This window comes from Nuphar pumila, chromosome 13 (assembly GCF_984573655.1).
Source record: "Nuphar pumila chromosome 13, dmNupPumi1.hap1.1, whole genome shotgun sequence".
Classification (NCBI taxonomy): Eukaryota; Viridiplantae; Streptophyta; class Magnoliopsida; order Nymphaeales; family Nymphaeaceae; genus Nuphar; species Nuphar pumila.
In genome coordinates this window covers 52,344,328-52,416,416 of record NC_143261.1, presented here as the reverse complement: position 1 = coordinate 52,416,416, position 72,089 = coordinate 52,344,328, and the positions used below count along the sequence as shown (strand labels likewise).

Sequence of the window (72,089 nt, the reverse complement as noted above, 5' to 3'; positions counted from 1 at the left end):
AGACAAGAATTCAGTACAATTGAAAGAAAAGAAAAGGTAGAATTTTAATAAAGTGTTGAGTATCTAAATTTTGGTAAAACTCTAGTATACAGAAAAATTATCATTTAAAAGGACAAAAAGCATGCGATAATCCTTATACGTGGAAAATGGTATGTTATAAAATGGGAAATCTGTTTTTTTCTTGATTTTCTTCTGAACTAACTAGGACTTGATATAGGTCACAAAGATGATAAAGATTTTTCTAATGCTGTGAAAATATAATTTACATAAATTGCAGAGATCATTTTGTTGATAGTAACAGTTGGTTGTAAATGATGATCATTGTTTACACCTCACTGACATGATGATGATCATAGTGCCGGGCATGATAATGGCAGCAGAAGTAAAAAAATGTGGCACTGAAGAGATAATAATGACAATGGAGGTCAAAGTTTAAGGTTGCCAGACTAGGAAGTGGAAGCGGGATAAGATATAGAAAGCGGAAGCGAGAAGCGATGCATTTTAAAATATATAGGAAGCGGGAAGCAAGAAATTAATATATATATATATATATATATATATATATATATATATATATATATATATAAGAATTGAATGGGAATCAAAATGAAATGCAAATAAAAACTAAAATAAAAGTGACTATTCTTAAATTTCATGATTTTTTAGTGTAAATTAAATTTTTAACAAAATCTAAAAAGATGACGGTCAATTTAGCGAAAGCACATGGAAGTGAGTGTGAAGTATGAGAGAAAACACGTAAAAAATATGAAAAGTAGAGTGAGAAAACATATAAGAATAGATGAAGAGTATTGAAAGTATAGGAGAAGCATGGAAGAATCGAGATTCTCAAGTTTCGGAAGCAGTATTGTGCTTCTGAAGCGAGTTTCTGATAAACTTTGAGTGTGAAACACAACATATTCATGGTGTTCAATCATGGTATATAATGGCAGAGTCAAGAACAAGGACAAAGTGGGATAAGCTTCCGGTAACTCTGGGTCAAACACAACATATTCATGGTGTTCAATCATGGTATATAATGGCAGAGTCAAGAACAAGGCCAAAGTGGCATATACCTGTAAAACGGAAAATAGCACAGAGAGAATGTAACTGTGAAGCACCATTGACACATAGATGGTACCCACCATGCAGCCTATGAATCCCAGTGTGAACGGAAGTCTCTGCAACATACAAGAAACAATTTCAACAGATCAGTTTACACACATGACGAGGACCAAGTAACTATCACCTGTAACACAAAATTTCAAAATCTACTGCAGTCTAGGATACCTTAACACATCAGGCAATTAGAATCTGATTAAAAATTTTATACAGGAAAGAAAGAGTAAATTGCCCACTAATAATAAAATAGAATTCCATGCACCTCTCTTGAGGTCATGTGGGAGAGCTGATTCTTCGGACCTTTGAGTGCGAAAAATGACCCGATAATAAAGATACATCCAAGAGTGAAACATATTGCAAACTTCTGAGGCATTAGCACCATCACAGGAAGAAATATTGAGAAGGAGATGAAAATGAAGAAAACACCAGTTGCCAAGAAAAGCCCAAAGTACATCAGAGATTTCCCAGATGGCACAGTGCTAGCAGCAGATTGCAGGTTGCCGGGTAGATCACGGACTCCTTTTGAAACCCTAGAATAGAAGCAAAAGCAATTATTTTAGTCAATATACCCACTACCATTGTTATCACAACAATTTACTAGCTGAACACAAAACTTGAATAAAAGAATTTGACCCACAAAGAAAAACAGAAAAAACAGTCAATCTATTAAGATAGTTACAACAATAAACTAGACATGGAAAAAGAATGCATCATGCACAAGCCAGTAGACAGGAACAAAGCCCAACAACTTCAATGATTATTGTATTGACCTTACTAATCATGTAATTGGCTCTAAGCAGGTCTAAGTGATGAGAAGATGAAAACTCATGGTTTAACCAGGTGATAGGCCATCATATGCAAAATAAATATGCACCAAAAACACCAAACAGGATACAAGATTAAGGTGCCAAGTCCTGAAAACAACTAGACCATGCCTCAAGCAAAACCATCAGCTGGGATAGTCTTGAGATGTTTATACCCAAACAAAGAAACATAACTGGTATATAGTCAAGACTTCAAGTAGCAGAGATCATATCATAACCATTAGCAGCAATACAACCAAAGGGTCCAAAACTGTTTAGATGTATGTGTTCTCGTAGACACTAGCTTTATTGGGCTTTTGCACATGACTGGGACATTGAAATTGTCACTTAAAAATGCAAGCTCCTCCTAATTTTCATTGACAAAAGAATCAGTATTATACCTCTCCTTGAAATTCCAATCACACAACATTTTGTCCAGAGGCTCAAATATTGCTCCTGTACTAAAACCAAGTCTATGGAACTTCAATTTGAAGCTAACAGCTCACATAAGTGCATGAAGATTTAGCTATTTTCACAAAACCAATTCCATCCTTCTGGTCTTTAATAAAACCAAAAGCCACAACTCAAATGCTAAAAACTATCCCTAGAGAACCACAGACTTATTTCAACCCTATCTTTTCGTATTTTTATGTTTCAAAAAGGGCTGCAATAACTTCTTACCATTAAAGGTTGTAAACATGAGAGAAAATATAACCTCAAGCATATTAGCCAGGCTAGATATCAAGGATTCAAGATCTGTTTGTTAACAATTCAAATGTTCTCTTGGCACTTGTGTGAATCCACCACTTGTATGTAGCAAAAGAAAATGTACATGACCATCTGTAGGGATGGCAATGGAGTGGGGGGGCATTTGGACCGGGGATGAAGGGCATGAAACGGGGATGGACTTACGTTTTCCCCCGCCCCGCCGTGCCCCGCCCCGCCCCCATCCCGATCCCCGCCGTGCCCCGCCCCCATCCCGATCCCCACCGTGCCCCGCCCCCATCCTGATCCCCGCCTTGCCCCACCCTGCCCCCATCCCCAATCCTTCTAAGGGATGACAATAGACCGAGGGGAAACGGGGCCCCGCCTCGCCCCCATTTGGACCGGGGATGAAGGAAATTAAACGAGGATGGAGGCGGGGTGGAGGTTAAAATCCATCCCCATGCGGGGATGGAGGTTTGGATTTTGAGACGGGGCGGGGGTGGTGACCTTGTCCCCTGCCCCCGCCCCCGCCCCGGTCCACTGCCATCCCTAACCATCTGGGGATAAGCACTTGGGAATATCTAACAAACTTATACCTAAGGAGATTCTTAACCAGTACTTTCTGAAAACACATTGTTCATCTACCCAATTTTTGTGCAAACTAACAAAAGTAACATGATTAATGGAGATAGAAAAGACAATCTTCAAACAACATTGACTGTTACCATAAGCACACATAGCCCTTTATGCAATTTCTGAGAGAATCACGGACAACCAACAATTATTTCAGGTTCTCCACAAAAAAGCAGCAAGAATCTTTCAAAACATGAAATTGAAACCAACTAAACAACTTCTGCTATTATCATCATCAAAATGATTCTTGCAGTCAAGAATAAGAAAGAAGAAGAAATGAAAAGAAAAACATATCCCTGAAATCATGTACCATGAGATACTTTAATAAATGTAGAACCAGGAAAGACTAGTCATGGATTAATTGGTCTTTCCAATAAGAGAAACTATTGTACCATGAGATACTGGAGAGGAGAAGAGAACAGAGGCAGGCAAGTTTAATAGAGAGTAATGATAAGCTGGGCCCAAAGTGTATGCGGTTGTCCAGAGACTCCAGACAAGGGGCAGTCAAAGAATTAAATAGAAAGTTTGAGGAGAGTTTTGAGAAAGTAGACTACAGTTTTACAGGTGACAACACAAAATTGCAGCAACTTTTTCCAACCTGAGTTCATATTAAGACGATCATTTTCATATAAGAAACAGTATGAGAATTTATATAGCTAACACCAATGAGAGACCATACCAAGAAGACGTTAACCAGGCTCACAAAACCGATTTCACACAGAAAGATTCAAAAGTCGGAAAACAATGAAAAATGCAAATTACTCTCTCTCTCTCATGTTTGCACACTATATGACACAGACTCTTCTAACAGGGCACCACACCTGTGTCGCACCCGCACCCAAGCAGGTGAGACACTTGGACACAACTTCCTTTGTGTTAGGTGAAGTCAACCACACTGAGGTCCATTTCTACCCAAAAGTAGATTCAGTTAAACTTAGTGTTAACTTAAAACTGTTAAAATTTATATATATATATATATATATATATATATATATATATATATATATATATATATATATATATATATATATATATATATATATATATATATATATATATATATATATATATATATATATATATATATATACACCCTCTCCGCACCCAAGTTTTTTTAAAGTGCCGCATCGCTGCATCCGTAGCCACACCCGCACCTATATGACATAGTTTGCACATCCAAAGCTTGAGATTTTAGAAGAGAAGAATTGAATAATTGGAGAATTTTCTGAGAGGAATCGCAACATGAGACGATCAACAATCGGATTTTAAGAACGAAATACGAAACTTAAAAAATATTATTCAAAACGCCTCACATTGCAACAAAAACCTCACAATTGAGTCAATCTTCAAATGGAAAAAGAAGAGCGGAACAAAAAAACGGACCTACAATCAACAAGCAGTTACCTACTCACCTACATTCTAACACACTTCAAAATTCATAAAACAAGGTGAGAAACATCCAGAGGAAAAAAAAGAAGAAAAGAAAAGACATAATTATTCATACAAATCCACATCCAACCAGGAAATTTTCAAAAAATTAAAAAGTACGAGAGCTAGAAAACATATAAAAAGGAGAATCGAAACCCTAACCCTAATTCCACCACCTAAAATTCAGCAGAATACCTGAAGCCACCTCAAAATTCCCAATTCATACACCAAAACTATCAAAAAAAAAAACAGGAGATACAAGAAAGAGGTAAAAACTAAGATATAGTAATCCATTCTTACACATCGAACGTCCCGGAGACTTTATCGTTGGCCGTCCGCACGGCGGCCTCGAGATCGAACCCGAATCCCGACGATCCGGCGTCCTCCGACGACCGCGACGCGGAGTAGGAGTTCCATTCGGCGAGGAGGGAGGCGGGCTTCTCCTGTTCGGCGCTGCTCGGCCCGCCCATGAACCACGTCTGAGCCGTCTTCTGCATATCGGAAGCGAAAGTTTCAGGGGAGAACCACAAGGAAAGGGATCTAATTCCCAATCGAACGTTGGAAATTAGACCTTTCTGAGAGTTGGGGTTTTAGGGGTTTAGGGCAAAGGCAACGGAGAGGCCACGTCTCGGCAGGAAGACGAAATCCTCGCCGTTCATGGAGGATTCCGATGAACGAGATCGGAGGAGTTCCTGGGCGTTTGCGAGTGAGATATCACACTACTTCCGGTTCCGGGTAGTGATGCGTTGAAGTGAACTGTTTCTGCGACTAAATGAAAAAAGTTGTCACGAAAAGAAGGTGAATTTAAACAATAAGTACTGATCTGAAATTCGTCCAGGTAGGTTAGGATAGAGGAAGACTGCCTTCTCTTCTACAGCTGGTAGCATGAAAGGTTAAGCTTCACTTTTTCGTTTTACAGAGGTTATATTATAGAAAATTAAAATCCTAACCCAAAATAGTAGTTTGGAGATCCGACCCGGATCCGAAGCATATTGCTCGCAGAAGAATACACCTTTTGGTTGGAGTCGCCAACTCATCATCAATAATAAGGGTGAAGTGGTTCAGATTTGATCCGACATCTAATTCGGATCTGACACATTACGTTTGGATATGGTGTATCCGGAATGGATTATGAGTTATATGATAGGATTTTTCTGGATTCGGATGATGAATTTATCGGATATGTATTTGGATCTGGACCAATTCAGGCCATTAACATGTTTTTTAACATGCAAAACCCTTTTCAATGGGTCCATCATTGCCATATAAAATTCATATTCATACACTTTGTTGCTTAAAATTTGGATCCAGATATACCATGTTCCAGCCCGTAGCCCCATGGACCTTTCTGCCTTCCTAATTGCCAGGCTTTGTTCCACCTACATGGAGCGGGTATGACCAAAAACATTCCCACTCCAAATTTTTGTTGGATGAAAAACTGGATCTTTCTTAACCAGGCTCACATAGCTCAGGAGGGCCTGGATCGGATCCGGCATGTCCTAGTGCTTTCTGTTCTAAACAGTGTTCAGCCTGAAGCCCAGTAGATCGGAACCGTTTTACCAGGACTAATCTTAGGGGTCCAAGATCTCAACTGGAACCGGATCTGTTTTGTTCCATGACATAGGGATCCTAAACCTTGACACATGTGGGTTAACCATGGTCAGATCCATATCTGACCCCGTTGAAGCTTGGCTCGTATTTAGCTCGTAAAGAGCTCAGTCAAACTGGTAAAATAGGCTCAGCAATCCTAACATGAACAATAGGTGTCTACTCGGCTTAGCTGGTATAGACTCGTTAACTAGTAATAAATATATTTTACATCGCAGAGTATAGTGTGCATCAAATGGTGAAAGTATTTGGCCTATAATCAATAGGCTTAGGTACTGTTTGGATCCAAACTTGGGTTTGGGTGTCAACCCAGGTTTTGCACCCAAAATTGAGTTTGGTGTCTATTTGGGTTAGGTAGGGATGGCAATGGACCGGGGGAAAGTGGGGCCCCGCCCCGCCTCGCCCCGTTTGGACCGGGGATGAAGGGTATGAAACGGGGATGGAGGCGGGGACAAAGGTTAAAATCCATCCCCGTCCGGGGGTGGAGGCGGGGATGGGCGTGCACTTTTCCCCGCCCCGCCCCGTCCCCGCCACGATCCCCGCCCCAATCACTTTTCCCCGCAATATCCCCGCCCCGCCTCATCCCCGTTTGAATCGGGGATGGAGGGCATGAAACGGGGATGAAGGCGGGGGTGGAGGATAAAATCCATCCCCGCCAGGGAGGCGGGGCGGGGGTGGAGGATAAAATCTTGAGGCAGGGCGGGGGTGGAGACCATGTCCCCCGCCCCACTGCCATCCCTAGGGTTAGGAGTGTCAACTGGTCAGGGACCCGACCCGTAACAAACCCTATAGGGTCAAGTTATGGTGATAAATAATAAAACCCATGTCCAGATCCGAATGTTTGATTAATACATGGATTCGGGTATAGTTTGTGAAATTTTACACCACACTCGTGCCTAACCCGAGTTTCGATTAAGACCCACAAATTTTCAATGTAAAAATGATAAAAAATTTATTTTACCGGTTCATGTAGTTCTTAGCGGCTCTGGGAATAGTTTATCTTATGGTGGGTCTGATTAGACCCAGGTTCGGACTCGATATCATACCCAAAAATTTGGGTCAAGTCTAATTCCACCTGGGTCTGAACCAAACCTGACCCGTTGACACCCCTAGTTGGGTGCCACCAAACCAGATTTTGGTTTAGGCAAAACTGAGTTATCAACTTAGTTTTGCAAAAGTTCTCTAAAAAAAACTTGGTTTTGCAAAAAAGGCTTTCCTCGTTTCTTCAACAAGGTTTATCATGAGGGAGGCCTCTTCCTCTCCCTTCCTACCTTTTTTTGGTGTTCATGTTGGAATATGAATCAGATTCAACCTGATGTGACCCAGTTTGACATGAGCACATCATGGGATTGTTGGCGAAAGCACTGAAAAAATAACATTGACAGGAAGCGTACCTGAATTCGCCATAGTTCGTGTAGGTAATTCGGCGTTCTCCTCAGCCGGTCGACGCCCACAATGAGCCCAGGCCTTAGGTCGACGGTGAGCAGAACCCTTTCTGCAGCGTCTGAATGCGGAACAGAATTTTGGCAGGAAAATGCTACGAGTCTCTCATCATCCTAGTAGCCCCTAACCCCTTATGTAATGGGAGATTAGGCAGTTACGTGAATGTGGTTATTCCACATTCACGTAACTCCCACCCACTACCCCATTACGTGGTCACTAATGTGACCCACTAGGAGGGTGTCAAATAGGGTCACATACGTGGGTTGGACCCATGACTGATAATGTCCAATATTCTCCCACTTGACCCATTGACACCAAAAGTGTACTAAATCGAGGTGTATATCGTTATCTCGATTTAATTCTTTATGTAGGTTTACATGCTACCCTTTATCACAAGGATGAATCGTATGAGTCAAGGATATGAATACCCCTTTATGAAATATCATATTTCCTTATACTATGCTACAATTCACCTTCAGTACTTAGGCATGTAAAAAATTACCTTTATGAATAGGTTGGTCTCTCACCTATTCTATTGGTTCTTTAATATTGTTATTCTGCTATTCTCTCTAACCCATATGAGAGATTCTTTATGCAAAATCAACAATAACATAAAACCTTAGAGAATCAAAACATAAACACAAATGTGATCACATAATGTATTGTCATACATCAGAAGGAATCAAAAAGACCCACCCCCTTTACATGTTGGCAATACAATCCTGGTGCTAGCCCTTTAGTAAGGGGATCTGCAGTCATTTCTTTCGTCCCAATTGTATCAATACATACCAGATGATTCTCAGTCCTTTCTTTAACAACAAAATATTTTAACTTCATGTGTCGACACGATGTTGAGCTCTTGTTGTTATTTGAAAAGGACATGACTGCTTCATTGTCACAAAAGATCTTTAGTGGTCTCTCAATAGAGTCCACTATACCAAGACCCTTAATGAAGTTTCTTATCCAAATGGCCTGTGACAAAGTCTCGTATAGAGCAATAAATTCCGCCTCCATGGTATGAGCAACAGTGGTAGATTGCTTTCCACTTCTCTATGAGACAGCACCACCCGCTAGAAGGAAAATGTATCCAGTAATGGATTTTCTACTGTCAATACACCCTCCTAAGTCCGCATCAGAGTATCCAACGACCTCTAGTTGGTGAGCTTTCCTGTAGGTCAGCATATAGTCTTTCGTTCCTTATAAATAGCGCATGACCTTCTTCACTGCCTTTCAATGCGCAATGCCTGGATTTGACTGATATCTACCAAGCATTCTCACAACAAATGCTATATCAGGTCGAGTGCAGGTCTGCGCGTATTGTAAACTCCCAACTGTTGAAGCATATGGGACATCATCCATCTGAGCCTTCGCAATATCATCCTGAGGACAGTCCTTTAAGCTCAATTTATCCCCTTTTACTATAGGTGCCGAACAAGGAGAACAATTCTCCATCCCATATCTTTTAAGAACCTTAAGGATATAGGATTTCTGAGATAGGCCAAGGACACCCTTAGTTCTGTTACGACGGATCTCAATTCGAAGGACATAGGTGGCCTCACCCATGTCTTTCATATCGAAATAAGAGGAAAGAAAGTCTTTTGATACATGTAAAAGACTCAAATCATTAGTTGCAAGAAGAATATCGTCAACATATAAAACCAAAATTATGAACTTACTCCCACTAGTCTTAATGTAAATACACTGATCAACAATGTTTTCAGTGAATCCAAAGTTCATTATTACCTGATTGAACTTCTTATACCACTGGTGGGAGGCCTATTTAAGTCCATAAATTGACTTATTCAATTTGCAAACTAAGTTATTCGAGTCATCTATACTGAAACCAGGAGGTTGTTGCATGTATACCTCCTCATCTAGATCCCCATTCAGGAATGCAGTTTTCACGTCCATTTGATACAGCTCTAAATCAAAATGAGCTACGAGGGCCATGCTTATCCTCAATGATTCCTTAGTTGAGACAGGAGAAAAAGTCTCATTATAATCAATGCCCTCTATCTGTGTGAAACCTTTTGCAACAAGCCTAGCCTTGTACCTCTCTACATGACCTTTAGAGTCTGTTTTGGTTTTATAAACCCATTTACAACCAACAGGTCTAACTCCATCAGGTCGAGGTACAAGATCCCACACCTGGTTCTTTGCCATAGAGTCAAGCTCTTCTTTCATGGCATTAATCCAATGTGTTGATCTTTCACTTTCAATGACTTCTGCAAATGTGAAGGGATCTTCATCAATGTCTATGAAATCATTTGACTCTTGTAAATACACCACATAGTCTGGATGGATAGCAGATTTTCTAATTCTGGTGGACCTCCATACATGTGCTACAGGTGGTTCAAAATGAGCCTTTGTATCCTGTTGTTGTTGTATATCCTCATCAACAACCGGATCTAGTTGGGATTGATATTCATTGACTGGACTTTCTCTTACATTATTCGAAGGAACAATGATAGAGAAAATCGAGTTTTATCCTTAGCAGGTGTAAAACCTGAATCCTGCATTTCCTCAAAAACAATATTTTGAGACGCATTTATCCCAACAGAACCATTTTCAAGAAATCTTCTTTTATCTGTTTCTACTATCTGTGGTGTATGAGATGGACAATAAAACCTAAAGCCTTTCGATCTTTCTGGATAACCAATGAAGAAACCACTAGTTGTCCTAGGATTAAAAGCTTTTATATGTGGGTTATACAATTTAGCTTCTACTGGACATCCCCATATGTGCATATATGATAAAGAAGGTTTTTTACCTGTCCATAACTCGTAAGGAGTCTTTTGAACAGCCTTCGTAGGAACCTTATTCAGAATATGCATTGTTGTCCTAAGAGCTTCACCCCACAAGGTCAAAGGGAGGTTTGAGTGATTCAACATCGCTCGAACCATTTCTTTAGGCGTACGGTTTATCCTTTCATATACACCATTCTGGTAAGCACTACCAGACATGGTATACTGAGGCACAATGCCTTCCTCTTTTAGAAACTGCGCTAATGGACCTTCCTTTTGTCCCATCTCAGTGAAATGACCATAATATTCGCCACCTCTATCTGACCTGACAACCTTAATAACTTTATCGGTTGTTTCTCTACTTCTTTCTTGAAGTCCTTAAAAACCTGAAAGACTTCTGATTTTTCAGATAATAAGTAGAGATACATATACCGTGAGTAATCATCTATAATGTGACAAAATATTTTTCACCCGTATAACACGGTGAAAAAGGGTCGCAGACATCCGTATGCACTATTTCTAACTTTTCATTGTTGTGTTTGGCATCTTTCTTATATGTGTTAGACTGCTTAGCATTTATGCAGTCAACACATGGCTCTATATTTGTAAAATCAAGGGATCCAAGGATTCCCTCTTTCACGAGTCTTTGGACTCTGTCTTTCGAGATATGTCCTAATCTTCGATGCCAAAGCAAATAGGATTGATCATCCTTTAGGCCACGTTTATTGTCAATCATTGTGTTCTCAATGGAGTGAGATTCCTGAATTTGGAATTTGGTTCTTAATCGATACAAACCATCACTCATATATGCAGAACCTATATTCATTGAATTTTTCATAATAATAAGTTCAGATTTTTCAAATTTAAATACAAAGTCAAACTTATCAAGTTTTGAAATCGAAATTAGGTTCCGACTATAAGATGAAACATAAAAAGTATCGACCAAATCCAATATAAATCCCGACTCCAACACAATTCTGCAGGTCCCAATGCTCTTGACATGCGAATGCATCTTATTTCTTGAGAAGATGCTTCTTTCATGCTCTGTTGGTTTCCTTTTGTTCAGAAATGCCTGCAAAGAGTTGGCAATGTGCAGCGTGGCACCATAATCAATCCACCAACTATGCAATGGAACATGAATTAGATTGCACTCATGAGAAACGAATGACCTATTACCTTTATTTTCGAGCCACTTCTTGTACTTCAAACAGTCCACCTTCTTATGCCCCTTCTTTTTACAGAAGAAACACTTTATAGAAGGGCCACCTAACTGGGATTTGGCTTTCGCCTGAGAGTTTGAATTCTCCCTAGTGGATCTCTTCTGATTCTTTCTTTTGAATGAGCTTTTCTTTGGCCTCGACCTTTGTTTATCTTTATGAGAGGCCATATGTGCACTTGGCACTCTCTCACTCTTTAATCTCTCATCTTCCTCAACACACTTGGCTAAGAGGTCATTAAAAGATCACTCATCATTATGTGTGTTGTAAGAGATTTTAAAAGGTCCATACTCAGTAGGTAACGAGGTTAAGATCAGATGGACTAAGAAGGAGTCAGAGATGGCGAACTTCATGTCATTCAGTTGAGTCGCAATATTCCTCATTTTTAAAATGTGTTGTCGGATGTGACTGTCACCAACATATTTCATAGACACTAATTTGGACATCAGTGTACTGGCCCTTGCCTTATTAGAAGTGACGAACTGAGCCTCAATGGCTCCCAGAAATTTCTTAACAGTCTTACAATGATGAATGGCGCCTCGAATATTGTTAGCCACCTGAGATTGCAAAAGCAACAGGCTAAGTCTGTTCGAGCGCTCCCACTTCTCAGAGGCAGCCTTCTGATCGGTTGTACTCTGCTTTGTAAGAGCGGGAGGTTCATCAATTCTAAGGGCCAGATCTAAATCCATATAGCCCAAAGTGAATAATACAATTTCTTTCCAATCAGAAAAATTCGATCCGTCTAAGATAGGGATACTACTTGAACCGTCGATATGAAAGGAACCTGATAAATCAAGGAACGAAAAATGGAAAGGCATTACTATTACTGCTCAGACGAGACTCGTGTTGAAAAGGTAAAAGAGAGACCCTTTATTTTCACCTTTTCTGAGACAAGCATAGTTGAACCATTATCGTTCTACTTTGGTGAAAACAACAATGCTCATAGTTGCTCCGTCTCTTCAATTCTCAAGGAATTGACATCAGTCGGTAAAACTAGCAGATCATGTAACCAGAGGTAATTTGGCACTGTACCTTTGGGTACGAACATGCTTCATGGGCTGGAATACATATCTACTATCACACCCTGTGTAAATTTGAAACACAACGACCTACGTTTGGGTAGAATCGATGTTTCATAAATTCACACACAATCATAATTACGAATCTTAATACGGTCCAAAGAATCCTTAATTAACACGACTCAGATCACTTTGGTGATTACAAGAATCGATCAATCAAGATCTTTTACCGAAAATCCTATTTGTATTATGGAGCACGCCCATGCACACATTTTAATGCATGTATATTCATGACATAATATAATTTCATACTTCAACAAATATGCATAAACTAATTGTCATGAATGTAGTTATAATTCATGCTTAAAATCATCATGCACAACTTAACCAACGCAAAATACATGAATTAACATGCATAAGTCATGCATTATTCAAAATAAATACTTTATAAAGCATGAAAAATAACAAAAACATGCTCATATGGGTAAAACCCAGGGTCCTCAAGTAGGAATCGGTCTAAAAACACTCTAAACCGGTCTAAAACCGCCCCGAACCGATCATCTAAGGGTCCAAACCGGTTCTAAACCTTATAAACTGATACTTAATATGAACAAAAGTTCATAAAACCCTATAACCGTATGTCAAAATCCCTGTATCTCTTTATATTTATGAAAACAGGGTTTCAGCATCTCGCAACCGGTGAAAAACTGAAAAGAACCGGTCAAAAGGAGCTCTGTACCGACTCCGAAAGGGGCCGGATCAAGTTCCTGATCCGATTCAGTCTTAATAGTGTTCGGATCCTGTTTCATGGATCCGACCCGGTTTAAATGGGATCTAGGTCTGACCCGACCCATACTTGATATGGGTCGGACCCGGCCCGAACAGAACCCAGGTTAGACTCGGTCCGAAATGGACCCGGGTCGGACCTGGTCCAAAACGGACCCCGGGTTAAACCCGGTCCGAAGCAGAATCGGGTTAGACCCGATCCTAAATGCACCCCGAGTACGACCCGGTCCGAAGCAGAACCGGGTTAGACCCGGTCCTAAATGGACCCCGGGTACGACCCGGTCCATAACAGAACCGGGTTAGACCCGGTCCTAAATGGACCCCGGGTTCGACCCGACTCTTAATGGGTCCGGATCAGACCTGGTCCAAAATGGACCCGGGTCAAACCCGATCCGAGAGAAAGACCCGATTCTTTCCGGATCAGACCCAGACCCGGTACCATTATGGGTCCGGGTCAGATCCAAAAATGAATAGCAGACCCGATCCACCCAAAAAGAGTTTTGATCGAGTCTTCTCGTCGGACCCGGTCCGGTCCCCTTAAAAACACAAAAACAGAAAACCCGATGGTTTTCTGTTTATGGTTTTCAGAGAAACTGAAAGGGTTTCCGCCCTTTTCGGTTCCACGGCGGCCCACGTCACCGTAATGGCAACCGTCGTCGGTTGCCGGCAACCTGCGTCACCCCACGGTGACGCCGATCCGGCGACAACCCCCCGTCAAAAGACATCTCCCCACGGCGACGATTCGCGGCTTCGTCGTCTGATGGCAGAAGACCGACACCGCCTGCCAGTCGGACGGCAGCCCCGGCGATGTCAGCAAGGCTGCTACCGACCAACGGCTGCCCTTGCCGGCAAAACCCACTTCCCCCGGCGATCCAAGTAAGGGTTAAACATTTTTTTTATTGTCGTCGGTTTACAGGTTACTCCGACAATGAGGTGGGGCTACACCGTGGCGCCGACAAGACCGTCGTTGTCACCTGTAGCTCTTCAGTGAAAGCCCCCCACCCGATGGCTGAAATGGAAAACAGAGAAGAAAGGGGTTTTTCAAACCCTTTTCGCCATCTACCGGCCACATTTTCAGGCGAAAGCTCACTGGCAAGGGTAAACCCCTATGCAGCCCAACGGCCACAGACGATACGGGGATTTACCTCTGCTGACGATGAATCCAGCGACGGTCCCTAGCGAAGGCAAAACCTCACTGCAGCCCGACAGCCACAGGTATACAACGATCAATCCTTTCTTTTCTTTTATAAAGATTTGATTTGCCGCTTACCGGTGGTTGTCGCCCCACGGCGACTCCACCGACGCCAAAAACGCTGAAACGGCCTACACAGCCACGCGCAGTGGAAATGCGTGGCAACGTGGGCCCATAACCCAATGTTGACGAAAGCAGTGAAAAAATAACATTGACAAGAAGCGTACCTGAATTTGCCATAGTTCGTATAGGTAATTTGGCGTTCTCCTCAGCCGGTCGATGCCCACAATAAGCCTAGGCCTTAGGTCGACGGTGAGCAGGATCCTTTCTGCAGCGTCCGAATGCGGAACATAATTTTGGCAAGAAAATGCTACGAGTCTCTCATCATCCTAGTAACCCCTAACCCCTTATGTAATGAGAGATTAGGCAGTTACGTGAATGTGGTTATTCCACATTCACGTAACTCCCACCCACTACCCCCATTACGTGGTCACTAATGTGGCCCACTAGGAGGGTGTCAAACAGGGTCGTGGGTTGGACTCATGACTTATAAGGATGACATGACTTACAGGAGTTACAGTCGTTGTTGTAATTGCCCATGCAAGGTTAGCCTTTTATTATAGGCTTTTCTTAGAAGCTTATAAGATGGGGCCTAGATGATTGATGAGAACAACTGAGGAGTGTTCTCTTTTTTCTCATTTTGAGTTCAGGGTCGTCAATAGGTTGAGGAGAATTGTGCACGCAAATTTCATCCATATATGCATTCCTATTGTGCACGCAAATTTCATCCATATATGCATTCCTATTCCTACTTTTACATTATGGTTTTATTTTGATGAATGCCAGCAATGGGTCATGGGCCCACAGCCAGTGTTCTTACAGCACTACCAAATTTTTTTTTTGTTTTTTTAGCCGAGTCCTACTTTTGCCAAAGTAGGTTATATGTTCCCCCCTCCCCCCCCCCCCCCCCCCGAACAGGGCCGGTACTGAGATCTCATGTTCGGGGCTTCCAAATAGCGCCACGTATACGATCGAGACCAGCATGGTTCCCGATGACAATCCGCATCATACTGCATCGTAATTTGGTGCCGCAACAAAGACTTAAGTACCCTTTACCGCCATTCGCTTCATCTTCCTCGAACGAACATAAATGCCCTCCTTCTAGAAAACTGAACCGTCGGTTCGTGAAAAGGACAAAACTGCCCTCCATCGTTATCGCGCCAAAACGTTCCGCAGAGTTTGCGTATGTAGCAAGCGTTATGTTGTAGGATTCAAATAGTTTGAAACAATCCATTCTCGCTCTAAGCACTCTACCGGAGATTCTTTGCTTTCATCTGGAGTCGTCAGAGCATCATTTCCCTTTGTTCCAGAGCATCTGTTTCCGTCTTACCACTGCTTACTCTATAGTTGGAATATCCAAATTCTCATCGTTTCGGTGAGTTTCGTGTAAGGTTTCTTTCTTCAATCTAAACTTTGCTTCTTATACAACGATTTGTTTCTTGTGAACCCAAATATTCTGACGATTTTTAATCATGATGATCGTGTAATGTTCTGTGCAGGTTAGCAATGTCTGCGTCTAATCAGATTAGAGATACCCCGTCGTTCTATGGGTTGTCTATTAGAGAAGTGATCCGCCAATCCCATCTGTCTAAGGTTTTTGAAAGATACCAAAATATACTTAAGATTGAGAACGATAAAGACAGGAAAAAAGCCTTTGAATCGTATTATGCGGAGGATTATCCATCAGATATCGAGGCTGCGGACCAAAGAAAGAACTCTGAAGAACGGAAGATGCAGAACAAGGATGACGAAGAGAAAGCAAAGGCAAGAAATATTGATGAGAATATAAATAGAAGGCGGAGGATTAACGCACAGGTGATGGAAAAGAGGAAGAAGAATGCGGAGGAGTTTGAAAGGTATGTTAGATATTTAGTGGATGAAACTGCGGCACAATGTAAGAGGAGAGACTTGAAGCATAGTGCAATGCAAAACAAGGCAAGGCTACTGAAGGAAGAGGAGGAGAGGCGAAGGCAAATGAATAAGGAGGAGGAAGAGAAGGAACAGAATATTCCTCAATATGAGGAAGAAAAGGAAAGGCGAATGAGGGAGGAGTTTGAGGAAGCTAAGAAAATGCAAAGGCAGGAGAAGGAGAATGAGGAAAAGAAGGAAAGACAACGGAAGGAGAAGGAGGAGGAAGAAGAGAAGGAAAGAGAAAGGAAGAAGCAGGAGGAAGAATTGCAGGAAAGAAGGAAACAAGAACTGGAAGAGAAAGAAAGGCGGCGGAAGGAGAAGGAGGAGGAAGAAAAGGAAAGGGAAAGAAATAAGCAGGAGGAGAAAGTGCAGGAAAGGTTAAGGAAGAAGCAGGAGGAAGAGGCGAAAAGGCAGAGAGAAAGGAAGCAGAAGGATGAGGAGAAAAAGCAGAGAGAAATGAAGGAGAAGGAGGAGGAGGCGAAAAAGGAGAGAGAAAGGATGGAGAAGCAGAAAAGAGAGACAGAAAGGAAGCAGAGGAAGGAAGAGGAGAAAAGGGAGAGAGAAAAGAAGAAGAAGAAGGAGGAGGAGAATAGGGAGAGAGAAAGGAAACAGAAGAATGAGGAGGAGAAAAGGGAGAGAGAAAGGAAGGAGAAGGCGGATGAGAAAAAGAAGGATAGAGAAAAGATGGAGAAGGAGGCCGAGAAAAGGAAGGGGAGAGAAAGGCATGCGATGGTGGAGCCGGTAGAGATGGAGATTGAAAGTCAATTGGTGGCAGTGGACCCACCAGAAAGTCCCAGGTTGGAGGGAGAACAGGAGAAAATAGCGATCAAGGTAAATATATCCGTTCTCTGTGAAGATTTAATAACATGTTTAGCGATTTTGGCATAGCGATTACTGTGTTAGGTATTAATATGTATAGCGATTACTGTGATAGTCTGTCTGCAACCAATATTATTTATAGCGGTTAGTAGAATAGTATTGATAAGTACAAATGGAACTAAATTACAATTGGTAGGAATAATATGTTATTTTGTGTTACAGGGAGTTCACAGGAGAAGTAGAGCACTAGGTGAAAAGCTCGGAGGTCGGTGTCAATGGCCTGTAGTTCTGTCGTGGTATGGTCAGCTGAGTGCATATCGGAAGGACCGATTACAAAATATGCACTTCGGTGGCCTTTTGGACCAGCAATATTTTGAAACTTGCTGGAATACCATGACCCACCTGGTAAATAAATGGAATGATAAGACGAACACATTCCAGTTTGATTCTTTTGAGATCACCATGACTCTAGAAGATGTGGCGAGGATCACTGGCCTTAAGTGCGATGGTAGTGTTGTCCTGTTACGGCATTCAAACTATAACGCAAGGGAGAAATGCACGGCCCTGTTAGGAATGTCGATGGACGAATAAAGTCAATGTATTTCTGGTGGAATAAATTCCACATCAATGAAGGTCTCATTTTTTCGTAATAAATGGGAAGGTCACTCCGCTACTTGTGCATCTGAAATAGCTGCCCAAGAGTTGCGCAGCTTCCTTCTATATTTTTTTGGTCTTACATTATTTTCCGATTGTTCTGGTTCGAGAATAAGTTCCATGTGGCTGCAGTACCTGGCAGACTTAGACGAAGTCGACAACTATGCCTGGAGTGCCGCTATGCTCGCACACTTGTACAGTCAACTCCACCGTGCGAGTAACGGTACAAAAACAGTTGGTGGATTTTGGCCATTTGTTCAGGTATTTGTTGATTACATACTTAGTAATTGTAGAACAATCTCATTTCAGGTTGTGGTGTTACTAATAATATTGTTTTTGTTAGGCCTGGGCGTTGGAACATATTATCCCATTGCGTCCTCGTTGTGGCCCTCCGATTTGTGGTTTTCCAAAGATCGGTCGTTGGGCTAGAATAAACATCGCAGTTTATAATGCTAAGTCCATTTTAGATGGGTTGCAACTAAACGAGGTAAACGTTCTAAAATTGTTTACAATCGCGTCAGCATTTACCATTGAGTATTATAAATCGTTGTAATGTTCAGCATTCTTAAGTATTCATCGCTGCAAGATTGTCTTCCGTAATACATATCGTTGTTGCCATATCATGCGTAAATAAATGTTAATATATTTGTCATTCGTTATTAAAAAGAATTACCAATGTACAGGTTTTGTGGAGACCTTATGGAAATGGGGAGGACGATGACGAAGACGTTGTTGCGGAGGCTGCTAGATTGTCTTACCGCGATTTGTGGCTATTCTGCAATTTTGAAGCCGAGTTGCAGCAAGGTAGTCGAGTTCTTCTACAATCTTGCTTGGGGCAGTCTATCCCAAATAAGCCTTTGGAAGTGAGAAGGAAGATGAATAGTGGTGGAGACAGGAACGTGAATTGGCCCGATCGCTACAGGGACGAATTATTAAATTGGAACTTAGGTGGTTTGATCCCTTATATTTCGAAACCACGTGAAGGACGACAATTTGATCCCTTCTATTTCGAAAGGTATTGGGAACCAATGCGGCGAAATCTGAAGATTGAAAAAATTGTGAACTCATGCCTCCCAACTGCCCCTTCTCATGTTGCAGCCCAGCCTCTACAACCAAAACGTCGTCTCTCTCCGGTTACTACGACTGGTCCCTCAGTAACAAAGCGCGAGGAAGAGCGAACACTTGCACTAAAAAAAAACATTGTCTCTGTCGCAAAGTTCGAAGTTATGGAGAGGGAGAATAAGAAATTAAGAGCAGAAGTAAGAACTATGGGGATTCAATTGAACTCAGTGGTAGAGATGATGACCAGTTTTCTTAATAAAGGTCTCGCAACGAAGCTGCCACGCAGAATAGACAGTGCACAAATAAAAAGTGAGAGACAAGTCTATGATATTTCATCTGATTCGTCAAGTGCCTCAGAATAAATCGTAGTTTTTCATTTTTATCACGCTAGGTTATTGTTGTAATTGTATAATGAGTTGTAGTAACGTGACATTCTTTTATTGTTTAATTCTTTATTATTACATCTTTTCGTCTGTTGATCTCGGTAATAAATAAACTTTAATCGAAAATAGATGTTTGTTCAAAAATCGTGGCATTGCCTAACCTCTCTGGCATCGCTAAGGTATATCATTTCTGTTTAGCAATCATTGTATTTGTCTCCGCCTCGAAAGAATATCGAATTAAGGATTGACGATGTAAGCCGTGAACAATAATTTAACGAGTTCTGACGGAGTAAATGATAACAGTCAATAGCGATAAGAAAAGGGTTTGTCGTTGCATGAATATATCGATGTATCCATATACGATAATCAATAGAATAATCGTGAAAGATTATTCATACCTAAAAGCTTGTTATAATGCGACCGACAAACGACGGGTTTTTTATTATTTAAAAGTGAATAATTAAATTTTCGGGGTGTTTCCGAAAAAGTCTGGCATGTGAGACGACGTATTTTTAATTATTTCTATCGAAAAAAGGGCGGTTTGTGGAAAGACGTATTTTTAAATTTTTCGAAAGCAATCATTTAATTTGGCTGCGGCTATCGAAAATAGGGCGGCATGCGAAAAGACGTATTTTTATTTATTTAAAATGCAATCATTTAATTAGCAGGCTGTTTTCCGAAAATGTCCGGCATGTGAGACGACGTATTTTTAATTATTTCTATCGAAAAAAGGGCGGTTTGTGGAAAGACGTATTTTTAATTTTTTCAAAAGCAATCATTTAATTTGGCGGCGGCTATCGAAAATAGGGCGGCATGCGAAAAGACGTATTTTTATTTATTTAAAACGCAATCATTTAATTAGCGGTCTGTTTTCCGAAAATGTCCGGCATGTGAGACGACGTATTTTTAATTATTTCTATCAAAAAAAGGGCGGTTTGTGGAAAGACGTATTTTTAATTTTTTCGAAAGCAATCATTTAATTTGGTGGCGGCTACCAGAAAAAGGGCGACATGCGAAACGACGTATTTTTATTTATTTAAAACGCAATCATTTAATTAGCGGGCTATTTTCGAAAAAGGGCGGGACGTTAAAGGACTTTACCTCTGTATTTGACTGAAGACGGCGTTTCCGTATCTGCGTTGCAAAGGTGCCATCGATATCTCCGTCCAGGCATGGCGCCGAAGAAGGGGACAATCAGAGCAGTACGACCAGCCATGGCGTCCAAGAAGACCACTACTGGGCCAATACGACCCGGCACGGCGCCAAAGACGATGGGAGCACTACGACCGGGCACGGGGGCAACTGAGAGGACGGTGGGAGCAAAACGACCACGCACGGCGCCAACGGAGAGGACGATGAGAGCAAAACGACCAGGCACGGCGACAACGGAGAAGACGATGGGAGCAAAACGGCCAGGCACGACGCCAACGGAGAAGACAACCACATCCACAGTACCAACATTAGCGCTTAAGACGTATATTTTTTGAAACGCTTGAGCGGTTTAGTCAACATTTGCCTTTTCATGTCGTATTTGGACTATTGTTGTTTACTGTAGACAATAATTTCAATGTCGAATCCTGAATACCACGCTCATGGTGCACACAGTTCAACATCCACAGGCAAGGTTGGGCGGCAACGCCCTGACGAGTGCGTAGATGACATCGAGCAGATGCAAGATGAATTTGCAGTTGGGAACACTATCAGTAATTTTGTAAGTATTTAACCACTATCAATTTCTAGGTCGTTCCGGTTTGTATGTTTTGAAGTTCATAAATTTGTGCAACCAGACAATGTGTGATTTTGTCAATTACATCCAGAGCAACCCAAAGAGCAATACAGTTCGCATCATCAGCCCTTATTTCATGGTATGTCTGGTCCGTTGTTTTTTTGTTTGCTTTTATGACGTACTCACGTTTCTTGGTGGTTAAATCTTACTATTTCGTGCAACAGATGTACGTCCGTCAAAAGCCATACAACATTGGATTCAGAGATGCACTACCTTGTTGGAACAGTGATGATGAGTGCCTAGACATTTCAAAATTTGGAAAGGTAATTGAACAAACCTCTTCTCCAAGGTTTAGTCGTAACATCTCCATCACGATATGTCTGCGAAACATGAAAAATTATTTTATCGATTCGCAGATTTTACTTCCTACACTCTGGCAAAATCCCGCCCATTGGGTCCTATATGAGATGAATTTTCTGGAAAAACAACTATGGTGCTACAACTCATTGGACTGCCACATTGGCGTAGAACGTGACGCTATGCATTTGGTATGCTTGTGCCCATAGGTGAATCTTAGCTTTTCGAGGTAGACCGGACTGTAATATATTATCCCTTTATCACAGGCGGGATTCCTTAACGGGCTTGGTGTCGACATTGCCGAGTGGATGTTGCTCTGTGCTGACGATGCACCTTTACAAAGTAATGGGGTCGATTGTGGCATCTTCGTAATGAAGCATATTGAAGCAATATACAATGGAGAAGAACCTTGTTTTCACGCTGTATGAGCTTTGTATCCGATGTTATTGTTTATTCCTGTTATATATTGGTTTCACATTACATGTTTTGTTGCAGGATCATATGTCGGAAATACGCTACGAAATATGGCAACAATTGATTGAGTTTAAAAAGAACGGCAGACAAAATATGTGAAGTGAAACATATCGATTGTTCTGTCTGTACAACCTAACGAGCTCCGCCATCACCATTCTCGCCCTCCTCCTCGACAGCAACCCAGTCGGTGCAGTCGCGCTGGGGATTGCCAGCAGGAGCTCCACCATTGTTGTATACGCATAACCAATGCTGATAAAAGTTGTTCTTCAGTAATGAAAAATACTGTACGACGAAATATCTTTCTGAAAATCGCATTCTGTGACCTTATCAATAAGAAAGGTTTGTTCTCAGAAATCGTTGTATTGTTGAACCTACGCAAATGTACACTGATGTACACCTAAGTCAATTTCTTATGCGTAATCAAAAATAGTTTTGTGTCGTATGCGCATAACCAATGTTGGTAGAAGTTGTTCTTCAGTAATGAAAAATACTGTACGGAGATAGATATTTCTAAAAATCACATTCCGTGACCTTATCAATAAGAAAGGTTTGTTCTCAGAAATCGCTGTATTGCTGAACCTACGGTAAGATACGCCTAAGGCGATTTCTTGGGACGTGTGTGGACGTACTTTTGGATTTATTTGAGATCGAAAAATTCGGTCCAATCGCATTGATTAATATTTGGAATAGCCCCCACATTGTTCAATTTTATTAATGTGGAGTGCATTTTTACTGAAGATTTGCTTTTGGTTTAATGAAACTGACGTATATACTTGAAAACTGACGGAGGGTGATAGGACGTTTCATTAATATTTGAATGACACAACACACACTTCCACTTTGCTTCGCAAATAAGGAACCGACAAATCGATAATTCCTGCGTATAGGCGGCTTTGACGCAGTTGTCGTATCCATTTATACTTTTTTCATGTCTGCAAGATCATAATTGAAGGAAACGTCATTTAAAATTCAAGAAATTTTCAAATTCTTTCACAAGTTTTCATGGTGGTAGCAGTGTAGTTGACGGTAGACCACTAAGCGTATCGCTTTGTACTATTCGTAAAATACGAAAGCTACATTAATGGCCCTTATTCACCACTTTTTTCATATGTCAGCAATAAAGCGATGTTTAAGCATACAACATTTCATAGCGATGTTGAATATTATCATTTCGAACATTAGAAGTCTTTGTTCATTAAAATACATCGCAGTCTCACTCAGCGACTGTCAACCACGCTGGTTGAGCGCACATCTTTTATCAATTACAAGCCTTTTAGATGCTCGCGAGGCCTCTTTCACTTTCTCCTCCGCAATTAGAAAGGACGTCAATTTTTTGCAGAGTTCTTCGCGGAATCCGGGTATATCAACCTGCAAAAACAGATTGTAAAGTAGAAGCAATAGACATGCACTTAATCCCCAATAACAGAGGCGAAGAAATGGCATACAACATCGAAAAAGGGTTCTGCATCATTGTATATTGCTTCAATGTACTTCATTACAAATACCCCGCAATCAATGCCATTATCTTGTAAAGGAGCATTGTATGCCATGCGATAGATCCACTCGCTAGCATCGACTCCCAAAATGGCTTTGAGGAAACCGATCTGAGAATAATGCGACCGACAGTAAATTCATGACCCCAGTACACGACTTGTTCCTCACATAGATATTGAAACTTACGAAATGGGAAATGTCTAGCCGTAAACCACTGTCAACTTCCAACGAATTGTAACACCATAGTTGTTTTTCGCGTAAATCCATCACGTATAAGACCCAATGCTTTTCAGATTGCCATAGTGTAGGAATCAATATCTGCAAATAGATCGAAAAAATGATGTTAGCACTTGTTATGCTGTAATATTGCACTGTAGGTTTGTTTGCTTACCTTTTCACTTGACAAAAGGTCTCTGCGGTGATTACCGTTAACCCAATAAGGTATGCCGTCTTGAAATCCACTAGAGTATGGCAAACAGCGTAAGATAGTCTGCAAACCCAAACATTGCTAACACTAACGATAACATACGAATCAATTGGACTAAATCAATAACGGAAAACAACATAAAATAAAACTGATATACCATGAAATACGGGCTTACGACGCTTACAGTCTGGCTTGGTGCGCTGCTTTTAATATAACTGACGAAATCGGATATAGTCTGTTTGCAGCAAATATGTTGTTGTTAACGGACGTACACATGGCTTACGTATATAGACAACTGCTACTAGTTTCATACTAACAAAATTACTGATCATGTTGTATTGTGCGAATTCACTTTGTATTCTGTTGATGTCCTCCAGGAGTGATTGACTAAGTTTTCGCCCAACTTCGTCGGTGGATGTTCGGCTGAAATGAATGCGGACATTGCAACGAACGATATTGAAATTACATTATACAGTACACAAAACACAAATCGCAAAAAATGGCATGAAACAGACGGATTTTGATGAAAATGTAGACGATATGTAGACAATATACCCATGATTCACCATTGTTGGTCGTGTAGCTGTCTTCGTCTGTGTAAGTTTGTATGTTGGAGGACGAATCACCTGGTTTATGAAGGAACCGTCGGTTTGATTGTTGCTGGTTCACGAAGTAGAAGACAAACACAACTTCTAGTACTCGTGCGACTATTTATGACCTAAAAGATGTACTGCCCAACCAACATGATCAATGAATACTGTACGACAAATCAAACATTTATTGTTATCAGTTGTAACTGAGTAATTCGACTTCATATTCGTTGCATGGCGATTTGTGGTTATCGTTGAATACCGATTTGTGCAGCAATACTCGGCCTTTGTAAAGGGTGTTAGTCAACGCCGATTTGCGGTGTTAAACGATACTAGCATAAATTGATAATGAACGTATGTTGATAATAACCCCACGGATCTAAAAAAAAACCCACGGGTTGAACCACATAGCGATTGTGAGAAATTATGGAGTACCACTCACACTTGCACTTCCACTGTTAAAGCGAACAAAGTTCCCCCTGTACTAGATGAAGAGGTTGACTTACCTCTTAAGAAATGAAGTGAGGAAGAGAAAAGACACATTGAGTAGCCTTTTATTTACAATATATGGATACAACATTTCACAGGATAACAATAATGATTTCAAAAGGCAATCGGAGGTGTCACAGGAATCTCATGTGGGCTATTAATTTAGTTGTCATGCCTCTTTGCATGCCCCGATCTCCACAATGCCGGATTTGTTTTTGCGTTTATAGTCATTTGTCACTGACGACTTGCGGTCCGTGGTTGGATTTGCTTAAATCGATAGATAGCGATTTTTTGCTTCTGCAGGAAGTCGATTGATGACATCACTATATGGTGATTTGTGGTTATCGGTGATTAGCGATATGTGACATCGCAGCATAGCGATTTAAGGGTATTGTTCGACTGTCGATCTAAGCGCGATGACAAAGGTTGTTCAAGTAAGCTTTTTTGGGGCATTGACCAAGGTTTCGCTTCATTTTATGATCCAAGTAGGCTTTCAACCGCGCAGGTGATAGCATACTTAGATCATAAAATGAAATGCAACCTTGCTCATTGGCCGAAAAAAGCTTACTTGAACAACCTTTGTCATCCCGCTTTGATCGACATTCCAACAATACACTCAAATCACTACGCTGCGATGCCACATATCGCTAATCAACGATAATCACAAATCGCCATACAGTGATGTCATCAATCGACTTCCTGCAAAAGCAAAAAATCGCTATCTATCGATTTAAGCAAATCCAACCACGGACCGCAAGTCGTCAGTGACAAATGACTATAAATGCAAAAACAAATTCGGCATTGTGGAGATCGAGGCATGCAAAGAGGCATGACAACTAAATTAATAACCCACACGAGATTCTTGTGTCCCATACCTATCTGTCGAATGCATCAGAGCCCGTCATGAAAGAGAAAATATTAGACACTGAATTAAGTTTCACAAGAAATGCATACCTCCTCGCAACATTGATTACATACCAAAAGACTTGTAAAACTGTAGCGATCGTTGCCGGAAATCTGGTCGGGAGGAATGTAGGTTTGAACGTTTGGTGGTACTTCTGCATGGTATTGCTGCATGATGGACATTACACGAGTTAGCTATTTGACAAGCTTCACGCAATGGGAAGCAATATAATGTTTTACATACATGTTCATTGCAAGGGCCTTGTTGTTTTTTATTACAGGTAGGTTGTTTCTTAATCCTCTTCTTGCCAACCAATTCTACTGCACCATTTGCCCTCTGACGACTGCGATCAGAGGCAGGTTTTCTTTTGATACCCTTCGCTTCATGAATATGTTCATCATAATCAACAACGTTCACTACTGACTTGTTGAAGATAATGTTTACGCTTCGGTGCAACTTCTCAGGAGTGTCAAGCGAAACATGATTTTGACCTACGCTTTTCGATTCAGTTATCTTCGTCTGGTATTCATTCGCTGCAATGGACTTAATGTGAATTAACTCCACGTTTTCAAGTAACTCCGTTGCAGCTTTTCTCACACATGCATAGCCTTCTTCACTTCTCGATGCCAAATCAGCAACATGCATGAATGACCTACACAGTTGTTGGTAACGGGAGGCTATGTGGCACTTCTCGTCAACACCAGATTTACTCGCATTGTCCATAACGAGCATTTCAATCTTCGCGTGTCTGGTCCATCTTCGCATTACGTAAGACTCAGGTATTTCTTGTATCTTCTCTTGATTGAGTGCCTTTAATGCATGACAGCATAGAATGCCTTTGAATTCATACATTTTGCACGAACATTCTACCCTTCTGTTGTCAACATTGTACGTGACATGTGCTTCTTGCCTTTCTTGATGCTTTTCGCCCTGACAAAAAATATGGTATTTGTGCATATTCTCGGTTTGCACGAGTCCTTCTATTTTGCAATTCATGACATGCAACACCTCTTTCTTGATCCATTCAAATACAATTAGTGTATACAGAGCTGCAGGTCGCATCAATATTTCCATGCCAAAAGTTTGAGGTCGTGTATTAAAGCATTTCACGTCATGTTCAAGCTCATTTTGTCTTAGACCGTCTACAAATAATTCATATTGTTCCATGAAACGAAACATTGTTAAACATGAATACAGAGTTTTCTTCAGGGTGGCATGCATAGATTCGGCTCTTTGTGTGCTTATCATACCTGCACAAAAGTATTGTCTTCCATATGCCAATGCCCACTTCTCTTTTTCTGCATATAAATTTTGTAACTACAGACAGTCAGTAAGGTCGTATGTCTTAATCATTTTGTCCCAATCTGACTTAAAAGTGACCTCGTCTACGCTATGAAGTACACACCTTGTAAACGTTTTGTCAAACCCTGTATTCTGATTAAATATGTGTCCTATGTTCTTTGCTGCATTTTGAAAGATATGCCACAAACATAGGCGATGATGTGCATCTGGCCACACATGAAGCACTGCAGCCGCAATTGCGTGATCACCATCTGTAAGTACAGTTTCAGGATGCTTCCCGTTCATTGCCTGTGTAAATACTCTGAACAACCACTAAAAGCTTTCCTTGGTCTGGTCATACACAAAAGCACCCCCTAATATACAACTCTGTGTGTGATGGTTCACTCCCACAAACTGCGCAAATGGTCACTGTTCAGTATTAATCTTTACTGTAGTATCAAACACAAGCATATCATTGAAGCATTCATAATCTACTCTAGACTTTGAATATGCCCAAAACATATTCACAGCATATCCATCTTCGTCCACTTGAATTGCACTAAAGAAACCATGTTCATTGCTTGATTTATTCTGTAAGTAGCGAACCAAACAACATATTTCTTCGTTCTTTATGTTATCTGTCATCTTCCTTCTCAAGTGGTTTCTTAGATCCAAAGGAGTGAATGGCACATTTTCGCGACCATCATCTATGCGGGTAAACAAATTGTATGTCTTCCTTGGTGCAATGCCGGCGCTATCGGCTATTTCAGCCATTGCAGCATGCGCTACAGTTACTTTACGATGTGACCTTAGCAAAGCAGTCATAAATGATGCAGATAAATCACGATTATGATCACTGATTAAAGTACGCACGACAAATTTCCCATTCAGATGTCTTCTCAAAATCAATCTCGCCTGACATCCACATCTTGATTCTAGCATGCTCCTTGTTGGATTTCCCATTGATTTCTTTCAACCTTGCTTGGAACATACATATGTCTTTCTAACCAAGACACCCTGTGCATTTTTTGACCAAGAAAACCTTCTCACACTGAAGCCAACTTTTAAGGCATAATCATTGTAAAATTTATATGCATCTTCATCGTTATTAAACTGCATTCCTTCTATAGGAACATAGTCACGTGTAATTCCATGTACATTTCCAGTTCCTACGGTATCAAAATCTACCTCATTATTGAATTGCATTTCTTTTCTTGGAACATTCAAGTCAAGTGTACTTCCGTGTACATTCCCGGGGCCTACACTTTTATTATGTGCACTGTCATCGAAATCTACCTCATTATTGAATTGCATTTCTTCTCCTGGAACATTCAAGTCAAGTGTACTTCCGTGTACATTCTCGGGGCCTACACTTTTATTATGTGCACTGTCATGGTAGTCTAACTCATCATTGAATTGCATTTCTTCCGCTGGAACATTCAAGTCAAGAGTGGGTCTGATGCCTGCACCCTTCTTTTCATGTGCATTGTTAGTGCAAATGTTCAATACTTCAGTTGCGTCATAAGTATAGATATTCAATTCTCTAGATCTTTCGATGGATTCAACTACATCATCTTTATTACAACCTGATGATAAGCTCAACAATGTTTTAAGCAATATATCAATTTGTGTTTTGCAGCAAAATAGCAAACAAATCGATATTAACTAACAAAACGGGAGTCTGTTACTAATACAGCGGTTTGAGATACAATGCATACGATGAATGAATGTAGGATACCTGATGGGGTAGAGGCCCTTCCTAGCATCTGCAAACAAGCATTCTTGTCAATAGGTCCCAGCGTCTTACAAATATCGATAAGTTTCCAACCTTCGTAAGAACAAGATCTACCTGCAATAACCAAACAATGCCTTAATGGCACACAAGACGACATGCCTTCTTCATCGATCGCATGATGAGATGAAAAGCTACTCACGCTGCCTTAATGGCACTGGTTGGAATATTTGTGCATCATTGCTTTCTTCGATAATGCCTAACAACAACGACAAATAAAATAAGGCAGTGGAATGTTTTGTAAGCAATATATCAATTTGCGTTAGCAAGCTGCATAGCTTTACTACGATTTAATCAGGATGCATATAACAACGGATACCACTAGGGTTAAGCAAGTCAAAGCAACGATTTAATGCATGACAGTATCAAATAAAGTGCAGTTTGATGTTTGCTTATACTGAGCATCGACTTATCGCTTACCATGCCAATAAAATACACATGTCGTACATGTGTGTTGACGATAACGCTCTCATAATATCCACGAGTCTCTAAAGCGAGTTCAATAGAAGTCGCTGAGAGAGCAGCGATATGCATGCGAAAATCGCCCCGCCATTCGTGTAACGATGTGTTTCTGTATCCACATGTTTTCAAAGTCTGTGTACAAATATCTTACAAATACATATTACATGAAATATAATATCTTACACAAACGATATGTATGTATAGCGATTTGTAAGATATTGAAAATCGATGCGGCAGTTCAGCATAATAACTTACAACTCAACGATACAAAACCATACTATCTAAAAGGTCGATAAATATATCGCACAATAAATTACAAATCGATAAGGAAGAACTTGAGCATAATAGCAAACAAATCGATATTAACTAACAAAAATGTATCTCACAAAAATGGGAGTCTGTTACTAATACAGCGGTTTGAGATACAATGCATACGATGAATGAAGGATACCTGATGGGGTAGAGGCCTTTCCTAGCATCTGCAAACAAGCATTCTTGTCCATAGGTCCCAGCGTCTTACAAATATCGATAAGTTTCCAACCTTCGTAAGAACAAGATCTACCTGCAATAACCAAACAATGCCTTAATGGCACATAAGACGACATGCCTTCTTCATCGATCGCATGATGAGATGAAAAGCTACTCACGCTGCCTTAATGGCACTGGAAGAAATGTTTGTGAATCATTGCTTTCTACCATGATGCCTAACGACAGCAAAAATGAAGAGAAGACACTGGAATGTTTTGTAACGCAAAGCAGGCACGAGAAGGTGACAGTGTGTTGTACAACAGGATAAAAAACAAGGCAGAAAGCTAGACCGGAGACGAATGCAAAGTTTTGGTTGATAATGAGAGCAACTGTTACAGCAGATGGCGCGGGAGTTTAATGAATAGGGAACGTCTCCACTTTAAATGGTTAACATCAAACTTTCTGGATGAAGGACTTTTTTGTCTTTTTATCGACCCGTCGTTTCACAACTTTTGAATGAAAGATATTTTTGTCATTTCCTCGAACCGTCATTTCAGGACAGGAAAAGCAAGTAGAGTCCGATGCAAAGTTATGTCAACATACACGGGAATACGAGCCCCATGTGCATGAATACGCGGCGCTCATTGGATCCCCCGAACACATATGTGGGATTCAATGAATAGGGGGGCAAACATACACCACCCTCTCTACTTTTGCACTATGCCACAGGCTGTTTTTTGTTGGAGCGGCCACTGGCGCAGACGACAGTACAATCGATCGCACGTTTGCGAAAATAGGGGGACCATGTCATCTCCTGCAGTGGGATGTCAATTGATTTCCCATTTCTGGGAACGTCGCCGGCATTGAGCCGTTGTCGCCCACAGCATGCAAGATCCACTGTCGAAAGCAGCCGACCGTCATTGTAGAAACAAGATTTCTTGTTTCTGCAGTTTTTCGGCCTTTGCAACTGCCGACCTCCGCCCAGACTCTGACACAGGCGGAGGGTATCTAATGTCGGCATTAGGACGTCGTCATCAATGACACCTGAGGTCCGACTGTGGGAGGCTAGCGGTCGACCGAAGATGGGAAAACCGCAGAAACAGGATTTTTGACCACTTCAACTGCCGAAAGACGGTGGTGGCCGGCGACGACTAGTCGTCGTCGACCTACCATCATCGTCAGCTGCAATGGCCGGTCGTCGATGGACGGTGGATAAAAAAAAAAACCTCTTCCCTTACCTTCACCGATGTCTGTTGTCAGAGGGTTGATGTCGCCGGGGGGGGGGGGGTAGTCACCCTCACCGGTGGAACCGCCGCCATCAGCCGACTAGCGACCGTCTTCATCTTCGTTGGAGGTGGATGAGGGCTGACGGTTTCAGGTGAAGATGGTGAGAGACGCCCACGATAAGCCTTGGTGACCACCTGGAACCAAACAGTAAAACCTTGATGGAGCTTTTTTTAATGTTAATGCGTCAAGAAGAGTATTAAAATATGAATCAGATTTAACTTTATGTGAACTGGTTTGACATGAGCCCATCATAAGATGGGATAACTTATGAGAGTAACACTTGCAATTGCCTATAACGGTAACCACCCACTACAACCTCTCACTCTAGGCACCCACTACAACCAAAGGGTATCCTCTTTTTTCCTTATTCTGGGTTCAGGGTCTTGTTCACTATAGACTTGATGGCCTGGGCTCGTGGGCATCGATAGGCTGAGGAAAACGTGAAGCACCTGTGCACGCAAATTTCATCCATGACATCTACCGGTATGCATTCCTACTTTTACATTCTGGTTTTGTTTCGATGAACGCCAACAGTCCACCCCCACCACCTCTTCCACATCCAGCCATTTTCCGGCCAGTGACCGGCCAAACTAGTACCGCCATGAAAAGGCGGTACCAGCTGGCCATTTTTCTGTTGGTGACCCTGAAAATTTGTTGAAAATCTAAGTTTTTTTTTTTAAGTTTCCCAAAAAAATAAGTAGTTGGCCAGCCATTTCCCAACCGGTAGATGACCAGAAAATGGCTGGCGGACACTTTTTTTTTTTACCTTAGGTCCAAAAATGGCTGGCCAGACATTTTCTGGACAGCTACCGGCTGGAAAATGGCTGGCCTAGGATCGTCCGTGTCAAACGACCCCAAGCCAGCCATTTTCCAGTGGGTGGGTGGCCGGAAAATGGTAGGCAAGCCAGTTTTTCTTTTTTTTTCCCTAAAAAATGAGGTCAGGCCATTTCCCAGCCGGTGGCTGGCCAGAAAATGCCCAGCCCTAATTTTTTTATTTTGGATGACCAAAAATCTGAAAATCATGTTTGCGTCACCCAGACAGCCTTTTAAGGCTGGCTTTAAGTAAAACTTGAGCTTCTCAAACCCAAGTTTTGCCCGCTGTCATCCAAACGAGGCCTTAGAATTCAAACAATATTGCTTTCAGCTTTGAAACAGTGTAATTTTATAAATGTGTCCTCTATAGGTTAAGAGTTCAAATCCTGTTGACTTTTTTTTTTATAACCCAAAGAAACCTCACCCGACACGAAGACCTGGTCGCGCTGGCTCTTCTTTATACACAAACCAGTTGAGATTGGCTCATTTAGCTTAGGCTCGTCATCAACTCAAGCTTGGTTCAGCTCGCCACAAGCATGAGCCAAGCCCTATCCATAACTAGGGATTTTTTCCCATAACAGCCGGAACTAGGGATTTTCAACTGGCAGTAAGACGGATGGTTCAAGGCTTGGAAGTTGCACTACACCATAGGCACATGCACATCTCTCTCTCTCTCTCTCTCTCTCTCTCTCTATATATATATATATATATATATATATATATATATATATATATATATATATATATATACGCCAATGCTGTCAAAATCATATCGTACCCTGAAAATGATTCAGGGGAATTGGCCGACTCAGATTCTGAACTGAATCAAACTGAATGGGCCAATTTTTAACCAGCAGATGAGGCGTGTCAATAGCATTAAAATATTAACAATATTAAGATATTAAAAATATTTAAAAAGTACTAAAAATAAGTTGAATCAGCTTGGTTTCATATCGATTTATGGCCGAATACAAATCGGCTAATTCAAGCCAATTCGCATACAAATTGCTCCAAACAAAACAAAAACAGAAACTTATACGCCCGTCTTAGAAATTTGGTAACATCCAAAATGTTTGAACACAGTTAAAATGCCCGATCTACTTTAGACTAGGGCAGATACATCACCATATATACAGGTAGAACTGCTGAGTTTTTATCAGAGACCACCTCACAAAATCTGGCATCTTTAAAGTCCATTAACAGTTGAAGTTTATATACCATCCTGAAGCACAACTCAAAAAGGCATAGGAAATTGCTTGAAGGGGCAGCTGCACGCTCATTGAATCAACAAATGCCACACCTACACAGAAAAAAGATCATGCCCAAACCTTCACAAATGTAAAAAGAAAGTATTTTTCATCCCCAGATTGACTATCAAATAAAAAAAAGGGAAAAAGAAGACCAGAGAGTATAACTTGAGCCCAAGAAAATCTTTTAACCATGATTCTGAATGTGCAGCAGCAACAACAGTCTTCTACTTTGCATCTTTATGTTTGGCCAAATCAGCAAGCATGTATCTTATGGTTTCCTCTTGCATCAGTCCCTTGGTCTGGCAAAACAATGCCACAATGCTTGGACAGATTAGCAATGGTTCCCCACAAGTATCAAGCACTTCAGGTCAAGAATAAGTGACTAGAAGAAATAAACAAGCTGAAAGGTCAAGGAGAAGAGCCCTTTGTGCATGAAGGAATAAATGTGGTTGCTATATGTGGGAAAGATCTTCGGGTTGGAATGGTACCAACCCAGTCCATTTTGACAAGAGGTTTCAGATTGGCAATGTTTGCTCAAAATAATAACTGAAAATGCATCATGATTTTTGTAGAAACAGCAAAATGAGGATTTTAGAGCAGTCCTAGCTGACAAATTTGATACCCAAAAAGGTAACTGCTTCAGTTTGACAATAAAAGTTAAATGATTTATTGATTCTTTAACAGAATAAAAACATGAATAAAATTAGGGAAAAGGATATAGCAACACATCCTCTTAATTCAGATTTTGCTTAGCTGACACTTGATCCAGCCTTTCTCCAGGTAGCTCAAACAACAACTTGGTCTAATAACCACTCTTACACACACATGCAGATACACCCCACAAGATGTAACATGTACCTTTACAGATGGTACAAGAGAATAAACTTCATCCACTGTTTCAGGGCATGTGTTTCCCATCATACATAACTGCAGCAAAATAACATGGGTACTTTTATAAAGTTGAAGTAACAAATAAGCTGCAGAAAGAGACTGTTTTGTTCCTAACCTCTACATCAGAGAGTTTGTAAGTGCTGAGAACCCTGCATCTGAAGTTAAGGATCCAAAATATCAGTTTGAGTGAGGCAATGATAGCTATTTTAGTTTGAGATAAACCACGGTTCATAATTCAGCAACATTCAAAAGGATACTCCCGCACTTGCTTCACAGACTCTGGCTTTGAATAACGAGCACTGCTTGTTGCATACTGCAAGCCTTGATCAAATGATCTGCAAAGAGATTTTTTAAGATGTGTGAACACTCAAATGGTTAGACAGACATGAGGAAAAAATATCAAATTTAACTCAAAAGGTTCCAAAGAAGAACATTACTTGGGTCTCTTGACTGTCGGATCATCAGACAGTGCTTGCAACTGTTCCTGAATACCAACCAAAAGAACAGCAGCTTCACAGTCCATCACACATTTAGCATTTTTTGGGATTTCTGCAATGTCCGCCACATCAAAAAAAAATTGTATTTGCAAATCCAGGATAACAAAAGCGGTTGAATCATAAGAAGGCATGTTTTCTCAGGTAGATATATTCTCCAAACTCAACATGCAAAAATACATCCTTAACACCTAAACAGATGTCAGAAGCAAATTTGAATATTATGGAAATCTCATACTAAGGATCCTTTGTGATTAACATCCATGTTATCAACAAAAGATGCTTTAAACTACCCATCAGCACACACTACTTAATTGCATAACAATCTACTCTAAACACCAAATCTTAGCAATGATGTGCCCATGTGATCCAAGTTACTTTGAACACTCTCAAGAATCAGATTGGGAAAATGTTCAAATAACTTTACACAATCTAATCTATTACCCACAGTTCCTCCTCCTTTGACATCAGGTTGTTCCAATCAGTAGTAGCTTGTCAACTGCCATCAATATGGCAGCTGCAATTCACTTGGTCACAGAATTCGTCTCCTCCCTCATACTCTTCCTTTCCATAAATGATCACTTTCACTTTGTTATTTTTTTTTTTAACAGACGGTTAGTACTTCAAAGGTAGAATTTTGCAGATACTGGTTGGTAAAAAAAGTAACCTGTACCTTGATATTCCAAATTTTAATACATGCACATGATCAGTGTTTGTAGTTTATTTACAAAAATGTATTAGTAGTTCAGGGCTAAATAAAATTTTCAGGTAGAGGGAGTTTGATTTGCAAACAGGGGAGGACAAGGACACCCATGTCCTGTCCTGTCTGCAGACAGCCCTGGACAAGGATGCATTTTGATTTTTGATTTTTGATTTTTTCATAAAGGTGTCATGTCCTCTCCTGTTCCAAAGGGGAGGGCGGAACACTCTGGGACAGCAAAACGCGTCCCAAAGGGATGCGCATGATGCAGTGTCCTCGCATACCGCATTTGCATGGGCACGCAGGCCCCAAGTGATAAGTGTCCCATGAATTCAATTCAAACTATGCATTCAAACTATAATGAAATAAGAACAAAAGCAAATGAGAGTTTCTTGTGAGCTTACAAGAACACAACCAACACACAAAGAACAACTTATGGAACAATCCACACCACCCACACAAGGGCCAAGAGATAAAAATATAAATGCTTATGTATTACAAAATACTTGAGAAAGAATTGAAGAGTTTCAAGAGGAGAACCCCTATTTATAACAAAAGAGAGGGAGCATGGGGCAGCCCAACTAGCTGTTGGGCTGGCTCCCAATGGTCACATTTGGGAGCAGCTCCAACAGCTAGCTGGAGCTGTCCCTTTCAAGTACAGCAGCTCATAAAGAGCTGAGAAATAACAAAAAATATAAAATTAAAAATTGCACAATCAGCCCCTAATGGGCTGACCACTACTACAAAGTAAAATGATTGAAATACCCATGATGGGTATTTCGGTTTATGTATATATATATATAGAGAGAGAGAAAGAGAGAATCTTAACACCCCCCTCAAACTCACAGTGTAACAACCGAGAATTCGCCAAGTAGGAAGTGAAATCTAAGTGACAAGAGCGCTTTATTAAAGAAGTCCGTCAGTTGATACTCAAATGGAATATATGGCAACGTGATTTTTTCATGTGCTAAACTTAATCCTAGTGTGGGATCCATGTAAACTTCATCATTGAGATTACCATTTAAAAAATTTATTTTTTATATCCATTTGAAAAATGGGCTATTTTTTAATTGATGCTATAGAAATAAGAGTTCTAACAGTAGTCATCCGAGCGACTGGAGCAAATGTCTCATCATAGTCTATTACATATTTTTTACTATATCCTTTGGCTACTACTCTGGTTTTGTATCTTTCTAATGTCTCATTACTTCTAGTTTTAAACTTATAGACCCATCTATATCCTATAGTTTTCTTCCATTTAGATAATGTTTGAATTCCTCAAGTTTTGGACATTTCTAAAGCTTTCAATTCATTATTCATTGCCTTAATCTATTCTTGATGATTTTTAGCATCATGGTAAGATGATGGTTCTACATATGAGTGTATAGCCATTAGACATGCTTTAGATTTGGGTTCAAAGAAATCATAAGATACAAACCTACTAGGACCTTTTGAAATTCTCATGTACCTTCTAAAACTAGAGGAATTTATATCTTGATTTTGAGAATATCTTTTTAAAGCACATGTAGGATGGTCTTCGATACGTCGAGTATAGATTTGAATTTCACTATGAGGTTGATTTATATTATCAAGACGCTCATTCGCATTCCCATGTGCATTATGAGTGTCCTCATTGTCACTCTCATGCACATCATGATGTCATCGTAACAAGGTCAAAAAGAAATGAATATTCACAATGCTCTTGGATTTTCTCCTTACCAAATCTATTTTCATTTTCAAGAAAAGTAACATTTCATGAGACATATAACTTGTTACTTTTAATTTCATAACATATATACCTTTTTTTATTTTCGGCATAGCCTAATAAATCATAAGGAATAACTTTTGAAGAAAGTGTCATTTTTGTCAGTAAGGACAAATCATTTACAACCAAAGATTCTCAACCTTTTGTAATCTTGAGATGTTTTAAATAATTTTTCAATGAGAGATGTTTTTGAAGGCATCTTATTTATCAAATAAACCATCATAAGAATGACTTCGGCCTAAAACATTTTTGGAACATTTCTTGATAAAAGAAGTGTTCTAGCAGTCTCAACAATATTTTATGCTTCCTTTCGGCTAGTCCATTTTGTTGAGGAGTATAAGGACATAATTTTTTGTGAATAATCCCATGTAAGTTAAGGTAGTTTTTGAAATCCTTTGATATAAATTCTCCTCCGGAATAAGTTCTAAAGATTTTAATATTGGTTTTAAATTGAGTCTCTGTATAACAATGAAATTTTTGAAAACAATCAAATACTTTGGATTTGTATTTAAAAAAATATATCCAAAAGTGTCTACTATAATCATCCACAAAAACAACATAATAAGATAATCCTCCTCTGGATATAATCGGAGCTGGTCTCCATACATCCGAATGTACCAACTCAATGATTTTTTTGATATAAAGTGTCTAGACCCAAAAGGTAACGATTTTATTTTACCAAGGATGCAATCTTTACAAACAAAATCTCTTTCTTTATAACTTGTACGAAATGGAAACAAAAGTAATTTTGACACACTAGAATGTCTGAGTCTCTTGTGCCAATTTTCTATATCTTTCTTTTCCACAAAATTTTAAAAAAAAATGTTTTGATAATTCAATATTGTTCATAATATAGAGATATCCTCTTCTATGAACTCGCCTAATCAACTTTCCAAACTGAAAATCCTTTATCAAACAATCATTAGGTGAAAACAAGATTTTGCATCCATGATTTGCAATTTAGGAAACGGATAAAAGGTTTAAATTTAATTTTGGTACTACTCTAATATTTTGTACAAAAAATGTTTGATGTTTTTGTAAAGACCTAAAACCTTTGATTTTTAAAGAAGTTTCATCGGATGTTGAAACATAAGAATTATTTGATTTAGTATGACATTCGAATAGTGTGGACTTATTTGAAGTCATATGAAAAGAAGCACCAGAATCAAGAATCCAAGAAGTCTTACCGGAATCAATGCATGTGGATATGATCGCGGCCGAGAAGGAAAAAGCTTGATTTTTTAATATTGATTAGAGTGCCTCCATGAGTTGTATCAAGGATAACGAGTCAATGCATTTGGAGTCATCTACACCATTTATTTCAAGAGATGGTCCCACCAAAGTCACTTTCTTATTATCTCTTTGATCGTCTTTCCTTCTTTTAGAACAAAAGGGCTTGATATGACCCGACTCGTAGCAATGATAGCATATTAATTTGTCACTCTTTTTGTATTCAGGATTGCCTCTTTTATTGGTTTGGCTCCTTCCATAATCATTTGAATTTTTTTCATTCTCATTACTTCTTTCAAAGTAAAAGAGCTTATTGTAAGAATATGAAGTCCACAAGCAAAAACTCTCAAAATACTCACAAAAATGTCTCTCACAAGAACCATAAAGGTTCACAAATAGTGTTCAATCACAAGAACCACTAGGGTTCATACAAAATACCCAAAAAGGGTATGCACAATGAAGAGGAGAGAAATGTATTTCATTAAGTGGGAGAAATCCCAACTCCAAAGATCATTTTACAAGGGGAAAAGCCCCCATATTTATAGCTGATAAAGAAAGGCCATTGAGGGAGTCGTTGGGCTTCCAACGGCTCTATTTAGAGCCATTGGGAGTCCGAAAACTCTTTCATAAAGTTGCTTTTTGACTTTTGGTCAAAAAGCAATGTCTAAAAAAGTCTAAAAAAATCCTAATCATGAAGTTGCTTTTTGACTTTTGGTCAAAAAGCAAAGTGGCTAAAAAGTCTAAAAAAGTCCTAATCCTAATTAGATTAATTCTATCATAACTAAAATATATAACTAGACTAAAAGAAAGAAAAAAAGATTACATATGAGATAATTACATATGAGATTACATATTTTAACACTCCCCCTCAAACTTATGGTTGGAGAACCGAAAGTTTGTTTAAGAGAAAGTGAAATCGAGGAGAAGCGAGAGGTTTGGTGAAGAAATCTGCCAATTGATATTCTGAGGAGACATAGAGAAGATTAATGGTGTCATATAGAAATTTCTCTCGTACGTAATGACAATCCATCTCAATATGCTTGGTTCGTTCGTGGAATGTCTGATTGTTGGTAATATAGATAGAGCTTTTGTTGTCACAACATAGATTTGATGCTCCTGTATTTTCAACACCCATATCAGAAAGCAAGCATCGTAACCAGACTATTTTCATAGTGGTTGTAGCCATTGCCCTGTATTCAGCTTTTGTTGACGAGAGAGAGACTTTTTGTTGCTTTTTGCATCTCCATGAAATCAATGGTTCACCTAAAAATGCACAAAAAACAATAGTTGAGTGACGATCATTGGGATCCCCTCCCCAATCTGCATCAGTATAAGCAGTTAATTCTAAGGTGGAAGAAGCAGACAAAAATAGTTCTCGAAAGATAGAATTTTTAATATATCTAATAATGCGTAAAACAACTCCCATATGGACAGAAGTTGTAGCATACTGAAATTGACTTGTTGTGTGAACGGCATGTGCAATGCCAGGCCTTGTAATAGAAAGATATGATAGCGCCCCAACAAGTTGTCTATAAGGTGTTGGATTTTCAAGCGGTTCTCCATCATCAATCTTCATTTTGACATTTACAACTTCGAGAGTGTCAATGTGTCTTTCATCTAAGATACCTGACCTAGCAACAATATCTAAAGCAAATTTAGATTGAGTCAGTAAATATCCTCTAGAGGAATATGCAACTTCTATGCCAAGAAAGAATTTTAAAAAACCTAAATCACTCATTTCAAAGTACGTTTTGAGAAATTTTTTAATATTGTAAACTCCTTGTTTATCACTTCCAGTGATGATCATGTCGTCAACATAGAGAAGGAGGATAATGATACCTGCATCAGAGTTCTTAACAAATAAAATTGTGTCAGTGAGACAAGATTGAAAACCAAAATCAAGAATAACCTGACTAAACTTATCATACCAAGCTTTTGAGGCTTGTTTAAGTCCGTACAAAGCCTTATTTAAGCGAAGAGTTTTCCCTTTAGGAATATTGATACCAGGTGGTGGGTCCATGTACACTTCTTCAGCTAGACTTTCATTGAGAAATGCATTTTTAACATCCATTTAAAAAATATGTCATTTCTTTATAGAAGCAAGAGCTATTAAGATCCTAACCGTAGTCATTCTAGCTACTAGGGCAAAGGTTTCTTCATAGTCTATTCCATATTCTTGGGAATAGCCTTTGGCAACTAACCGAGCTTTAAATATCATAAGAGTGCCATCACTCTTGATTTTAACTTTGTACACCCATCGACAGCCAATAGGTTTTTTGTTAGGTGGAATGTCTTGAATGGTCCAGGTATTTGCTTTTTCTAAGGCTTCTAATTCTATTGTCATAGCTTTAACCCATTTGGGTTGTTCTTTGGTTGTAGCATAACTAGAAGGTTCTTCATAAGAGTGTATCAAGGCAATGTAGGCTTGATATTTTGGTGAAAATGATTCATAAGACACAAAATTTTCAGGAACTTTAGAGATTCTGGACACCTTTCTAGTTGATATTTGGTCTTGTTCCTTAGTATATTTTTCAAAAGCCCATGGTTTTTCTAAATTTCCTCGTCTAGAATATTGAATACAATCTTGATTGTTATTAACTGGTTTTGCATCTATCATATCATTTTGATCATCTTGATGTTCATCAATATCGCTTTCATTAATCCTTGGAACCAAATCCAATAAAAAGGAATACTCATCTATTTTCGTAGGATTTTTATTTTTAAAAAAACTTTCATTTTCTACGAACGATATATTTCTCGAGACGTATAATTTGTTATTTTTAGGATCGAAACACCTGTAACCTTTTTTATGACTTGCATATCCTAGAAAGGCACAGGGAATAGCACATGGGGAGAGTTTATCATTTTTATTTGTAAACATAAAACATTTGCACCCAAAGACCCTCAACCTAGAATAATCTGGAGTTTGTTTGTAAAGTTTTTTAGTAGGAGAAATATTGTTTATAGAGGAAGAAGGCATCCTGTTAATAAGATAAACAACAGTTAATGTTGCTTCGGCCAAAAAATCTTTGGTACCTGATGTGTAATGAGTAACGTTCCTATGTTTTCTTTCAGCTAGACCATTTTTGTTGAGGGGTATAAGGACATGATTTTTGATGTGAAATCTTATATAAGTTTAAATAATCTTTGAATTCTTTTGATAAAAACTCTCCCCCTGAATCGGTGCAAAATATTGAGATATCATCCGTAAATTGATTTTTGACCAGATTATGAAATATTTGAAAATATGAAAAAACTTTGGATTTATGTTTAAGAAAATAAATCCAAGTATGACGTGTAAAGTCATCTATAAAAATTACATAATACATAAAACCACATTTTGATGTAACAGGTCCGGGTCCCCAAACATTTGAATGTATTAGCTCAAGTGGTCATGATGAAACAAAGTTTCTTTCTTGAAAAGGTAGTCTTCTCATTTTTCTAAGAATACATTTTTCACATGTAAAGGTTTCAAAATTACAAAAAAAATCATGTTTGGAAAAAACTGAATCTTGGATATACAAGGATGGCCAAATCTTTTGTGCCATAGATCCAAGTCTAATTTTTGAACATTACAACATAGTGTATTCTTAGGTATTTCGAAAAAATCCATGTAATATAAGCCTCCTTCTCTATGACCTTCCCCAATCAGCTTCCCTGACTGGTGATCCTGCACTCGACAATCACGAGAGGAGAAGAAAACATTATCATGGTTAGTTAATTGAGAAACAGATAAAAGGTTTAGATTAAGTTTAGAAATGTATCTAATTTTTGGAATAAAAAAACCTTTTGAGTTTTGAGAAATATTTTCAAAATTTTCTATTCCTTTAATCTCAAGAGATGTTCCATCTGCAGTAAAAACACTTGATCCACTTGAGTTATGACATTGGGATAGCATTTTCATGTTGGGTGTCATATGAAAAGAGGCACCTGAGTCAAGAAGCCAAAGAGATTTACCAGGATCGAAGATGCCGACGGAAGAGACAGCGGCCCCGGTAGATGAAGAAGCTCCTTTGAGAAGTGGTTGAAGTGTCTCCACCAATTGTGTTAGAGACATGCTCCCAATAGATGTCTCACTTGATTCTTGCGGAGATTCAACTGTAGCGACCTTCTTTTCATAAGGCCTCTTTAATTTTGGACAGTAAGTCTTGATATGTCTCGGTTCACGACAATAGTAGTAAATGACTTTTCTTCTTTCAAAATCATTTCTTTGTTTTTCATCATTTGTCCTCCGAAAGTGTGGAGGTTTGTATGAACGAACATGATTTCCCAGTCTAGATACCGCTAGAATCGAATCATTACTTTTGAAAATTCTTTTCTTGAGCCTATTTTCTTTCATACTTAACTCTTCTATTGTATCTTCTATGGAAGGAACTTTTCATCGATGAAGAAGAACGAATTTGGTTGATTCAAACTCCTATCTCAATCCATTAATGAATTGAAAGAAGTGCTCCGCATTTACTTGATTTTGACGGAGCTCTATGTCTTATGAACAATGCCACTTTGGTTCAAGAAGGGTCCATTCTTCCCATAACTCGGACAAGCTATTGTAATATTTTCTAATACTTTTGTCCCCTTGCACCATATTACGAACTTTCTCTTGAAGATTGCATATGTGTGCAATATCCTTAAGAGAGTACATTCTCTTAAGGTAATCCCAAGCATCGTTAGCATATTCAAACTTGCAAGGCTTGAACATTTCTTTATGTTTACATTTGTTATGAGCCAAGACATGATCTTGGCATGTCCCATTCTTCATTTCTTCCACTTTTTTTCGTAAGTGGAGATGACTTTGACCTTTTCTACCTCTGTGAGAGGTATTTCTTTCTCTCTTTCATCCTTGGTGAGGATTAGTGTAGGTTCCATATTGGTTTCATCAACTAATCCCCATAATCCCTTTCCCCATATAAGATGTTTCATGATTGAAGCCCATGTGACGTAATTGAAATCATTGAGTTTGATGGGCTTAATGGTGACATTATCATTGTCATCCATTTTACAATTTTGGAAGAAACGAAATAAGAAGAATGAGAAAAAAAAAAGGATAAAGAATAGTTACCACAAACGGTGAATACAAGTATCCTTCCAAGCTTTCAAGCCTTCACACGATCACAGCTTCAAAGGAACTTTACTTTCTTTTTAAAAACTTGAGTGACATGCTTCCCAATGCACCAAAAGAACTTAGCTTGATCGCTTCCACCAATGGCTCTGATACCATGTAAGAATATGAAGTCCACAAACAAAAACTCTCAAAATACTCACAAAAATGTCTCTCACAAGAACCATAAAGGTTCACAAATAGTGCTTAATCACAAGAACCACTAGGGCTCGTACAAAATACCCCAAAAAAGGTATGCACAATGAAGAGGAGAAAAATGTATTTCATTAAGTGGGAGAAATCCCAACTCCAAAGATCATTTTACAAGGGGGAAAGCCCCCATATTTATAGCTGATAAAGAAAGGCCATTGAGGGAGTCGTTGGGAGTCCAACAACTCTCTCATAAAGTTGCTTTGTCAAAAAGCAGTGGCTAAAAAAGTCTAAAAAAGTCCTAATCCTAATTAGATTAATTCTATCCTAACTAAAATACATAACTATACTAAAGGAAAGAAAAAAAAAATTACATATGAGATAATTACATATGAGATATTTTAACACTTATAAGCCCTTGTGTGATTTTCGGGCATTGACATAGCAAGCTCAGACTCTTCCTCCTTTGAAGAGGATGATTTTTTTAACCTATTTTTCTCCATAGTTAATTCCTCAAGTGTTTCAATTATGGTAGGTACACCTCCTCTATAAATAATGGCTGATTTGGTCTCTTCAAATTCAGGTCTAAGCCCATTAATAAATTAGTAGAAATGCTCCATTCTAATTTGTTTTTCACAGAGTTTTACATCTTTGGGGCAATGCCACTTTAGCTCTAGAAGAACCAATTCATCCCAAAAAAGAGAGAGGGCATTGTAATATTCCCTAATGTTCATCTCTCCTTGGGTCATAGTTCTCACCTTATTTTGCATATTACATATTTGAGCAATATCCTTGAGATTATACATATCTTTAATATACTTTCATGCATCACTGGCAAAATCAAATTTAGCAATTTTTATGTCAACATTATTAACGAGCCATCAAATTATCTTGAAATGACCCATCCTCCATTCTTTCCATTTTTTTTCATATTCGGCGACGGTCTTAGACATTTTGTATCCTTGAAAAGTTATTTTTTTTCCTTCTTTCATCTTAGTAAGTACAAGTTTAGGCTCTTTTTTGGTACTATCAACCAAACCCTATAGACCCTATTCTCATATTTTATATTTTACTATGGATGCCCACATCACATAATTAGGAGCATTGAATCGCAAGGGAATGGAGACGATCACTTTTCTTTCATCCTACATTTTTACAATAATAAGAGAGAGAAGAGAAGAAAAAAGAGGTAGCAAGAATTTTGTTGAAGAGAACTTTGATGGTGTGATTCCCAATGCAACGATCCCACAAATTGATGCTCCACCAATCTCACGATCCTCCTCTTGGCCTTTACGAATGAATGACAACCCAAAAGCACCAAAGCTCTTATACTATGTAATGAAATAAGAACGAAAGCAAATGAGAGTCTCTTACGGGCTTACAAGAACACAACCAACCCACAAAGAACAACTTATGGAACAATCCACCCCACCCATAAAGGGCCAAAAGATAAAAATATAAATGCTTATGAATTACAAAATGCTTGAGAAAGTATTGAAGAGTTAAAGGGGAGAACCTCTATTTATAACAAAAGAGAGGGACCATGGGGCAGCCCAACTAGCTGTTGGTTGTGATCGTTGGGAGCAGCTCCAACAGCTAGTTGGAGCTGTCCCTTTCAAGTACAGCAGCTCATAAAGAGCTGAGAAATAACAAAAAATATAAAATATAAAAATTATACAGTCAGCCCCTAATGGGCTGACCACTATTACAAAATAAAATGACCTAAATACCCCTGATGGGTATTTCAGTTTACATACATATGAACATACATACATACATATATATATATATACACATACGAATACATATACAATCTTAACACAAATGCCCCCTAAAAAGCCATCTTTGGGAGGAAAATAAGAGTTAATTCAAACTTGATGCACTTATATGGGTATCCACTTGTAAATTTTATGCCAAACAATGTTATGACTAGGTTGATGGTGGACCCAAACAAGATAAATTTCTCTTGCTCTATAAGAGTCCTGTAAGAGTAAGAAAATAAGAACTTACCATCTTCAATTCTAGTTTCTACTTTAGCTGCAGGTTTCACAGTCTTTGCAGGTATGCTCTTACCAGCCTTACCTATTTTATCCTGATTTGCACCTTTTCCTGATTTCCCTGCATTATTGGACCATCCATTATAAGTAACATATAGCCAAATTGCAGCAAATACATGTATACCAGCAAATACAAGCTAAGTTTCTCTTGCTCTATAAGAGTCCTGTAAGAGTAAGAACAGAAATAAGAACTTACCATCTTCACTTCTAGCCTCTACTTTAGCAGCAGGTTTCACAGTCTTTGCGGGTATGCTCTTACCAGCCTTACCTATTTTATCCAGATTTGCACATTTTCCTGATTTTCCTGCATTATTGGACCATCCATTATAAGTAACATATAGCCAAATTGCAGCAAAAACATGTAAAACTAACTAAACTTAGAACAGCATCAAAATCTAGAGCAAAAAAACCAAAACTAAATGATTTATGGCCAAAAGCACCAACCAGGAGAAATTGAAGTGACAGTAGATTCCTTCCCACTCTTTTTCAGTGAAGCAGCTTCCTTTCCTTTAAGAGAAGCTGAAAAAGAACAACAACGTTAACACTTTCAGCAATTAAAATTATAGGAGAGGAAAGGAAACAGAAATAGTATGAAAAAAATTTACTTTTATTCTCAGAATTTGATTATGTAGAAACAAAATAATTTTCTATACAAATATAAAAAAGAAGGGGGGAAGACAATTTTCAATGTGATAAGTTTTTTATGGTGACGTTCATATCTCCTACCAGTACGCCCCAAGATGCTTGTGACATGGCTCTCTTCAGCTCATCACCAGCTTTCTCAAGACTTATAAACTAGCTTGTCAAGGCATAATCGAGCCAGCATCAAAGCTTTTTACATGCATCAAGTCAACCTAAAGATGAGCTACTCTGGTTCAACTCATATAGTCTTTCCGGAAAAAAAAACGATGCATAGAAATTGGTTCTTTGACTCTTCCATCTATAAGGTGCTAAAACAATAACATTTCAGCATATTTCTTAACGAGCTGACTCAGGCTTAGCTCAAGAGCTAAACCTGAACTATTAAGCTTGAGTTCATGGCAAGCCCAAGCTAGCAGTTAAACTATAAATCTCAGAGAAACATGGGAATCTGTGCCTGTTTACCAGCCCTACCCTAAAGGCATGATGACATTATGAAACTGTATGGACCTATCAGTATTTGCAACTTTAACAAGGTAACACCAAATGGCATTTTTTCAAGAAAAGTATTTACCAGCTTACGCTACCTGTTTAATAGGGTATATAATGGTAGTGAGGCACAAAAAGAACTATATATCTGTGCTAATTTATTGTTAATAGAGAATCGATTTTGATCCTTTTCCAATACTTATTGCAGCATATGGTGAGACATGTAAATCTCAATAATATAATATTTACTTTTTCAATATTTTAATGGTGGAGATCTAGGAATTAGATTGATGCCATTGTTAACAAGTGTTAATTATTGATGGAGTTCAAAGTATGTTGGCATTCATATTATGTACCATAGCAAATTAAGTATTTTCAAGTGCATAAGTTAGGGTAAACACAGTTATTAGTTATTCTGCAATGGTATAGTGGGGTAATTTTGCCGCTAAGACATCTCTAATCATTAATGAGGTGAAATTTACCCTAGGGCTAAAAATATTTTTGCCTAAGAACATGATCAATTGAGGCTGCCTTGACATGTTATCCAAGTTTTGACTAAACTGCTAGCAGCCAGAAGCACGTGAAAAGATTGTTTAAGAATCATCACCATTTTAAAAATTAAAAACAAATGCCTAAGAGTTGCATAGGCTCAGAAACAAGATCCGTAAAAATAAAAGCATCATGCTACCAAGAGTCAAAACAATAGCGGCCAGCCAAATAGTTAGAGGAGAAGCTAAACTGGTAAACTAGGCAGATCTCTGCAAGACATTTAGCTGCAATTGCCGTCATTTATCTTGCTCTTAAGCAATTACATATCTGTTCTCTCACCTCCATGCTTTTGATCCTTATATTTTCTTCCTGGATACCCACACAAACAAGACAGATGAACCCTTTTTGTGTAGCTTAGCATATTATTTTCAATAACTTGGAGTTTTCTACTAACACGGAAGAAAAAACTAAAATGTCAAGTTCAGCTGCACCCAATTATCCAGAAAAGGCAGATAAGTTTACATTCTTAAGCAATCTTTTCACTTGGATGTTGCTTGAACTGCACAATGCTATATTTCACATTCCAGTTAATACCTTTCCTAGATACTTGGAAACAGAAACTTGAATCAAATTGTAAAATTGAAGGGGTACATCTTCTTCTTCATATACGACCGTTTTCCCACTCATACAATTAATATAAATAGAAAACAAAAAATAATTGCACCATTTATGTAAAGAAACACCATGAACGCTTATGATCGGAATAAGGAATTCGTACACTAAACGATATGAATCACTTAAAAAAGAAACATATTTGTTATGCAGCAGATCTGTTACAGGATCAATTCGGATTGGCTTTGGTTCGCTTGGAGTAGTTCGAGAAAAAGTGGAGCAATTCGGCACTGATACCGAGTCCTCAGAAATATAAAAATTAATCCAACTTCAGCATCCATTTCATAGAATTTGGGCAATATACTTCATCTTAAACTTGCAGGCTCAGCAGTGACACGTTTATAGTGCGACACGCGTAATGAATTTCCATCTCTAGAGCAGGGTTCAAGTATATTTCCACAAGGTCTCAAAACCATCTTCCACAAGGAAAATGCTTAAGCATCTATAGAAACCTAACAAGCAGGGCCAATTTTCACCACCCATCAGATGAAACATGCCTTCATGATAATGATTCCGACCATACAATCAATTCCTTCACAACATTTGCATTTTTAAACGACATAAACAGACCATTTTATCATTTTGAATTCAATGAAAACCTTGGAAACTAACAAAGTACTGATTCAATCGTCATGCAAAAACCACCAACACGAATTCGATCAACCATTCAATCAGACAGAAGAATCAGCTCAAATTACACAAAAATAACATGCTTCTCGATGAGGAGAGAGAGACCAGAGTCCTTCCGATACTTGGGCAACCCTTTTCCGGCGGAAGAAGGGTCCGTCCGGTAGTTTGGTATGGCTTTCCCTCCCTTGTCCGCCATTGCTGAGCCTCGAGATTCAGAAGTCTCCAATGAGGGTTTTCGCTAAAACCCTAGGGCCTGTTTGGAATCTAGGAACTGGGATAGGAGTTAACGCATTTGGCAAAAAGTTGGTCAAACTACCACCTGGTGGCTGTTTGGAAACTGGTAGCTGCGATGGGAGTTAATGCATTTGGCATGGGAAGTGGCATTGTATTTATGCTAAGGGTTAAGGCCATGTTTGGAATCTAAGAACTGGGACAGGAGTTAATGCATTTGGCAAAAAGTTGGTCAAACTATCACGGCTGTTTGGAAACTGGCAGCTGACACTGTATTTACACTAAAACCTGAATTGGGAAGAATGATTTGGGATGGAAAGTGACATTGTATTTAAGGCTTGTTTGGGATCGTAGCTAGGATGGTCGTTTATAGAGTTTATGCATTTGAGGAAATGCCAGCTACCACTTATAAAAGGTGGTAGCTGTTAAATCCATCCTTTAGTTTAAATACAAAGAAGAAAGGGTCTCACTTTCCATCCCAAATGCATAAACGCCATCCTTACGAGATTCCAAACGGGACCACTGTTATCGTCGCAAAATTTTTTCCCCGTCTTCCCTTCCTTGCGGAAGAGAAAGGAAAATGATTTTGCGCTTCAAACTTGACCGGATTTTGGAAATTGTTTTGAAATACTCGCCTCCGTTTTAAAAATTACGGGAAAATCCATGGGATGGGGCTCGACCTGTCGGTACGAGGTTCGACCGTTCCTGCCGCCTTTAACAGGGGTAATCGAACCAAGGACCAAAATTGTGCTTGACTTAGCGAAATTATTGAAGTTATGTTCTATCCTAAATGCACAGAGAATTCAGGCATGTGCTATGAGGTTTTGGAAAATGCAGCTTGGGAAAACATGATGTATGCTTGGAAAATATTTGGAGTTGAAAAGATTCTCTCAAGAAAAAGCTGAAAGTCAATTTCTCAGGAAAACTCATGTGAAAAAAAGGGTTTTTAAAATCACGGGAAAGTTCATGAAGTTGTGGGAAAATCATGAATGGTTGAAAATCCTGGGAAAATGAAAGTGATTCTTGAGAAAAGGGTGAACCTTTGAAAAGGGTGAACCTTTGAAAAGGGAAACACTTCTTAGGAAAACTTGGACTTTGAGAGTTTTCTTAGGAAAATGATGGAAAATTCATTGAAAAGCCTTTGTGGAAAAGGAAAATTGAAACTTGGGAAATTGAAAACCTGAGAATCTTAACCTTAAAATACTTGGAAATCGATTTTGATCTTGGAGAAAGATTGGAAAACTCTTTTGAAGCTCTTAAGAAAATAACATTTTCCATGGAAAACTGTGGAAAACTTGACTTGGGAAAACCGATTTTGGAAAATTCTTAGAGTTTCTTGAGAAATCGATTTCTTAAGAATGCCACTTTTTTAAGAAAATCATGAGAAAACCAAGGGTTTCATGATGCCAATGATATGAGTGAATGAATGCACTTTGAAAGATTTTCTAAGAAAATTTGTTGGAAAAATGTGTATTAAGTCAAAGTAAATCCTTCACATATTCTGACTGTGGCCATGAATATGTTCAGAGTTTATTTGATTTAATGCACATGATTTTGAAAACTTTGGAAATATGATATGCATTTTAAGATAGCCTAAGAGTGTAGGCCCAATGTGACTAGTAGAAAGATGATGGATCTGGGTCTCGTCCATATTCCGACTAGGGCCGTAAATATGGATTCCACCGAGTTCATCAACTCCCTAAGAGTTGGTGCACGTGCCATTCGTGAACATCCATAGTGCTTTTGAAATAACAATGCATGAATCATATAGGCAAGATATTGCATAAATTCAAACTATATGATATGCATCCTAGTCTAAGCAGGAAATTAACTCTCTTATTCCAAAATTTATATTATTACATCACTAAATAAAGGAAATAAAAGACATTTGCAGACTTCAGCTCCTTCTTTTGATTGTTCCTGCCAAACTTGAAATAGGGTTATCTCAAATATGTGAGTTTTTCCAAGATTTTCCAATAATATTATGAAATTATTGAATTTAATTGGATATAAACCCTATTCTCATACTTCTTTGATATTTGAAATGATGTAAATGCAGGGAATTCAGTGAAAAACAGTTTGAAATTCGGAATTGGGGTTAAAATGACCAAAATACCCCTAAAATTAAAGTTACACCTTTAAAATCAGGGTTTTTGAAGGAAAACTTGGTAAAATTGAGATTTCGAAATTCAAATTGAATCCAATGATGATGAAATGCAGTATGAGGCACGATGACATGCTGCTAAACACATTAGGACTGTAAAATCAGAATTTGACATTTTGTAATTTATCCAAAATAACGAATTTCGCTTGTTTTTCACTTGAATCCGGGTCCTGCGGGACCCTGTTTTGGTATTATGGCTAATCCGAACCTCAAATGGATTTCAAATTGCACCAAATTCGGTATGAAGTATCTACTTACTCTGATAAACAGCCTAGAATGCTAAAAATCACGAAATGATATGATTTAAATGCTAAAATTTAAAGAAAGTTTTAAAATGGTGGATTTTACCTATGGATCCGAACCAAATGCAATGCTTAATATGATAATGCAAGATTTACACCATGAAAACTTCTGTTATTTTGCAGACTGTTAAAGGACCCAAAATAGAACATTTTTGGTTTTTACAGCCTCGGGATTTGAGCCATGGTGAGTTCAATAACAGAGATTTAGTTCTGATAGAGGTAAAAATCACCCTAATCTGATGTAAAATGCTCAAAAAATATAAAACAGCCATGGAAATTTATGAAATTAATCAGAGCCACTCACGATACCTACCTAAACAACTTTCATGTTTATGACTTTGGCATTTGATCAACATAGACACAGGTAAAAATATAACTTTTCATTCCTAAATTGACAGAACATACAAATGTAGCAAAACAAAGGACTGACAATAAAAATCCGAAGCAGGTATCAACACTATTCTAAAAATGACAGGCTTTCAGATGAAAACAGAGGACACCTCGGACATAACTTTCACTTTTTATAGTTTTGGATTTGGAGCAACACACAAATAGAAACCATAGCCCTAAGTCGATCCAAGATCTCAGAGGCCTAAATCAGGCTCTGACACGTGTCTCGAACTCTCGGATTTTTTTCAGACATAAAAAAAAAACAGAAAAATCTGAGAAAATCAGGTTAAAAACTAGACATTCTCTCGAGTTCAGAACAATTTTCGGATCGAAAATCGGATCTCCCATGATGGATATCTCGATTTTATAAGTCGGCAAATGATTTTCAAAACGCATCCCGGGTAACAAAACTCGACTTGACATTTTGAATGTTTACCGTAGTAAACAAATTCAAATGCCTCCGAATTTTTGGCACAATTCTAGGGACACCTAAGGGAGCATTCCGTGATTTTTTTGGGATTTGTAAATAAAAATAAATGCATGAAATGACGTGTGGACTGACTGACAAAAATAGAGGCCTACTGAAAATGAGCAGAATTGAAATAAATGTTAAATTAATCCTAATTAATTCATGAAATGTGCTAAATGAATGAAATAAAATGCAAATTAGACCTAGCTAAATGCATGAAGGTTAAAAATCATCAAGGAAGCATAATTGAATATTTTTATATATATCGTTTTATGAGAATAGCTCAATCCATATCTCGGATGAGCTCTTTCTTCAAACGACTCCCGAATCGAATTAGGAAATCAAATCAAGGGGAAAAGAAGTGCACCTTGCTTTGTTACGCAGCGTAGAAGCTCTTGAAAGGGGCGGCTATCACGAGTTTCCTTCGTCCTTCGCTCCAGGCTTCGGATGGTTCACCAAAATCGACCCACTATACCTTCTTCACTGAGCCAAAGGGGCGTGAACTCCAAAGTGCAAATTTGGATTCTCAAGGGGATGGGTCGAATTTTCAAGTCCAACCAGAGTTCTCAAAGGTGGTTTCCTCTCAAAAAAAAATGCTCTCCCCTCTCTGGGCGTGGAGCCTTGTTTTTATAAACTTTCTGAAGAAAATTCAAATTTCAAACAGGCTCAATCTGAGCCCTCCATGTGGCGCCATCTCTGGGGCTGCTATTTTGATTTTTGAGAAAATAAAAAATAAGATTTTTGTGGGTGAGACACCTCAGCAAGATTTGAAATTTTTCAAAATTTGGTTTACTTGATTTTCTCTGCAGGAAGCTCCCAGATGGCGCCACCTCAGAGGGTGCTCTCTTGGAATTTGAAATTCAAACTCACCTTTTGTAGGGAGTCCTCAGGTGGCACCACCTCAAAAGGGCTATTTTTATTAAAAGAAATAAAATAAATACAAAATGGAGCCAAATGGAATCCTGGAATGGCGCCACCTCAAAAGGTGTTCTGAGGTGTAAAGTTGGAACAGTAGGGGCATGCCATGTGGCGCCACCTCTGGGGAGTTCAAATGTTTGAAATTTTGCTTTTTCTGCAGGAAAGGAGATCTGGACATGTGGCAGTCCAGGATGGTTCCATACCTGACAAGTGTCGGCCTGCTGGAGGAGGTTCTTCAGATGGCGCCACCTCATGGGGAATTTGAATTTTAAATGGAGGTTGGCCCTGGAGGAATGGGAGGTGGACATGTGGCGCCACCTCAGGGTGGCTCCTACAATGCCATGTGGCAAAAGGGAGGAAAAGGAGGGAAAGGGACATGTGGCGCCCTCATAGGTCATCTGGAAAAGTCAGAGCTCAGGATTTGCGCCACCTAGGCCTTGTTTGAACATTTGAATGGTTTGCTTTTTCTGAAGAAAGCCAGGAGTGACATGTGTCTCCTACTTTTCTGAAAGAAAGTAGGGAGAGGACATGTGTCTTCTACTTTTTCTGAATGAGGCAGAAGGAGACATGTGTCACCTGCTTTTTCTGAAAGAAGCAGAGAATGACACGTGGCAGAGGGGAGAGGAGGAGGGCCAAGCCATGTGGCGCCATCTCAGACAAGATGAAAAAGGTAGGAGTTCAGGATTTGCGCCACCTATGAGGAGATTTGAATCTTTGAATTCCAGTTTTTCTGAAGAGAGCAGGAAATGACACATGGCATTTGTTTTTTCTGAGGAAATGAGGGATTGACATGTGTCCTCTGCAGGAGACACACTCCAAATGGCGCCACCTCAGAGGAGACAAGCTTACCTTTTCTGGAGGAATTTAGGAGTGACACGTGTCTCCTACTTTTCTGAGAAAAGTAGGGGGAGACATGTGTCAGGCTACTTTTCTAGAAGGAGGGAGAGGTTGACACGTGTCCCCTGCAGGAGACATACTTCAAGTGGCGCCACCTCAGAGGAGACAAGCTCCACTTTTTCTAGACAGGACAACCTATGACACTTGGCATCTCCTGGTAATCTTGAAATGACACATGGCGCAGGATGGATAGGGTGACACATGGCAGATAAATGGGATGACATATGGCGGCTTCTTAGGGTAGCCCCACACTGACACTTGGCATGGAAATGGGAGGAGAGAGAAAAGACAAGTGGCACCAATCTAGGGGACAAGGCTCCTATATTTTTGGGTTTTTCAAAATTCAAATTTTCAAAAGAAAAGCCTATGTGACACCACCTTAATGTGGGCCCCCACATTGCTTCTTTATTGAAATAAGGACAAGACAACAACTTCTTTTTGGAATTTTCATAAAATCTGGACTAATTGGTAAAACAGGAATTTTTGGAAAGAGTTGGCCCCTGTAGGGCAATTTTGTAAAAGGAAGATATTTGAAATTGTCAAAAGGGCAAAATCTGAGTTGAAATTTATTGAAAATTATCCAGATTGTTTTCCTGAGGAAATATTTTGAAATTCAGAGCCCTGGGGGTAAAATGGGAACAATTGATAACTTTGAAGACCCAGGGTTTTGAAATCAATTTTGAAAAGAGTTAAAATTCTAATCTGGATTGAAAATTTTGAAATCAAGAGTTCTGGACCTCGAAATGACATGTTGTGCAGTGCAGTGATATGAGATGCTCATGCAATGCCATGTCTTATGAAATGCAATCTTGAACCAAGACTTGGAGCTGTCTGTCTCCTGTCAAGAATAAATTTTTGAACATCTGAGTTAAAAATAGAGAAATTTTGAGAGTTCCAGATGAAATTTGGACTTTTGCAAGGTCCGGACTCAGAAAATGACCATTTTGCCCTCCAGCGATTTCAGAGGCTGGATGATGATGCTTGGTGGAAATTTCGGAGAGGTGAATGAAAATTTGGGGTGTTTACAACCACCATGAGCGTTTGACCAAGAATTTGCCTTGGGAACACCAAATGCATAAATGTTCATCCCAGCACCGATATTTCAACCAGGTCCTTACACTAAACCATGGAATTGACAGTTACCTCTACCAAATCCAGGATTTGGCATCTGAAATATCACTTCCCGTTCCAGCTACTAGTTTCCAAACAGGGCCTAAAGCATGGAATTGACAGCTTTGCCAAATCCATAATTTGTCCGCTGAATGCCACTTCCCGTCTCAGCTACTAGTTTCCAAACAGGGCATAAAATTTACAGAGACACTAAGGTTGAAGGATTCCTATATGAAGAGACTTTTTGGATGGCGCGTCATAGATATTGGGTCCATGAAATAGACTTTCAATTAGGGGCCCAAATGGATCAGATTGGTTTAGACTTCAGACTACCAATACAATCAAACACTTTAGTTTTGGTTACAAATTCTTAAAATAAGATCCAAATCAAACAGAGTCTACTTATACTTTCTATTTCTAAAATGCATGCTTCCAATCTTCTTTTAATGGATCCATTATCACAGTAGGGTGGTTGTGAAGGTCTTGAGATGATCTAACCTCACTGGCGCACGGGTGTGTCTGTAGTTTTCAGAGGTGAGGCACGTAAGGCTGGGTGGTCGTAGGCGTCACCTTGGGGGTTTCTCGCTTCTGCGAGGGTTCCTTGTCATAAAAAAAATCAAGTCGTGAGGTTGGAATCAAGCATGATCTGGTTGCCCCAATGAGGGGTTGGCATAGTGAAGTGGTGCCTTGGCTACTAGACGGGCAGTGTTCCATGGGCGTAGGGATGGCAGTGGACCGGGGGAAAGCGGGGCCCTGCCCCGCCTCGCCCCGTTTGGACCGGGGATGAAGGGTATGAAACAAGGATGGAGGTGGAGACGAAGGTTAAAATCCATCCCCATTCGGGGATGGACGTACCCTTTTCCCCACCCCGCCCCGCCCCATCCCATCCCTACCACTTTTCCCTGCCTCATACCCTTTAACGGGGAATGGAGGACATGAAACGGGGATGAAGGCAGGGGTGGAGGTTAAAATTCATCCTCGCAGGGGATGGAGGTTCTAATCTTGAGGCAGGGTGGGGGTGGAGACCTTGTCCGCCGCCCCGCCCCACTGCCATCCCTACATGGGCGTCTCCCTTTTGCACAAGCCAACGTGTAGCATAAGCCCTTGGGGCAGGGGTTCTAGCCTCCAAGTTTTACGGTGCTGTCACGATGATCGTAGGTATGGTAGGTTGAGTCAACGCTCTTCAGGTTATAAAAAAAAAAGCATGATGTGGGTCATTGGCACGTACCTGAATTGTTTACAGCCCAATTCTCAATCAGATGAAGCACACGTGCCATGACAGCATAACAGGTGCAATCACATTGTACAATTTAGTGTGCGGCTGCAACAGGTCTGCCCTCTATCTTTTGTTGAGTCCCACAGCTGACAGGCCTAGGGCAGCGGCACATAACAAGTGTGCAATATGATTGCACCAGATATGCCCTAGCATGTCATTGGGTAGCAAGTAAGGCTGTCAACGGTTTGGTTTTGTATCAGGCATCCGACCTGACCCGAGCATGAATTTTTGTGTATGGGCATGAAAAGTGCCAACCCTAATAATATTTAGGTTGATCGGGCTGGGTTTGGGTCATGATTTTTGTCAGGTACCTTACCCAACTTGGCTTTTTTGCTAGGTACCTGACCGGACCCAATTATTTTACGTGTTTTTAAAAAATAAATTTCTAAAATTATGCAGGTTTGGGTTTGGGATGTCATTTTTGTGACCCAGCAAAACCTGAAGTTGAATTTTTTATTTGGGTGGGTTCAGGTATACCCTCATGAGTCGGGTACCCAGTCCCTTGAGAGCCCTAGTTGCAATAGGTGGAGATCTTGATCTTGAAAAAAAATAAAATAAAAACTCTAATCTTGGAGCCCAAACTGAACCCATGTAACTGTCGCTCCCGCCTGAGTCTTATAAAACATTGTAACCTTATCATGACATCAATGTTGTAATAAGACCTGTATCTAGAGATGGTAGTGGACCGGGGTTGGGGTGGGGGCGGAGGACAAGGTCTTTACCCGTGCTTTATCTCAAAATTTTACCCTCCAACCCTGCACGGGTTTTGATTTTAACCTCCATCCCCCTTTCATGTCTTTCATCCCCGATCCCATGGTATACTTTGAATGTACTCAACAAAAATAAAAATGAACCACGCTTTGAATCATGTTTTTTGGACATAAAAATGAACCACGATCAGGTGCTATCACATGGTATACTTTGAAGTGTGCCGCTGATGCCCTCCGTCTTTGGTTGACAGTCTGTCAGTTGTATGGCCCAAAAGCGGATGGAGGACTGTTAGGTGCAGAGGCACACTCAAAGTGTGCCATGTGATGATGGCACCTCCATAAAAATAGGACTTTTTAGGTCATGAAATTTTGATATACATGATATAATCACACGATCAAAAACTTGTTTTCTACTGAATAATGCTTAAAAATCATATTTATATCTATAGTCTTATCAAGAAACAAAGTTTAAGAAAATTGAAAATCTAAAGCGTCTATTAGGTGGGAGTAGGTACTCCGGGAGCACCCTATCATTATCATTTGTTAAAACCATGCAGATCATCGGGCTATCCAAGTCGGATATAAGTGGCCTGCTTAGGGTCTCAGCTTGGTCAGAAACCCACCGAAAGAGGTGCAGGTTCGGAACTGGTACCAGTGTAAATCGGGTCTATATCCGAATCATTACATATAAATACTGGATATAAATAGGTTCAGTCATGGATCAGTCCAGGTATAAACTCTATTGGGGCCAATTAGGTCCCATTTTGAATTACTTGGGTTGAAAACATCTGGCCCATTCATAGGAAAAGTCCATAATTCAGTCTCGAAGCCACTCATAAGTCCACCCAACTTGGTTCGTGTCATGTCTAACTGGGCAGATCTTCTAAGTTAAGTTTTACCAAGCAACAGCTAGGGGTGTAATTGGGTCGGGTATACCCGAATCAAATTAGACTCGAAGTTACCCGATTTTGTTGGATTCATGAGTTCGAGTCAGGTTTAAAATCTAGAATCGTTTGAAAATGGATCTATATAAGACTCAAATTGTTTGGACCCGAATCGTCAACTCATATGGGTCTTCAATTTTAGCTATACTTAAACCCAAAGCCGTCCACTCATATCGATTTTCAAGTTTAGCTATACTTAAACCCAGACCTGGTCTCGAGTCAAATTGAATCGTCTTAAGGTCTAATTTTGGCCCTGACCCAAAAACAGGTTTGACAAGACCCAACACGAACCCCGACCAGGTTGCACCGTTACCAACAGCCACCAATTACCCTAAGGAAACGACCATATCAGTGAAGTGTCTAATTTTAGTCCGCAAACCAAAATTTCACAATACATTTAAAAAACTGATTTTTTTAGAAAATCTCTAGAAATAGTCAATATAGAAAAAATATGAAATATTATGAAATACAAAAAAATTATTATGAAATTGTTTTGTTAACGTTAATATCATGATAAAACATGATCTATGTCACAAAGACACGTAGACAAGAGGAACGTGAGCTGAGTTCGACTCGCAAGTTCTATTTTTTTTTTTTTGAAAATAGGACATGAGGACACAATTTTTTTAATCAATAAAGAACTAGTTTTTGACATTTTAAAAATACATTTTTATTGAAATAAATTTAAAACATTAAAATAATATTAAGATATTGTCTGTATTATTTATTGTCCATGTCCACATGTTCGCTTGTGTCACCAGGGACACTACCAAAATGTCGTGTCCCTATGACATAGAAAGTGATAGTTTTAAAATAAATGATATTTTGAAAATACCAAGAGACATCATATTCAAAAAATGAGTGTAGTTGAGATGCGTATGCTTAGATGGATGTGTGGAAATACAATAAAAGATAAGATTCGGAACGAGGAGATACGTAAGAAGGTAGGCATTGCACCCATTGAAAATAAGACGAGAGAGAATCATTTACGATGGTTTGGACATATTCGCCGAAGGCCAAATGATGCTCCCATTAGAAGGATAGAGAAATGAGAAAATATATTAGTTAAAAGAGGTTGGCGTAGGCCTAGGAAGACTTGGATGGAGATGATAGGAAAGGATATGAATGCTTTGAACCTCACCGAGGACATGGCATTGTATAGAAATGATTGGAGGAGAAGGATTCATGTGGAAGACCCAAAATGATTTTCTTTTTTGGTTCATATCGCCGACCCCAATTGTTTTGGGATGAAGGCGTAGTTGTTGTTGTTGTTGTTTTGAAAATACCAAGTTTCTTTGGTATTCTCCTGAATGAAGTTCTGGTTATTCCTGCATTCAATTGACACAAAAAAACTGAAACATTTAATAGGAAAATTTCACAGCTTCTATTTTGAAGGGCAACAAGCTAGTCCCTCGAGAGAATTAATATGTATCAATGAGCAAATCAAATCAAACTTAATGTCATCGATTTTACAGGTTTAGTAATTTTGGACAAAAGGAATCATATACATTTTGAACAAGAAGGATCACAAAACCTTCAAGAGTTGAACCTCGAACACCAGTGGCTCATTCGAATGTGAAAGAAGGCTCCTCCGAGGCCCAAACTGCTTAAAGACAAAAAAACATACTTACCACAAAGAATAGTTCCACAAAGAACAATGCATGCATAAAAGTATTCACACCAGAGTGAATCATGCGACATAACTATGAAACAGTACTCTACAAAAGGAAAAAAAAATCAAAACTACACATGCTTCATAAAAAATGAACATAGCTGCTTTATTTAAAAAGTTTAAAAGAAAAATAAGATGTAGAGTAGCAGGAAAGAATAGCTATGACCATAATGTCAAAGAATCTACTGCTTATCCAACTCGCAATATCCTGCTATGGAAAAAAGAAAAAAATCGCAATATCCATGGCCAACCATTGTTCTGAAAAGATAAGCAAAATCAATGTTTTGAAACAAAAATAAAACAAAGCCCTACAGTGAAAAGTTCAATCAGAATAAAATCATCATCAGTAATAATCTAGAAACTTCAAACTTTTACAATCCCAAGGCTCTTTTCTTATTAACATAGAAATACATAAGGTTACTCTATTAATCTACCATTTAGTCCTGAAAAAAGCAAAGATAATCTAAACTAAAAAAATGTAAAGATGTCACAGTAAAATCAGCTATGACAAAAATTTCAAAGACCGGCCATCCCCACATTCTGATAAAACCAGAATGAAACAAGGGCCTTTTTGTAGAACCAAAACAAAAAAGTAGTTAAATAAGACTGAAATTATTCACCAAAAGAAATTCAAAACCATGGTTTTTTGTTGAGAATTTCTAGGTCATCTTTATTACAACTTCAATGGCTCCCTTCTTGCTAAGTTTTAAATCAATCAGTCCATTCAGTTTTTTCATAACAAAGATTTCTTGTTAGGTCATTCACAAAGAAAAATCATGAGCTGATAGATAATACAGATGATAATTATATGAAAAACAGAAAAGAAAAACCTCATCTGGTATAGGTTTCAAGTTTTCATTTGTGTATCCAACATTAGGTGGTATCAATGCCCTCCTCTTTCCTGCAACATAAAGGCCAAGAAGGTTCCATAAATTAGCATTTCATATAGTTTCACGAAGGCAAGAATCGACCCACCAGCTCCAAGTATTGAACAAGCCCAACACATATAGAAGAGTTTTTTAAATAAATGAATAAACACTTACATAAGACAAATATGTAATTAGCATTTGAGACACAAATTTTAATCTGACAAATCAATGAAGGAAAAATTAACTCAGACAACTCAAGTTAAGACAGGTTGGTTTCACAAGATTTACTGGGTATAAAACTCGCCAAATCTATGAATTTTCAACCTACACAAGATTGGTTGTCAAATTTGTATCCATATCATGCCTAATCTCTGTATCTATATACTGTTTATCACTGATCCACCAAAGTATCCAATTGCAAAACATGAACAGCCAACAGGCCCAACACCAAGAACGATGTGAATAGAAAATAAAGAAGCAACACATGCTAATAAAAGATCTAACAAAATGTATGTGGCTTAAACAAAGAAAAGCAAAACAATGCATGAATTCAGAGTCTACCTCCAACTTTCATGCCTACTAGAACCTCCTTCAAGCCCTTAATAATCTGAAAACAAGTAGGGAAACCTCTTAGTTCCCAATTACTCATGAAATTAGTTTTGTAAAGAACTATTCAAGGGAAAAAAAGTTGACATATATTAGTAACAATAAAAGAATGTAGAAACATACATCAATTTTCTAACTCTATAACTTGTAATGTAGAATTTGTGAATCTAATTTCCCTATGGGTTTTAGCGCTTATTTTGATACTGCAACTACCTTGAACTTTTAAGAAGCAAAAGCATTTGAACCATACAAAGCAAATCACTAACCCGCCTGTCATCCAAGGGAAGTATTGCAGGATTGCTTTCACCACTAAATTGATCTACAGTGCTGCATTGAGATATACAATGCTAAAGTCTCAATTACACAAGAGGGGCACAAAAACAAAAGCTTAAATGGTATTAAAAAACTAATATTTGTTGTGAGTTGACAACCTATGTACAAAATATCCATTTGAACGCCGGCAAACATAATTAACTTCAACTAGATCTCCTTCATGAGCCTCAGGTCCCATTCCTTCAACAATATCTTAAATGAGAGATAAAGTAACATTCAGTTTCAGATAGCCACATGTTAGAGGAAGACACAAATATGAGCTTTTTTATACCAAAAATTACATAAACTTAGCACATGAAATATGAACACAAATTTGCAGAATATCTTTCAAAGAGATCATCTCACTAATGTTTGGAACTCAAACATTAAATATATCCAGGTGCAAGATAGAAAGAAATTCATCTCCACGACTGTAATAAAAACATAGCTAAGACAGAGTGGTATCTATCATTTAGCAGAAACTATACATAACCAGGAAACATATGAAAGAACATTAATGGTAATTTTACCTATAAATTTCACTCCACTGGCCATCTGTTTTGACCTGGATACTTCAAAGATCAAAGTTGTCTATATAAGAGAAAGATTATGCTGGCAGAAAAAGGAAAAAGAGAAAGTGCAGCAAATAGTGGCATTTAATCTTACAAGCAGTTCTTTTGCTAATAAAGCTTGAAACTCAGTTGTGAGCAGGTGTAAGAATTCAAATAATTAAAGAGCTAAAAGTTTAGTTTAATTACGAGACAGTCTCGGTATCAGTCATCTCTGGAAAAGGCCCAGCAATGGCAGGACGTGTATGTAATAGAGCTACACTCAGTCCAACTGATCCCAAAAATAAAGTCCTCCGTGATACTCTGCAGCTTGTTTTGATGGGGAATTTCCCATTGAGCTCCTTCATAAGAGAGCTTCCAAGCTTCGCACTCTCCGCAGTGTCCAGTCTAAGCAAAACCAGAGAATGCCTGTCAAACTCTAAATATATACTTGCAATTACACATACATCACTTTATTAAATCAATTATGTTGAAAGACAGATAGCCTTCATTAAATGTTCGGATCATAGTTACCGGAAGCACCTCCCTGCGGGGGAAGCACATCTCCGAAGCAGCAAGCAATACGCTTCCCCCAAAAAGGAGAAGCATAGGGGAAACTCGCTTCCCACTAGCTTCTCAAATCGCTTCCCTCTACCATCCCTTCCTTTTCTCACTCGATTCCCCTCGTTACCCACTTGCTTCTCCCTTTTTTGTGTTTTTCATGTTAATATTTATATTTTTTGTTTCCCCCTCAGTTCTCCCTTGTTTCCTTCGTGTTTTCTTTTTAGCTTCTCACACGCTTCAAAAACTATTCGTGCATCCCGCTTCATACTACTTTTTTAACACTCACTTCCCAGCTTCCGCTTCACGCATCGCTTCTAATATTCATTTCGCTTTTTGATAACTATGGTTCATATAATAAGCAAATCAACAAGGATAGAATAGCAAAACAATTGCATTGAAACAAAAGAAAAACAAACAAACATGCAATTTAGTATGTTTACCGTATTAGCAATGTCACGTTTGGATGCAGAGACGACAAATTTTATAGGATCAAGACAACAAAGTTAATAGCTGTGAAAGGTATAACAGGGATACAGCTTAATGCAATGACGAGGCAAAAAGCAACCACAAAATTTCCAAATATACACCCCATTATGCAAAACAGAGGCATGCTAGAGGTGCTAAGAATCTGAGCTACTAGCAGCAAAATGAGCGGAAGCTGATAGGAAAAATCAAGATTCAGACATTTCAATAAAATCATCCATGAGAAACATATTCCTTTGCCCAGGTGCAATTTTCAAAATGTGATGATAAGAACCGCTAATGGGATTTGAAAAGAACATAAAAAAAAATGGTTTTCTCACAAATTTAACTTAATGGTATGGAATTTCGTCCCTTTTAAGACAGACCCAACATTCTCGATTAAGTATATATGATCAGAACAAGTAACTGATTTCATGATATTCACGTTCTTACCCTTTTAAGACAGACCCAACATTCTCGATTAAGTATATATGATCAGAACAAGTAACTGATTTCATGATATTCACGTTCTTTCACCCCAGAACGACAATTCGTTTCGGAATATAGGCAAGATCAATCAAACAAATCGACTATTTCATAAAAAATTTGGAACAAAACTAAACATAAAAGGGAAATAAACAACAGAGGGGAATCGGAACTTTAACCTTGGAGGGGAAGCAAGGCCACATGTAGAAATTAGTGCTTTCTCTAGCACACCCTCCATGGCCGTATCTCAGATAGAGAGAGAGAGAGAGAGAGAGAGAGATAAGACGGGAATTATGAAGAGCAGATCGCGCCAGCAGTTGGGGTCTCTCTCTAGACTCTTAACGCCAGAAATATGGGGAGAAATTACGAGAAACAGTGTCGTTTATACTAGGAAAATTACCAACCCATCCTCCATGCTTCGTTCGTGCAAGGCGTTTGATTCACGGACGCGCGTGCACAGGACAGCGCCTCCTGTTCACTCACATTCAAAAAAAGAATTTGTACGTCCGACGCTGTCCCATTCTCCGCTGTTACGTGGGGGCACATGGAACAACGTGCGCGGATGCTGATTTTGTATCCTTGGGACGCACTCAGGGTGCGCGTCTGAGCTTCCTGCATTTGCGTGGGCGTGTGGCCGGCCACGCATTAGTCATTTCAAGGAAGTGTGCATTTCATGCATCAAACGCTCCAACAGAGACATTTGATTGCACAAACAGAACTATATAGAACATAATTGTTGATACTTCTCAGTGGGTTTAGGTGGGTAGAGTTAGGTTTGGGTTAAGTCAAAAATTAAATTCTGGTGGTTTCGATTGAGCAATAAATTCAGTTTTCTTAATTAACATAAGATAAAATGCTGAAATTTAAGAAGAGCATTGGAACAAGTGAGGCAAGCTTGTATAAAACATTCAAGAATTTGGGATCTTTATTTTGATTATGAAAATTTTGAAAATTTCTAGTGACAGGGTTCTGGTTGGGTTTTCCCAGGCCCTAAAGGTTAATTTATTTCTCTCAAAATATCAATCAAAAAATTATAAAATAATAAGAGTAAGCTTGGAATATAGTCTAGGAAAGGTCTAGTAAAAAATTTGAATTCAGAGTCATTCGAGTTTGAGAACTAAAAATATACTAATTTAAGATATGAATTTGGGTCAGGTCTAGAATTTGGTAAAAATAAGTTTTTTGTGTCCGGTTTAATTATCTTTACTGAAAACGTGTTTGGATCTGATTTTGTGTGGGTAGGTTAATGCAGATGGGCTAAACTAAGGTTACATTTGGAGGTTTGAACTAGGTACCATTTGATTGAAACATTATTTTTAAGTTGAGCTAAAATCAAGAAATCACAGTAATAAAATGTTGTTTTCGGTTTTAGGTGTAACGGGTTTATAAGAGGCTAAGCTAGTGAGATGCTTTAGGAAAAGAGTTTAAATGCCTTGCATGGTTTAGGGAGAGTGTCCTACAGTAGATAAAACGGTCTGCTCCAATCGAGGTTGTCTCAAATTTCATATACAAGTCGCGTCCTCTATTATATTGATGCAGTCCACGAACTCTAAGTGAAAATAGTTATACTTAGCTCTTATGCACTTTCGCATTTTATTAATCATTATTTATGCATGATCCATGTTAGAATCACTGTAAAAACATATTTGTATAGTTAGTTTCAATAAATCGCATTAAAACAAAAATTATCAGAAAATCATGTTTTTCAAAGCTTTCCTTACGTTTTTGTGTTTTTATTAGATTTAAAATTTCTTAATTATAGTTTAGTTAGCTTAGGTTTGTATTACCTAATTTTTAATTAGTTTAGTAAGTTTCAATTTTTAGAAAAACATATTTTCATAAGAGACCTTATTTTAGAAATTATCGAAAATTAGCGAATTCTTTTTTAAAATTAGATTTAACCTAATTAAGGATTATAAATATGATTAAGAGGGTTGAAAAAGATGTTTTTCCAGCAGCCCACTTGCTTCCCCCTCCTTCTTGTCCCCTCTTCTCTCTCTCCCTTGCTTCTCCTCTCTCTTTTGTCGATTTCTTTCTCTCCTTGTTATTTCCTTCTTCTTTTTTCTCTTTTTCTTCAACCTTCGAACTCTTTCGTCATCGACAACTTCTTCTTCTTCATCGGGGCAGTGTGTGTGCAGCTGGGATCAACCACTTTCTTCTCTCACCCAATCCGTCGGGAGCATATCGCCAGATTTCTTTTTCTGTTGTGTGTTTTGTTTTTGTGTTTTGCATGAAAGCATTGAACGTGCGGTGAGCACCTTTTTGTGCCCTCATAGAGTCCTCAAAAAATAAAAAATTTAAGAAAATAAGCATTACCTAAAGAGGGAAGGACAAAGGGAAGCAAATCAATTCAAGAAGGGACTAAAGCCTTAGAGCATTGAAGACTCTTTCTTTTATTTTTAGAATAGGCTTTATTTTATTCAATTCAATTCATTTGGGTTTGTAATAAGGCACTTTAATTATTTGTTTAAGTCCTCTATAGGGCAGCACTCTACTATTTATTTAATTAATTAAATTTATATTTTTTAAGGCAATAAAGAATAGTTTAGATTGTGTGCTTAAATACGAAGTATTTTCTGTTCTCTGAGATCGACCCAGACTCCACCACTCGTACGAGCCAGTTTTTATTATTTGATGTTTGGCTTTCGCTTGTTTTTCATTAAAAATATTGTTTTAAAAAATCATTTTTCAAAATTTACACCAAGGACTAGTACCACCTTCTGTAACCAAGAAATGAAAACTTATAGCAAGGATGAAGAGTCAGAGGTAGAGACTTGCAAGATTAACAAGGAGAGAGAGTCTGTGAGACGATTTTGAGAGAGCGACTTTCAATTTCTTCTTCATGTGTAACTTCACCAAATGAACTCCTTTTATAGGTCATACACCACAAGAAAATAGGTTATTAGCGACGGAATTTAGCGACGGATTAACGAGCGAAACACATTTGTCGCTATAATCAATGAAATTTACGAAAATAGCGACAGAATATATCCCATCGTAAAATTCGTCGTTAATTAGCGACGGATTTTGCAAGAAAAATTTTTGTCGTAACGGACACACCATTTAGCGACAGCGGTTGCGACGGATAATCTTCCGTCGCTAATTAGCGACGGAATTGGCGACGAAATATATTTCGTCGCCATTTACGTGTTTTGATTTACGGCGGCTTAGCGACAAAATTAATCCGTCGCGAATTATCGCATAACCCTAATCTGAGCCCTCTTTTTTTTTTCTTCTTTCGTTGCTCCCGCTCCCGCCAGCCTTCCGCCGTTCGCCGAACCCACCGTTCGCCGGCCCCACAGTTCGCCGCCGCTCGGAGATAGGTAATTTCTAAAATACGTTAAGGGGGTCGGCCTCCTGCGTTTTTCGGCAGGGGGTCGGCCTCCTGCGTTTTTCGGCAGGGGGTCGACCCCCTGCGAAACGCAAGGGGTCAACCCCCTACGTTCTGGCAGGGAGTCGACCCCCTGTGGTTCTGGCAGGGGGTCGACTCCCTGCGTTACTGAGGGGGTCGACCCCCTGCGTTCCTGCAGGGGGTCGACCCCCTGCGGTTTCGGTAGGTCATTGGGTACTAGGCTTCTCAAAGCCTATGCAAGATGTTTTAATTTGCCTCGATTTTTTTTTTGTTGTGACTTTATTTTAAAATAGTGTTTTTTGCAGATTTCTCAACGAAACCCGCTTGTGCTCAGCCACCCGTGGTAAGTAAGTGACAAAAACAATGCAAATCGGGTAAATACCCGTGCCCGTGGTGAGTAAGTGATGCAAGCACATCACATGTTATTTAATTTATTAGATGTAACACTTTATTGTTCACACACTCACTTAGTTGTTGATATCTAGGGTTGCTTTGTTGGAGTTCGGAGATCATGCTGAGCATGATTTTAATGTATGAATATAGAAGTGTTCTTATTTTTTTAGTACGGATTCCATGCTAGGCATGGTAGTAGTTAGTGGAATATTGAAGTGTGTTTGTTGCAGGTACATGTTTGCCATTTGTTTGATATGAATGATTACGATGTATTGCCATGTTTGATGTAATTGTATACATGCTTGCATGTAGTTACTTTCAATTTGATTATGGCTTTCATGTGAAATTGTATAATGAAAGCATGTTTCAAATGATTGCATCGTGTCATTAATAGTTTGCACATGAAAATATTAAGTTATTAATGCATGCATCATAATTCTTGTTATTGTATGACATCATATATTGCATGATAAATTTGATATTTTCTTCACCATAGCATTCTGATGGTTCTCTTTTAACTGGTTAGGTTATTATTCGTAACATCATAAGAAAATGACTGCAAACCGTGAATGGATGTACCGTAGGATAGTGGACAATGAGTTATCGCATGACTATATGAATGGTGTTGAAAGTTTTATTGAATTTGCAACGACAAGTGTCAGTACAATGGATCCCACAGGTTGGATTAGGTATCCCTGCAAGATTTATAAGAATAATCGATTTGTAGAACCTCATGGCGTTAGACATCACCTATACAGGAAGGGTTTTGTGAGTGATTATCAGAATTGGATGTTTCATGGAGAAGAATTTAGAAACAATTTTGATGTACGGGTGAATGTGGTGCACGATAATCCATATATGGATTCGATATTTGATGCTGAAGGAACAAAACTGGGTTCTGCTATGAGTCCTAGTGACGTAAGAACTGCTGTAGATGAAGAATCACCAAACGATGCAGCTAGTAGATTTTATGATTTACTTAGAGATGCTGATGAGCCACTTTGGTACGGTTGCGAGAGTCACACTATCTTGTCTGCAGTTCTTCAACTAATGAATTTGAAGTCCGAGTATAATTTGAGTCAATCATGTTTTGACCGTTTGTGCATGATTGTGAAGAGTATGTTGCCCAAAGATGAGAAATTACCACAAAATTTCTATCGTGCGAAAGTTATGGTCAACGCTCTAAGTATGGGGTACAAAAAGATTGATGCTTGTCTAAATCACTATATGTTGTATTTCAAGAATCAGGAAAACAACATATCATGCCCGTCATGTGGGCATCCTCGGTTCAAGCCAAAGACAAGAGGCAATGGTAGCACGAGATCAAAGGAAGTTTCGTACAAGTTGCTTCACTACTTTTCTATCACTCCTAGATTGCAACGATTGTATATGCCTTCAAGGACAGTAAAACACATGAGATGGCATGCAAATAAAGTTCGACACGATGAAAACAAGATCACGCATCCTGTTGACGCTGAAGCTTGGAAGCACTTTGATCGTACTCATCAGAACTTCGCAATGGAAGTGCGAAATGTTAGACTCGGTCTATGTACAGATGGATTTAATCCATTTGGGGGTAGATCAACTCCATACTCATGCTGGCCAATATTTGTAACTCCATACAACCTTCCACCAAGCTTGTGTATGAAACATCCAAATCTTTTCTTGTCTCTGTTGATCCCTGGTCTGACCTCACCTGGCCAAAATCTTGATGTATATTTAAGGCCATTGATTGATAAACTAAAAGTAATGTGGGATGACAGTGTTACCACGTATGATGCCCACAAAAAACAAAATTTCAATATGAAGGTCGTTGTTCTATGGACAATTAGTGACTCCCCTGCATATGGTATGTTATTTGGTTGGAGCACACATGGGAGGTTGGCATGTCCGTACTGCATGGAGGATTCCAAAGCTTTTAGACTGACGCATGGAAGGAAGCCTTGCTGGTTTGAGTGTCATCGTCAATTTCTATCCAGCGACCATCCGTTTCGACGACAAAAGAATGTGTTTAGAGCAGGCACAACTGAAATGGAAGGTCCATCCACAAGATTGTCCGGCATAGAGATTCTAAGAAGATTGTGATACTTTCCAGATGTATTAACAGATGCCCGCAGTCCTACACCCTTCCGTGGATTTGGGAAAGATCATAATTGGACAAAGAAATCTATTTTTTGGGAACTACCATATTGGCTGACCCTATTGATACGACATAATTTAGATGTGATGCATGTGGAGAAAATGTGTTTAATACAATAATGAATGTTAAAGGAAAAATGAAGGATAATCCGAAGGCCCGTATGGATTTAAAAATAATATGTAAAAGACCAAAATTGAAACTCAAAGAGTATAATGGAAAGTACTGAAACCAATGACAAAGTACGTGCTTGGACCTGATCAAATAAATCATGTATGTCAATGGTTAAGACAGTTGAGATTTCCAGATGGATATGTCTCTAACATTACTCGGGCTGTGAAGATTGACGATGGACAGTTATATGGGTTGAAGAGTCATGATTGTCATATCTTTATGCAACGATTGATACCCCTAGCATTCCATGATATGTTAGACAAACCTATATGAAGGGTATTGTCTGAGTTGAGTGGATTTTTTAGAACATTGTGTGCATCGGAAGTCGTAGTATCTGATGTAAAGAATCTCGAGGACTCTGTCATCACCACTGTTTGTCTGCTAGAAAAGATATTTCCGCCAGCATTTTTCGATATTATGGAACATTTGATCATACATTTGCCATATGAACTAAGGGTTGGTGGCCCTGTGCAATATCGATGGATGTACCCATTTGAAAGATATATGTTTTTTTATATTTGTCTCTTTAATGACAGATATTTCAAATTTGAAATTTATTGACCTTAAAAAAAATGTTCGTAATAAAGCAAGAGTAGAAGACTCTATTTGTGAGGCGTACACTTTAGAAGAGACTTCAAATTTTTCATCTATGTACTTTGAACTTCACATTTCAACACGTTACACATGTCTGCCTCGTAACGATGATGGAGAACAAGTAACTATAGCTGACAAGCTGTCGATATTTTAACCACTTGGGCATGCATTTGGTAGTTGTCGATCAAGGCTCTTGACAGGTCGAGAGCAAGACACAACACACATCTATATTCTTTTTAATTGCTCAACAATCAACCCATACATCGAGTAAGTATATGTAGACGCAACACAATTATAAATCATTTTATGTTCTATACGTGCATACATGGTTCGGTAATATAAGTATTTGTGGTTTGCAGACGATTTGATCTGGAGTTGCGAAGAGAAGTTTCACATCTCACTGATGCAGAAGTACAAAAAGAACGTGAAACTAAGTTTGTGGAGTGGTTGAAACAGTTGGTAAGAACGCTAACATAAATTTTGTACTTGTAAACAATACTAAGCTACTTAATTGGTCGTGATCACAATCATTGTTTATGTCTGTGCGTAGGTCCACCATGGTGATGTTAAAGATCAAGGAATATGTGATTTAGAAAATGGTTTGACCAAAGTTGTGCAATGCTACAACGGGTACATCGTAAATGGTTATCGATTCCATACAAAAGATTACAGTATAAACAAATCAACGATGAATAATGGTGTGTGTGTCAAGGATAGCAGCTACGGTGAAAATGAACATGATTACTACGGTGTTATAGAGGAAATAATGGAGTTGACTTACTTAGGCATAAATAATAGGGTAACTTTATTCAAGTGACATTGGTTTGATCCAAGTGCAACAAGACTCGATAAAGCTTCAGGCATTGTGGAGGTGAATCATAAATCAAGGTTTGGAACATATGAACCATTCATATTAGTCTCGCAAGCTCAACAGGTTTATTATACTTCATATCCGAGTATAAAAAGTCAGATAGAAATGAATGGTGGGCAGTTTGCAAGGTGAAGTCCAAACTATACCCTGAGTATGATCAGTTACAGGAAGACAAGTTGATATCTATGACTTCGCTTATGGTCACGATGTTGCGCATGATATGCATGTCATATCTCCATTAGCCGATGAAACATTCATAGAAGAATGTGATCCAAATGATATACCAAGTAGATGGGTAAACAATGAAGAAGAAAAAGAATATGAAAGTCAAACAAGTGACGAGGGAGAATTCTCAAGCTAGTGAGCAAAATCTTGTAATATAAACCTCTATTTGAATGCATTGCAATACTTGATGTGAATGATTTGAATTATTTGAATGTATTGTAATACTTGATGTGAATGAATAAGTTGTATTGCAATACTTGATGTGAATTATTTGAATGTATTGTAATACTTGATACGAATTATTTAAATGCATTACAATATTTGATGTGAATGATTTGAATTATTTGAATGTATTGTAATACTTGATGCGAATGATTTTAATGCATTGCAATACTTGATGTGAATGATTTGAATGCATTACAATACTTGATGTGAATGACTTGAATGCATTGTAATACTTGATGCGAATGACTTGATTGCATTGTAATACTTGATATGAATGACTTAAATGCATTATAATACTTGATGTGAATGAATGAGTTATATTGCAATACTTGATGTGAATGATTTGAATTATTTGAATGCATTGCAATAACTGATGTGAATGATTTAAATGCATTGCAGTACCTGATGTGAATGATTTGAATGCATTGTAATACTTGATGCGAATAATTTGAATGCATTGCAATACTTGATGTGAACGATTTGA

The 72,089-nt window shown here is 38.9% G+C and overlaps 3 protein-coding genes across 7 annotated transcripts in view; all 3 read right to left on the bottom strand.

Annotated features, from left to right (window-relative positions):
• The window catches only part of LOC149818377 (uncharacterized), a 5,722-nt gene extending 273 nt beyond the window's left edge, over nucleotides 1-5,449 (bottom strand). The window contains exons 1-4 of one of the 3 annotated variants that reach the window (XM_089985059.1): nucleotides 5,260-5,449; nucleotides 4,989-5,179; nucleotides 1,420-1,649; nucleotides 1,074-1,178 (exon numbers count right to left, since the gene is read on the bottom strand). In XM_089985059.1, the coding sequence (XP_089841185.1) occupies nucleotides 1,074-1,178; nucleotides 1,420-1,649; nucleotides 4,989-5,158 (505 nt within the window). In that variant the 5' untranslated portion in view covers nucleotides 5,159-5,179; nucleotides 5,260-5,449. Of the gene's footprint in view, nucleotides 1-1,073; nucleotides 1,179-1,381; nucleotides 1,650-4,988 lie in introns of all 3 variants that reach the window. The other 2 variants (XM_089985060.1, XM_089985058.1) reach the window with 2 other exon arrangements.
• Nucleotides 5,450-33,167: 27,718 nt separating this feature from the next.
• On the bottom strand, nucleotides 33,168-49,033 carry LOC149818376 (uncharacterized). Of its 3 annotated transcripts, none has more exons than XR_016427369.1 (10): nucleotides 48,810-49,033; nucleotides 46,230-46,304; nucleotides 45,982-46,089; nucleotides 45,739-45,846; nucleotides 34,729-34,840; nucleotides 34,549-34,626; nucleotides 34,407-34,440; nucleotides 34,259-34,327; nucleotides 33,553-33,699; nucleotides 33,168-33,450 (listed from the first exon to the last, which is right to left on the bottom strand). XR_016427369.1 is itself a non-coding variant. In XM_089985526.1 (10 exons), the coding sequence occupies exons 1-9, from the start codon at nucleotides 48,898-48,900 to the stop codon at nucleotides 33,625-33,627; spliced, it is 750 nt and encodes a 249-aa protein (XP_089841652.1). In that variant the 5' UTR covers nucleotides 48,901-49,033; the 3' UTR covers nucleotides 33,168-33,450; nucleotides 33,590-33,624. The 3 variants fall into 3 exon arrangements, 1 of the variants encoding a protein (XP_089841652.1); XR_016427368.1 differs by having other exon boundaries at nucleotides 33,566-33,699; XM_089985526.1 differs by having other exon boundaries at nucleotides 33,590-33,699.
• Nucleotides 49,034-59,502: 10,469 nt separating this feature from the next.
• Nucleotides 59,503-63,946, bottom strand: LOC149818375 (FKBP-like peptidyl-prolyl cis-trans isomerase family protein). The gene is made up of 8 exons (XM_089983989.1): nucleotides 63,814-63,946; nucleotides 62,333-62,530; nucleotides 62,105-62,139; nucleotides 61,694-61,787; nucleotides 61,529-61,589; nucleotides 61,218-61,263; nucleotides 60,618-60,688; nucleotides 59,503-59,718 (listed from the first exon to the last, which is right to left on the bottom strand). The coding sequence occupies exons 1-8, from the start codon at nucleotides 63,870-63,872 to the stop codon at nucleotides 59,641-59,643; spliced, it is 642 nt and encodes a 213-aa protein (XP_089840115.1). The 5' UTR covers nucleotides 63,873-63,946; the 3' UTR covers nucleotides 59,503-59,640.
• Between the last annotated feature and the right edge of the window lie 8,143 nt (nucleotides 63,947-72,089).

Bases quoted from the DNA above. Each gene is read 5' to 3' on its own strand.
- LOC149818375 (XM_089983989.1), bottom strand. From the start codon at position 63,872: ATGGAGGGTGTGCTAGAGAAAGCACTAATTTCTACATGTGGCCTTGCT. The intron at 61,788-62,104 runs GTAAAATTACCA...CTCTCATTTAAG, and splicing joins CAGTGGAGTGAAATTTATAG to ATATTGTTGAAGGAATGGGA. The intron at 60,689-61,217 runs GTAGACTCTGAA...TTTATGTTGCAG, and splicing joins AGTAGGCATGAAAGTTGGAG to GAAAGAGGAGGGCATTGATA.
- LOC149818376 (XM_089985526.1), bottom strand. From the start codon at position 48,900: ATGGCGGACAAGGGAGGGAAAGCCATACCAAACTACCGGACGGACCCT. The intron at 34,841-45,738 runs GTAAGTTCTTAT...CGGACATTGCAG, and splicing joins AGAAACTAGAATTGAAGATG to AAATCCCAAAAAATGCTAAA. The intron at 34,328-34,406 runs GTTAGGAACAAA...ATTTTGCTGCAG, and splicing joins ACAAACTCTCTGATGTAGAG to TTATGTATGATGGGAAACAC.